The sequence below is a fragment of the Aquila chrysaetos genome, chromosome W, assembly GCF_900496995.4.
Source record: "Aquila chrysaetos chrysaetos chromosome W, bAquChr1.4, whole genome shotgun sequence".
NCBI lineage: Eukaryota > Metazoa > Chordata > Aves > Accipitriformes > Accipitridae > Aquila > Aquila chrysaetos.
Genome location: NC_054457.1, coordinates 4838434 through 4910522, shown reverse-complemented (window position 1 = coordinate 4910522; position 72089 = coordinate 4838434). Strand labels below are relative to the sequence as shown.

The following is a 72089-nucleotide window of genomic DNA, read 5'->3' as shown; positions in this document are numbered from 1 at the left end:
CTGAATATCTGCTGTTTATACTAGTGATGGCTAATTTGTGACCCACTGACTATATATGACTCTCCAGAAGAATTAATCTAGCTTTTCCTGGATCCCCAACATCTGCACTGGAAAATGGTTTGAGACTTTATAAAGACTGCAGAGACTGGATACCTAAACAACTCATCACACAATTGCAAGCATATGTTGTGTGGCCAAAATCAGTGTCCCTCATGACTAGGCATGCACCACCACATAGTTGAAATGCATGCCTTCTAGTCATTTGGTAGGGGAATTGTTGGGATATTGTCATAGGCAAGACAGTGTTGACTCAGAGAATTTCACTTTAAAAATATGTTAATTGGCAATAAATTTAATTTAATTATTAATTCAGGTATTGAGAAACAAAGAAGACAAACAATTAAACAAACACTTAGGGAAAACACCTTTCGTCCCCCTTTCCCAGGCTCAACTTCAGTCCAGACACCTCTCTTCCCCCCTCCCTGGTCTTCACTGACCTTTTTTTTTGCCGTGCATTACACTCGGTCCCTTCAGTGAGGCAACAGGCGTTCCAGGATGTTTGGAATAGTGCATAGTGTTTTTTTCTTCCACTGCTCCTGGCTTTTTATTAATTTCTTCTGTTCTGGCATGGGCTTATCTACAGGCTGCAGCCCCTTTTGGGGGTGTACCTGCTTTGGTGTGGCTTATCCACAGGCTGTAGTCCCCTTAGAGGCATACCACCTCCTCTGGCATGGAACACCTCCTTCTGAGAGTGTCTCCAGTTGTGTCCCCAACAATGTCCCCTTCCTTGTGTCTCTTTCTATTTTTCCTTATGTGTCCTCACATGTCTCCTCCTCTGTATCCTGCTCCTAGCTGCTACCACCCTTTGTTAAATATGTTTGTGCAGAGGTGTCATGTGTTCCTCTGAAGTTTTGGTATGTGGTGGGTTGTTTTCATCAGTTGCTGAGCTCACTGTGACCAGCTGTGACTAGCAGCACATGTTTCACATTCATGGATAACCTGTGCAATAGTGTCCATGGTCAAGTCCACCCCTCGATTGCAAGCCCATCTATATGTTGCATCTCTTCCCTGATGGCCTGAGGTATCATGGGCCCACAGAGCCGTAAATAGCTCACCCTTATGTTGCCAGTCCAGGTCCACCTGAGACACTTCAATCTTGGCAGCCTGATCCACCTGTTGGTTATTTTCATGCTCTTCAGTGGCCCGACTCTTGGGTACGTGAGCATCTACGTGATGTACTTTTACAACCAGATTCTCTAGCCAGGATGCAATATCTTGCCACAGTGCGGCAGCCCAGATGGGTTTACCTCTGCGCTGCCAGTTGCTCTGCTTCCATTGCTGTAGCCACCCCCATAGGGCATTTGCCACCATCCATGAGTCAGGATAGAGATAGAGCACTGGCCACTTCTCTCTTTCAGCAATGTCTAACGCTAGCTGGATGGCTTCCCCTCTGCAAACTGACTCGATTCACCTTCTCCTTCAGCAGTTTCTGCGATTTGTCGTGTAGGACTCCATACAGCAGCCTTCCACCTCCGATGCTTTCCCACAATGCAACAGGATCCGTCAGGGAACAGGGCATATTGCCTCTTATTTTCTGACAGTTTATTATACAGTGGGGCCTCTTCAGCATGTGTCACCTTCTCCCATAGTGATATTCTAAAATCTTTACCTTCTGGCCAGTCTGTGATCACTTCCAAAATTCCTGGGCGACTGGGGTTTCCTATGCGAGCTCCTCATGTGATCAGCGTGACCCACTTACTCCATGTGGCATCAGTTGCATGATGTGTAGAGGAGACCCTCCCTTTGAACATCCAGCCCAGCACTGGCAGTCGGGGTGCTAAGGGGAGCTGTGTTTCAGTACCAACCACTTCTGAGGCAGCTCGAACTCTTTCACATGCTGCCAATCAATATCTCTTTTTCCGTTGGAGTATAGCGAGCCTCGCATCCTCGATATCCTCGACTCCAAAACCCCAGGGGTCGACCTCGGGTCTCCCCAGGTGTTTTCTGCCAGAGGCTCCAGGTAGGGCCATTCTATCCAGCTGCAGTATAGAGCACGTTTTTAACATCTTGTCCTGCCCGGACTGGCCCAAGGGCTACTGCATGAACGATCTCCCGTTTAATTTGTGCAAAGGCTTGTTGTTGCTCAGGGCCCCATTTAAAATCATTCTTCTTCCGGGTCACTTGATAGAGAGGGCTTACAATCAGACTGTAATTTGGAATATGCATTCTCCAAAAACCCACAACACCTAAGAAGGCCTGTGTTTCCTTTTTATTAGTCGGTGGAGACATAGCTGCTCTTTTGTTGACCACGTCCATTGGGATCTGACTACGTCCATCTTGCCATTTTATTCCTAAAAACTGGATCTCCTGTGCAGGTCCCTTGACCTTACTTTCTTTTATGGCAAAACCGGCTTTCAGAAGGATTTGGATTATTTTCTTCCCTTTCTCAAACACTTCTGCTACTGTGTTGCCCCATACGATGATGTCATCAATGTATTGCAGGTGTTCCGGAGCTTCACCTTTTTCCAGTGCAGTCTGGATTAGTCCATGGCAAATGGTGGGGCTGCGCTTCCACCCCTGGGGCAGTCGATTCCAGGTGTATTGGATGCCCTCCAAGTAAAAGCAAACTGTGGCCTGCATTCTGCTGCCAGAGGGATTGAGAAAAACGCATTAGCAGTGTTAATTGTGGCATACCACTTGGCTGCCTTTGACTCTAGTTCGTATTGAAGTTCTAGCATATCTGGCACGGCAGCACTCAGTGGTGGCAAAACTTCATTCAGGCCACGATAGTCAACTGTTAGTCTCCACTCCCCATTAGACTTTTGCACTGGCCATATGGGACTATTAAAGGGTGAATGAGTTTTGCTGATCACTCCTTGGCTCTCCAGTTGGCGAATCAACTTGTGGATGGGAATCAGAGAGTCTCGGTTGGTGTGATATTGCTGCCGGTGCACCGTCGTGGTAGCAATTGGCACTTGTTCTTCAACCCTCAGCAGCCCCACAATCGAAGGGTCTTGAGAGAGACCAGGCAGGGTAGACAGCTGTTTAATTCCCTCCATTTCCAAGGCAGCTATACCAAAGGCCCATTGATACCCCTTCGGGTCCTTAAAATACCCTCTCCTGAGGTAATCAGGATGCACAGGGCCTCTGGTCCAGTCACAATGGGGTGTTTCTGCCATTCATTCCCAGTTAGGCTTACTTCAGCTTCCAATACAGTTAACTCTTGGGATCCCCCTGTCACACCAGAAATACAGATGGGTTCTGCCCCTTTATAACTTGATGGCATTAGAGTGCACTGTGCGCCGGTGTCTACTAGAGCGTTGTACTCCTGTGGGTCTAACATGCCAGGCCATCCAACTCCACAGTCTAGTAAACCCGGTTGTCCCTTTCCTCCACCTGGTTGGAGGCAGGGCCCCTCTAATTCTGGTCAGAGTATCCATTACTTATTTCTTGTAAAACTGACTTAGAAGGCCCTTCAAGAGGATCAGAAGTAAGATCAGCCCTTCCACTCTGTCTGGAATCTGGAACAGCAGTTTTCCTGGAAGAACCACCATTTGTGATTGTTTTTCCTTGCAGCTCACATACCCATGTGTCTCGGGTCGAGGTAGGTTTTCTATCCCACTTCCTCATGTCCTCTCCATGGTCAGATAGGTAAACCTCAGGGCACCTCGTGGTGTGTACCTTCTATATTCTCTCTCTTGAGCAGAGGAACGCTCACTCCTAACAGCTGAAATACTGGTCCATACAGGTGGGGAGTATGACTTTTCAATCAGTTCAATCAGTTTTTCGGACTTTTCGGACAGTTTTTCCACAGCCAAGTGTCACGACCCAGACTGGACAGACCAGGGAGTCGTGTTTAATTCGAAATTCCCTCTGGCTAAATTAAGGTGAAACGACACCAAACAATCAGTTACAGATTTTATTCATGACAGAAGCAAACTGAAATGGGGCGGTGTGGTAGTAGGTGGCAGGGTTTCTCACAAAAGGAATTGGCATAAGACTACTTCTGTAAACTGTGTAACCATATACATCGATTCAGGGAATAAGGAGTTCCCTCCCGTTGAGTCACAAGGTTCAGAGCAGACCCCCTTGCTTTCCAGACTCCTCCTCAGAGAAGGGTCTAGGGGCGGCTGGATCTACTCTTAGTCTCAGACTTGGTCAACGGTTTATGTCTTGAAACGGATGAGGTGTAGGTATTGTGGAAAAGGAAAAGGAAAGAGAGAAGAAGAGAGAGAGAGAAAAAGGAAGAGAGAAAGATTTCACCGGTCCTGGGTCCAGCATTGGTTCAGTCAGCCGAGGTGTCCAGTCAGCTGAGGGGTCCAGTCCCGGTGGGCTTGCACACCCGGGGCTTCAGTTTGTGTCCTTTTATCATCCTGGCCCCTCCTTCAGGTGGGCACCCGAGCTCGTCAGGTTAATGAACAGTTTGTGAGCCTTTGGGTTTGGGGCTCGTTTGTGGAGTAACTTCTCCTTCCCTGCAGACACTGCCATTGTTTGATCTTTGTATCAGGACAGTTTATCAGAACAGGGAGCTGCGGACCCTCCAGCACGCCCTCCCCCTCCTGTTGCTGATGTCTGAGCTGATGGGCTTTTCACCTTGGTTCCTTGCTGTGCAGGGTTTGTCTTTAAGCAGAACTTGCCCCACCACAATGTTTGAGACATTAACTCTTTCAGTCTCTCACACAAAGATGCAGGCTTGTAGGGCGGAAGAGAGACTTTCTTCATATTGCCAGAGTTGGCGAGCCATTTTATCCACCGTCGGTGCCTCTTTTTCTTTCCAGGTCAGTACTGCCAATGGATTGGCATAGGATGATGGTGCGCTCTATACAAATGTCCACCACGTGGGTCATGTGCATTGGACTTCATCTGGATCTCTGGGCAATTGTGCTTTGTCCAGGTCATAATAAATCATCTCTAGCACAGCTAATTCTCTCAGATATTGGATACTTCTCTCCATGGTGGTCCACTTGCTTGACTGACATATAACATCTTCCTTAAAGGGGTACCTTTCCTTCACGCCTGACAGGAGTCACCTCCAGAGGCTGATGGCTTGTGTCCCTTTTCCAATTGCCTTGTCAATGCCACCTTCCCTGGGCAGCGATCCCAGCTGCTTGGCTTCCCTACCTTCTAATTCCAGGCTACTAGCCCCATTGTCCCAGCATTGGATCAGTGTCCTGGTTTCAGCTGGGATAGAGTTAATTGTCTTCCTAATAGCTGGTATAGTGCTATTTTTTGAGTTCAGTATGAGAAGAATGTTGATAATGCACTGATGCTTTCAGTTGTTGCTAAGTAATGTTTAGTCTCAAGTCAAGGATTTTTGAGCTTCTCATGCCCAGCCAGCAAGAAGGCTGGAGGGGCACAAGAAGTTGGGAGGGGACACAGCCAGGGCAGCTGACCCAAAGTGGCCAAAGGAATATTCCATACCATGTGACGTCACATCTAGTATATAAACTGGGGGGAGTGGGGCTGGGGGGAATTGCTGTCTGGGGACTAACTGGGTGTCGATTGGCGGGTGGTGAGCAATTGCACTGTGCATCATTTGTATATTCCAATCCTTTTATTATTACTGTTGTCATTTTATTAGTGTTATCATTATCATTATTAGTTTCTTCTTTTCTGTTCTATTAAACCATTCTTATCTCAACCCACGAGTTTTACTTTTTTTTTCCAGTTCTCTCCCCCATCCCACTGGGTGGAGGGGAAGTGAGTGAGCAGCTGTGTGGTGCTTACTTGCTGGCTGGGGTTAAACCACGAGAAGCAGCCAGGTGATAATGTGCTCACCTGGATGACAGCTGAAATCTTTTTGCATGTCCCGCAGCTCACTCAAGGATAGGGATCCAGTGATTACCTCTGGTTTTGCCTCTTCCTCTTGTGATGACCCTGGTTCATCTTCATCCTTCGCTAAGCAAACTGATTTCTTTGTATATTTTCTTCTTCTGTATGGGGGCAACTTATACTGGCACAGGTTGGTTCTCTGATTCAGCTGCAGTGCCTGTCGCCGGGGTTGGAGTGGCCGCAGTGCCTGTTGCTTTGTTGTTAGATCCAGAGACCTTCTCTTCCCCTTGAGGGTACTGAGTGGTGTTGAACAGGGCTCGACAGGCATGGGCCAGGCCCCAGCATATTGCAGTGATTTGAGTCTCCCTGGAATTGTCGGGGTGACAGCATACTTTTTCCAAATGTTCAACTAGTTTTTCAGGATTCTGCACTTGTTCAAGGGTGAAGTTCCAAAACATTGGAGGTACCCACCGCCCTAGGCATTTTCCCATACTACCCCACACACCCTGCCACTCATAATTATCCAGCCTTGGGGCAGATCTCTGGGTGATCTTCTTCAATAGCTGTTTAACCCTAAACAAGACCTGAACCACATTCAGGAGCATGCTAGTTCCTAGCAGTAGGACCATGCTGGTTTCAACATTCCAAGGGTATTCAAATTTTTCAAAATTCTCAAATGCTATTGTAGTTAGCCTGGAGGAGAAGGGGAAGGTGAAGAAAGGTGCCTCCCCCATAGACTGGCTCTCCGAGGAGAAAAGGTAAAGGGTGTAATTATTAATAGTTTCCTACAGATGGCTCCCGAAGTATAGAGGTGATGACAATGCTGAGTGCAAATACCGGAATAGTTCCATGACCAGTAATTTTATCATATCATAAACCAGTGTTACACAATACATCAAAGCGAAAACCTTAATCCACCTCCCATGGATGATAAGCAGCAGCACAGGGACTACATACAGCAAGTGAGGTGATACATAACAGAACTCTAAAAACGAGTGCCACAACTCTAAGAGCCCATAAATCAACATAGTGACCAGCGACTATTAGACCAATATAATGAATGCTTGCAACAAATTTGTTTTAACACGCTCTCATCAGGTCTGTCGTTATCTCAACTCTTCGATCCCCACGCTGGGCACCAAAATGGACTGTCATGGTTTAACCCCAGCCAGCATCTAAGCACCATGCAGCCTCTCCCCTCCACCCAGTGGGATGGGGGAGGGAATCGGGGAAAAAAAGTAAAACTCATGGATTGAGATAAGAACAGTTTAATAGAACAGAAAGGAAGAAACTAATAATTATAATCATAACAATAATAAAATGACAGTAAAAATAATAAAAGGATTGGAATATACAAGTGATGCACAATGCAATTGCTCACCACTCCCCGACCGATGCCCAGTTAGTTCTGAAGCAGTGATCCGCCCCCCAGGCCAACTCCCCCAGTTTATATACTAGACATGATGTCACATGGTATGGCATACCCCTTTGGCCAGTTTGGGTCAGCTGTCCTGTCTCTGTCCCCCTCCTAACTTCTTGTGCCCCTCCAGCGTTCTTGCTGGCTGGGCATGAGAAGCTGAAAAATCCTTAACTTAGTCTAAACACTACTTAGCAACAACTGAAAACATCAGTGTGATATCAACATTATTCTCATACTAAGTTCAAAACATAACACTATACCTGCTACTAGGAAGACAATTAACTCTATCCCAGCCGAAACCAGGACAACCTTCTATCTCCTCTCTCTTGCCTAGAGGAATGCCTACTCCTAATAGCCGAGATACTGGTCTGTACAGGATGGAGGCCGAACTTATCCTCAAATTACTGAACTCTCGGGACAGTTTCTCGGCTAGTATGTCTGGCAGTTTCTCTACAGCCAAGATGAGAGAGGAAGAGAGATTTTCTTAGTATCACCGGAGTTGGCAAGCCACATCATCCACTGTCGGTGCCTCTTCGTCTTTCTAGTCCATTGGTGCCAATGCGTTGGCATACAATGATGGTGTGCTCCCTACAAACTTCCGCCACATGGGTCCTGTGCATTGGAATTTGTCTGGATCTGTGGGTAACCGCATTGTATGGGTCATAATAAACCATCTCTAGCATGGCTAATTCCCTCAGGTACTGGATACCTCTCTTCATGGTGGTCCATTTGCCTGGTTGACGTATAACATCTTCCTTGAAGGAGTACCTTTCCCTCACGCCCAACAGAAGTTGCCTCCAGAGGCTGAGGGCTTGTGTCTTTTTTCCAATTGCTTTGTCAATGCCCCCTTCCCTAGAAAGGGATCTGAGCTGCTTGGCTTCCCTACCCTCTAATTCCAAGCTACTGGTTCCGTTATCCCAGCATTGGAGCAGCCAGGTGATAATGTGCTCACGTGGACGACGGCTGAAATCTTTTCGCATATCTCGCAGCTCACTCGAGGATAGGGATCAAGTGATTGCCTCTGGTTCTGCCTCTTTCTCCTGTTCCCATGATGACCCTTGTTCACCTTTATCCCTTACTAAGTGAATTGATTTTTTTATATTTCTTCTTCTGTATAGGGGCGACTGATACTGGCACTGGTTGATTCTCTGGTTCAGCTGCAGTGCCTGTCACCGGGGTTTGAGTAGCCACAGTCGCGGGGGTTGGAGTAGCTGCAGTGCTTGTCGCGGGGGTTGATCTCTGGGTGGTATTTTTAAATAGTTCTTTAACCCTAAACAAGACCTGAACCACATTCAGGAACATGCTAGTTCCTAGCAATAGGACCATGCTGGTTTCAACATCTCAAGGCTATTCAAAATTTGCAAAATCCTCAAACTGTATTGTAATTAGCCTGGCGGAGAAGAGGAAGATGTGGGAAGATGTCTCTCCCATAGGTTGGCTCCCCGAGGAGAAAAGGTAAAAAGTGTAGTTATTAATAGTTTCTGATAGATGGCTCCCAAAGTACAGAGGTGACAGCAATACTGAGTACAAATACCAGATTAGTTTCACGACTAGCAATTCTATCGTATCATAAGCCAGAGTTATAGAGTACAACAACATGATAACTGTAGCCCAATTCCCACAGGTGATAAAAAGCACAACAGGAGGCATATACTGCAAGTAAGGTATTACATAACGCACCTTTAAGAACAAGCACACCAATGTTAAGAGCAAAATAACATTGTGACCAGTGACTATTAAGCCAATACAATGAATACTTATAACGAATTTGTTTTAACACACTCTGATCAGATCTGTCTTTAGCTCAACCCTTCAAGCCTCACATTGGGCACCAAAATGGACTGTCGTGGTTTAACCCCAGCCCCAGTGGGATGGGGAGGAGAATAGGGAAAATAAGTAAAATTCGTGGGTTGAGATAAGAACAGTTTAATAACTAAAATAAAAATTATATATTATAATAACAATAATAATAATACAAATATGATAACAATAATAATAATTGTCATGAAAAGGAATATAACAAAAAGAGATAAATTAGACCCAAGAAAAGTGATGCACAATGCAATTGCTCACCACCTGCTGACCGATGCCCAAGCAGCGATCCGCACCTCCCAGCCAACTCCCCCCAGTTTATATACTGAGCATGACGTTCTATGGTATGAAATATCCCTTTGGCTAGTTCAGGTCAGCTGTCCTGGCTATGCTCCCTCCCAGCTTCTTGTGCGCCCGCTTGCTGGCAGAGCATGGGAAACTGAAAAATCCTTAACTTAGGATAAGCGCTACTTAGCAACAACTAAAACATCAGTGTGTTATCATCAACATTATTCTCACACTAAATCCAAAACACACTGTACCAGCTTCTAAGAAGAAAATTAACTCTATCCCAGCCTAAACCAGGACACACCCTCAGTCCGAAAGGTGCTTGGGGGAGCTGCCCATTGATTCACAAGATAGTTGAGGTTGGAAGGGACCTCTGGAGGTCATCTTGTCCAACCCCTTTGCTCAAGCAGGGCCACCGAGAGCAGGTTGCCCAGGACCATGTCCAGATGGCTTTTGAATATCTCCAAGGAGGGAGACTCCACAACCTTTCTGGGCAACCTGTTCCAATTCCCAGTCACCCTCACAGTAAAAAGCATTTCCTGATGTTCAGACGGAATCTCCTGTGTTTCAGCTTGTGCCTCTTGTCCTGTCACTGGGCACCACTGAAAAGAGCCTGGCTCTGTCTTCTATGCACCCTTCCTTCAGGTATTTATATACAGTGATAAGATCCCCCCTGAGCCTTCCCTTCTCTAGGTTAAAATGGCCCAGCTCTCTCAGCCTTTCATCATAGGAGAGATGCTCTGGTCCCTTCATCATCTTTGTGGCCCTTCGTTGAACTCTCTCTAGTATGTCCATGTCTCTCTTTGCTGTGGTTTAACCCCGGTAGGCAGCTAAGCACCACACAGCTGCTCGCTCACTCCCTCGTCCCAGTGGGATGGGGGAGAGAATCCAAAGGGTAAAAGTCCAAAAACTCATAGGTTGAGATAAAGACAGTTTAATAAGAAAAAACCCAAAGAAAATAATAAAAAAAAAACAAAGAAAAGCAAAACCAAGAAAAACAAGTGCTGAAAAAAACCCCAATTGCTCACCACCAGGTGACTGATGTACAGGCAGTTCACGAACAATGGCAGCCCCAGCAAACTTCCCCCCAACCCTGGTTTTATTGCTGAGCACAAAGTCATATGGCATGAAAGATTCCTTTGGTCAGATGGGGTCAGCTGTCCCAGCTGTGTCCCCTCCAAACTTCTTGTGCACCCCCTAGCCTATCCGCTGGTGGGGCAGTGTGAGAAACAGAAAAGGCCTTGACACTGTGTAAGCACTGTTCAGCAATAACTAAACCATCAGTGTATTATCAACAGTGTTTTCATCACAAATACAAAACAAAGTCTGGGGTGGTCCCCGCTGACTCAGAGCTAGCCAACATAATTCCAATTTACAAGAAGGGCATGAGGGAAGACCCAGGAAACTACAGACCTGTTAGTCTAACCTCAGTACCTGGAAAAATTATGGAGAAGATCATACTGGGTGCTATTGAAAGGTATTTAAAGGACAATGCAATCATCAGGCACAGTCAACATGGGTTCACAAAGGGAAAGTCCTGCCTAACTAATTTAATATCCTTCTACGATAAGATCACCTGCCTAGTGGATGAAGGGAAGGTGGTGGATGTAGTTTTTCTGGATTTTAGTAAGGCTTTTGATGCTGTTCCTCACAGCATCCTTCTGGACAAGTTGTCCAACTACGAGATGAGCAGGTACATGGTGTGCTGGGTGAAGAACTGGCTGAATGTCAGGGCTCAAAGGGTTGTAGTGAATGTGTTGTCCCAAAAGTGGGTTTCGGTACTCGGTGTGCAATGAGCCTATCTCGCACTCAGAGACAAGATATTGTGATGATGAGCTTTGCAATGTATTACACCAACTTCTTTTGGCATAGTAACTGCTGTTAATAACTTTAAGATTTCTGCCCCATGCTTCACAGGAGTTCCTTGGGATGATAAAAGTCCCTGTTCTTTCCATATGGCTCCATGAGCATGCACAATTCCAAAAGCATATTTAGAATCGGTATAAATATTCACTTGTTTCCCTTGTGATAACTCTAAGGCTCTGGTAAGAGCAATCAATTCAGCTTTTTGTGCAGAAGTGTTTATAGGAAGAGGCCGAGACTCAATTTCTTCATTCATAGTCACTACTGCATATGCGGCCTTTCGTTCTCCTTTTGAAACAAAACTACTACCATCCGTAAATAAGGTCCAGTCTGGATTTTCCAGGGGGGTGTCCTTCAAATCTGGTTGACTGGAATACACTTGTTCAATAGATTGAATGCAATCAGGTACCAAATTCTCATCACCAGTAATAGGCAACAGTGTGGCTGGGTTCAAGGAAGAAGACGTTTTCATGATTATATCATCTCGTTCCAATAATACAGCTTGGTACTGTATCATCCTGCTTGGGGATAACCAACGATGTCCTCTCTGCTCTAATACCACAGCTACTGCATGTGGAACTGTCGTGGTTTAACCCCAGCCAGCAACGAAGCACCACGCAGCCGCTCACTCACTCCCCTCCCACCCAGTGGGTTGGGGGAGAAAATCGGGAAAAGAAGTAAAACTCGTGGGTTGAGATAAGAACGGTTTAATAGAACAGAAAAGAAGAAACTAATAATGATAATGATAACACTAATAAAATGACAGCAGTAATAATAAAAGGATTGGAATGTACAAATGATGCGCATTGCAATTGCTCACCACCCGCCAATCAACGCCCAGTTAGTCCCCAAGCAGCGATCCCCTGCCCCCATTCCCCCCAGTTCCTATACTAGATGGGACGTCACATGGTATGGAATACCCCATTGGCCAGTTTGGGTCAGCTGCCCTGGCTGTGTCCTGTGCCAACTTCTTGTGCCCCTCCAGCTTTCTCGCTGGCTGGGCATGAGAAGCTGAAAAATCCTTGACTTTAGACTAAACACTACTTAGCAACAACTGAAAACATCAGTGTTATCAACATTCTTCTCATACTGAACTCAAAACATAGCACCGTACCAGCTACTAGGAAGACAATTAACTATCCCAGCTGAAACCAGGACAGGAACAAATACAGTAATTGATTGTCCCATAGTCAATTTCCGAGCTTCTTGAATCAACAATAAAGTTGCAGCTACAGCTCGGAGACATGCTGGCTACCCCTTGCTTACTTCATCTAGTTGTTTAGAAAAATATGCTACTGGTCTTTTCCAATCTCCCAACATTTGGGTCAAAACTCCCAAGGCTATGTGTAATCTCGTGTACATATAATGCAAAGGGTTTAGTACGATCTGGTAATCCCAAAGCAGGGGCTTTCATCAGGGCCTGCTTAATGTCATCAAAACCCTTTTGACGCTCCGAAGTCCACTCTAGGACTTCTCCTGGTCCTTTTATAGCTGCATACAGAGGCTTGGCCATTAACCCAAAATTGGGTATCCACAGTCTACACTATCCTGCTATTCCTAAGAATCCTCTTAGTTCTCTTTTGGACTGAGGTGGGGCAATTCAACATATTGCTTCTTTACGTTCAGTCCCCAGTTTTCTTTCTCCTTGTGATATTTCAAATCCAAGATAGGTAACAACCCTCTGTGCCACTTCTGCCTTTTTCTGAGATACTCGATATCCAGCTAATCCCAGAAAGTTCAACAAACTTATGGTCGCCTCCTTGCACTGCTGTTCAGTTTCTGTTCCCAGAAGTATATCATCTACATATTGTAAAAGAGTGACAGAAGGGTTCTTACCTTGCCGGTGTTCTAATTCTTTGGCCAGTATGTTACCAAACAAAGTAGGACTGTTCTTGAATCCTTGTGGTAGTACTGTTCAGCAAAGTTGCACTTTTCATCCTGTGGATGGACTCTCCCATTCAAAAGCAAACAACTTTTGACTCTCAGCTTCCAGCAGAATGCAAAAGAAGGCATCCTTTAAATCCAATACTGTAAAATAAATGTTATTCTCAGGAATAGCAGATAACAAAGTGTGGGGATTTGGTACCACCAGGTGGATATCAAGCACAATTTGATTCATTGCCCTTAGGTCTTGCACTAATCGGTATTCCTGGGACCGGGGCTTCTTTACTGGTAATATTGGAGTGTTAAATTCAGACTGGCATTCCTGTAAAAGTCCACACTGCAGGAAATTGTTTATTAAACTCTCTAACCCAAAACTTGCTTCTAACTTCATGGGATACTGTTTCTTTCTTACTGGCTTGGCATTAGGTTTCAATTCCACTCTCACGGGCTCTGCATTCCTTGCTTTCCCAGGTACCTTGGTGGTCCATACTAATGGGATTACAGCATTCAATACAACATCAGGTATTTGTGTTTCCTCGATGTTTTTCTCCTGTAACAAAGCTTGACTTTCCATGTGTTATCTTGTGGGATATGCATTTGGATAGTATTTCCAAAAAAGGTTATTTGTGCTCCCACGACCTAAAAGAGGTACGGGGCATTCTGGCATATAAACTCATGTGTTAATACTTTGTTTCCAATTTTACATTCCATTGGCTGTAAAAAAGGCTTTACCTCTCGCTTTCCCGTGGCCCCAACAACCGGCATATAAAATTTACTCAAAGGTCCCCTACAACTAGTTACTACAGAATACGTTGCTCCTGCATCTACTAAGAATTTTACAGTCTCATTCCCCAGCTGTACTGGAACCAGGGGATCTGCTGGGGAGATTGTTAAATTCACCCCCGGTCCCCTTCATTTAGAATCATATTTTCCCATCAGCAATAAATCAGCTTCAGGTATCTGACCCCCCATTTGCAGGTAGTTGTGTCCCCTGTCCTCCCAATTTTGGGCATGCATTTTTCCAATGTCCTTCTTTTTTACAATAAGCACACTGATTTGGTCCAATCTGGTTATCCGTAATTTGGGGACCACAACTTCTGCCTCTTCCTCGGGTCATGTTTCCTCTAAAGTTTCCTCCTCTTCCTTGCCCTCTCCCCTGACATGAAGCACCTGCTATAGCAGCAGCTAGTAAAGCGGCCTGTAGCTTCCTATCTTTTTGTTTTTCTTTTTGCCTCTCTTTCTTTTCTACCTCTTCCCTATTATTATACACTTTGTATGCTATCTGTATTAATTGTGAAATTGACATTCCTTCAGTCCCATCAACCTTCTGTAACTTCTTTCAGATGTCGGGGGCTGACTGCCCGATAAACAGCATATTAAACATCATCTTGCTATTTTCTTCCTCTGGATTTAAATCTGTCCATTTCCTAGCTGTTTCACACAATCTCTCATAGAATGCTGAGGGATTTTCATCTATCCCTTGTTGTACCCCATATAATTTAGAAATATTCTTTTGCCTAGGGACTCCATGCTGTATCCCACAGAGAATCAATTGTTGATATTGTTTAATCATTATCCTTCCTGTAGTAGTATTGGGATCCCAGCCAGGGTCTGTTTTTGGCATGAATCTAGCAGGATCGTCCTTCGAATTTTGCCTTTCATTTTCTTCCTTAGATTTCTCTAATACTAACCTTTTCTCTTCTGGAGTAAATAGGGTATTTAACAATGTCTGCATATCTCCCCATGTGGGGTTATGATTCATTACAATAGTTTGTCCCAACCTATGCATCTTTTCAGGATGATCCCGATAATGACCCTACTGACTCCTTCCAATTTAATAAATCTGATGTAGTAAATGGGACATGTACAAACACAGGTAACCCTTCTGGTCCTACTGCTTGATGCAAAGGAGCTTGAATAACTGGCTTTTGTTGAGATCAGGTTCTCCCTGAGATCAGGCTAAAGGTATCCGATCCCTGGATATAATATTTCTTTTCTTTTTTTAATTTTAATGCTACTGCTATCACTCTTGCTTTCAAGATCCTGCTCTCTCTCATTGGGTTTTGCCACCAACATTTGAACATCCTCTTCTTCACTTTTACTAATACATCCTTTCCCTATATCACATGCAGAACAACACCTTTGCTTTTTCTTTCCATTATCAGCTAACACATACATGCCATTAGCATTATTATTCATCAAATGACACTTCTTTCGGACTTAATGATTATTTCATAAAGAGAAAAATATATCAACATATAGAACTTCATCCCATTTATCCAACCTTCTACAAAACAACATTAATTGTAGTATAGTATTATAATTTATGGATCCATTCTCAGGTCACACTTCTTGATCATCTAATTTATACATCAGCCACCATTGATTACAAGATCGTTTCACTTTTTCTTTCGTTAGGGGATCCCCTCCAAACTTATCCCAATGTTTTAGGATGCATCCCAAGGGATAACAAGGGGGTATCTCGGTAGAGGGGCCAGATCCCATATTGTTTTTTAAGAAACTGTGTATTAGGCACCTACTTGTATATCTTAATCTCCTGCTGCAGTCCTTCTAAGGGAATGACTTACACAGAAGTATTCAAAATCCAAATGAGTGTAACGTTACACAACAGATACCAAACCAAATACAAAACGAGGGATGTCTCCCGTCGTTAACCAAATACAAAATATCAAATGACAAATTGCCCCTCTTACCAGACCCCCTATTCAACAATATCTTGATTTCAGCATTGCACCTTTGTGTCGCTTACCGCCCAGCAGGGAGAGGAGCCGTCGGAGTCCCCGAAAATCAGTTTGGTGCACGCTGGAGTCCAAGCGGTCCGCTACTCCCTGCTGATTGCGGCAAGATGATCCGGGCAAGGCTTCTCAACGATGTCCCATCTGGGTCACCAAAACTGTTGTCCCAAAAGTGGGTTTCAGTACCCAGTGTGCAATGAGCCAATCTCACACTCAGAGATGAGATATTGTGTATTACAAAGTTGCGCAAGTTTGGGTGCTAGGTGGTAACTCCACAAAGCTAGCATACCTCGGTGTTCTCCAGAGTTCCTTTTATATACACTGTTATCAGTTGGTAGGTTTCCACAGACTTCCCTCTAATACCAATTGGTTAGTAATTTGCATATGATTACACAATCTTTATTCTTACTATGCATGGTCTATGAGTAAGGGTCTCTGCCTGGGCCGGGGTCTCCTGCCCAGTGGGTGTGATTTTTAGTATTATAATGAGGGTCCTGCTGTTGCATTAAAGAGTAAAGTTTGGCAGAAAATAAATCCCCTTGCGTTCCAGCTTATCCTCAGATGTCAGAGGGGCTGGGGGTGGCTAGGTTTAATTTCTGAGTGATGTCCAATTCAACGCTATAAGTCTGGTCGCATTCAATATGTTGAACTATCACGATGACGGATGCACTTAATAGCATACTGCACTCTCGGCTTAGCCACGTTCAACGCACTAGGATTACCAGACTTAGAGAGTTTGGTTGCGTTAACGAACTATCATGACTAGATTAACGATCAGCGCAGTTTATTAAAGCAACAGTACAGGTTCTTTTGGATTGCCAGTGATAAATACACTGTCTGTAAAGCATGTGCAAATAATAATACAGTCGACTACAAGTGCATTAAATTATGAAGGAAAAGAGCTCTATAGAGATTTCTAAGTTTCCCAGGGAAGCACTCGGTATGACTGAGTGTTCGAATCTTACCCAATAGGCATCCCTATGGGGGGGAAGAGAGGTTCAGCCCATTGACTGATCCCAGAAGTCAGCGATGTCCTCCTGACTTGTCCACGATGGTATCTTCCCTCATGGTCCCCCTCTCTTTGGACCTTTTATCCTATTTTTCCTATTTAGGTGGAGCTTGAGTGACTCTAGTCATACATACTTTTACTTTGATTGGTATAAAGTTCTCTTGCTTTGCTTTTAAAGGTATATGCTAGAAAAAATTCAGAGCGCATGCTCAGTGGGGGTTGGTCGCACCTTGAAGGCAGGTAGCCTTTTGGGATGGAGGTGTGTTTTGGTATTATAATGAGATTATAATAAGCAAAGTTCACCCAGAGGACATGATTTTGACAGAAAATGAAAAACTGCTGGTTCAGGGCTGGCTCAGGGTAACAACTATGTGGTTTATCAGTTCCATAGTACCATCCAGTTTCTATCCCTGCGATGATATCACAGAGCCTGGCCACGGTGTTTCCACTCTGCTCCATCCTCTGTGTTATTTCTCTTAGAGTCAGCCTACCAAGATCCCCTGGTGTTACTAACATCTAAGGTTGCAGGTTATGTTGCTTAGGGAATTATCATGGAACAGATTCCTTGCATATCCACTGCATTCCACCCTGGAGGTTTACCTTATCTCAAGGGGTGTGTGTGTGTGTCATATCACCTCCAGCAATTATTCCACAGAGGGTAGTTCACTTAAGGACGCAGTTTAGCTAACTATCCAAAATTAAGTATAAACATGATAATTAGAATATCTATAGTTGACATATTTTCCAGGATGTTTCTTCTTCGAGGATAGCCAACTCCTGATTAGAAGTTCTCTAACTCATCGCTTCTGAGAACCTCAAGGACAGTCATCCTGATCCTAGAGACTGTGTACATATTTGGTTTTCTTAGTATGTGCAACATCTAACTTCACTAAATTCTTCATCAAGTTTTAACCCTCTACTTGCTTAGATAACAAATGGGGCTACATCTGGCTGGTGACCAGTCACCAGCAGTGTTCCTCAGGGCTCAATTCTAGGGCCAGTTCGGTTCAATACATTTATCAATTATCTGGATGCAGGATTTGAATGCACCCTTAGCAAGTTTGCTGCTGATACTAAACTGGGAGGTGCTGTTGACTCTCTTGAGAGACAAGAGGCCTTGCAGAGGGATCTAGATAGATTGGAGCATTGGGCAATCATCAGTGACATGAAATTTAGCAAGAAGAAATGCTGGATTCTGCACCTGGGACAGAGTAATGCCGGCCACAACTATAGACTGGGAGAGGAGTGGCTGGAGAGCAGCCCTGCAGAAAGGGATCTGGGGGTGCTGGTTGGCAGTAGGCTCAATAGGAGTCAGCAGTGGGCCCTGGCAGCCAAGAGGGCAAACCGCATCCTGGGATGCATCAAACACAGTATAACCAGCCAGCCAAAAGAGGTGATTATCCCGCTGTATTTAGCATTGGTGCAGCCTCACCTTGAGTATTGTGTGCAGTTCTGAGCCCCACAATTTAAAAAGGTTGTGAAGGTACTTGAATGCATCCAGAGGAGGGCAACAAAGCTGGTGAAAGGGCTGGAAGGCATGTCTTATGAGGAGCAGCTAAGGACTCTGGGTTTGTCTAGCTTGGAGAGAAGGAGACTGAGGGGCGACCTCATTGCTCTCTACAGCTTCCTGAGGAGGGGCAGTGGAGAGGGAGGTGCTGATCTCTTCTCCCTGGTATCCAGTGATAGGACATGCGGGAATGGATCAAAGCTGTGTCAGGGGAGGTTCAGACTAGACATTAGGAAGCATTTCTTTACTGAGAGGGTGGTCAAACACTGGAACAGGCTTCCTAGAGAGGTGGTCGATGTCCTATGCCTGTCAGTGTTTAAGAGGCATTTGGACAATGCCCTTAATAACATGCTTTAAGTTTTGGTCAGCCCTGAAGTGGTCAGTCAGTTGGACTAGATGATTGTTGTAGGTCCCTTCCCACTGAACTGCTCTCTTCTCTTCTCTAGCACCATACAAGCTACTATGAAGAAAATTAACTCCATCCTAGCCAAAACCAGTACATTCTCCACCCCTTATTCCATACCATTTGTGTCATGCTCAGGTCCCATGCTATCCAATACATCATCATTAACCACCCCCCCCCCCCTTCCCATCCTTTGATATATACACTGGTATCATTCCCTTAGTCTATGGGCCAGCCCTCTAAAAAGTTCATAAAATGATGATAAAATATCCGTTTAATGAATTTAGTCCATGACTTTGGGCTCCATCTGTTATGGGGGTCACTCAGGAAAGAAGAGATGGTGTGTTGTGTTGGATTGTTGCACACTGAAGCCACCTTAAGTTGTGTCACCACTGCACTTGCCTGGTTCCTCACGAGATTCAGTGTTCATTGGTTCAGGTGAGTCCTGTTATAATACCTTTGACATATGGCAGCCACAGTAGTGGTGACATACAGCATCATGTAACACTGGCATCATACAGCAATAGCATCATACAACTCAAATCATGGGTTATTTTCGCCCAAGATTAAAGCTCCTTGAGGTACATATCAGAATTCCCCATCCTTCCGCATTACCCACCGAGCGCACCCAGGTCCTTGAGCAAAAGTGATCACATGAATGAGTTTGCCTTTTCCCGAGGAAGGAGTAACCCAGACTTTCCCAGCCAGTTCCTTAGGTGTACTATGGGGACCTTATCTCCTTTCACAGTACATAGGGGTTTCAATTGGGCAGGGCCAAGTCAATTGGCAGATCCTCTAGTGTTAACTAGCCAAGTGGCTTCTGCTAAATTTGTATCCCAGTGCCTGAATGTCCCAGCACCCATTGCTCTCAGTGTAGTCTTTAACAGTCCATTGTATCATTCAGTTTTCCTGGAGGCTGGTGCATGATACACCCAGTCAATGCCATGCTCCTTGGCCCAGGTGTCTATGGGGTTGTTTTGGAAATGAGTCCCATTGTCTGACTCAATTCTTTCTGGGGTGCCGTGTCGCACTTGCTTTTCAAGGCCCAAGATAGTGTTTCGGGCAGTGTCATGGATCACAGGGTATGTTTCCAACCATCCAGTAGTCACTTCCACTATTGTAAGTATGTGGTTCTTGCCATGCTGGGTTCATGGTAGTGTGATGTAATCAATCTGCCAGGCTTCCCCATACTGATATTTCAGCCATCGTCCTGTATACCAAAAAGGCTTTAGCTGCTTGGCTTGTTTGATTATGGCACATGTTTGACATTCATGGATGTGTGCAATGGCATCAATAGTCAAGTCCACCCCTCGATCATGAGCCACTTTGTATGTTGCATCCCTTCCTAAATGTCCTGATATGTCATGGGCCCATCGAGCTATGAATACCTCACCCTTACGTTCCCAGTCCAGGTCCACCTGAGACACTTCAATCTTAGCAACCTTGTCTACCTGTTGGTTGTTTTGATGTTCTTCAGTGGCCCGACTCTTGGGTACATGAGCATCTACGTACTTCTACAACCAGGTTCTCTAACCAGGAAGCAATATCTTGCCACAGCGCAGCAGCCCAGATGGGTTTACCTCTATGCTGCCAGTTGCTCTGCTTCCATTGCTGTAACCACCCCCACAGGGCATTTGCCACCATCCATGAGTCAGGATAGAGATAGAGTACTGGCCATTTTTCTCATTCAGCAACATCTAAAGCCAGACATCAGTAAACAGGGCATGTTGCTTCTCATTTTCTGTTAATTTGTTATACAGTGGGGCCTCTTCAGCATGAGTCACCTCCTCTGGCAACACTCCGAAGTTTCTGCCTTCTGGACAGTTGTTGTGGTTTAACCCCAGCCAGCAACTAAGCACCACGCAGCCGCTCACTCACTTCCCCCCCACCCAGTGGGATGGGGGAGAAAATCGGGAAAAGAAGTAAAACTCGTGTGTTGAGATAAGAACGGTTTAATAGAACAGAAAAGAAGAAACTAATAATGATAACACTAATAAAATGACAACAGCAATAATGAAAGGATTGGAATGTACAAATGATGCACAGTGCAATTGCTCACCACCCGCCGATTGACACCCAGCTAGTCCCCAAGCGGCGATCCCCTGCCCCCACTCCCCCCAGTTTATATACTAGATGGGACGTCACATGGTATGGAATACCCCGTTGGCCACTTTGGGTCAGCTGCCCTGGCTCTGTCCTGTGCCAACTTCTTGTGCCCCTCCAGCTTTCTCGCTGGCTGGGCATGAGAAGCTGAAAAATCCTTGATATTAGTCTAAACACTACTTAGCAACAACTGAAAACATCAGTGTTATCAACATTCTTCGCATACTGAACTCAAAACATAGCACCGTACCAGCTACTAGGAAGACAATTAACTCTATCCCAGCTGAAACCAGGACAACAGTCCATGATCACTTCCAAAATTCCTGGGCATTTGGGGTTTCCTATTCAAGCTCATTGCATGTTCAGTGTGACCCACTTACTCCACATGGCATCAGTTGCATGATGTGTAGAGGAGACCCTCCCTTTGAACATCCAGCCCAGCACAGGCAATCGTGGTGTCAAGAGGAGCTGTGCTTCAGTACCAACTACTTCTGAAGAGGCTCAAACCCCTTCATATGCTGCTAATATTTCTCTTTCAGTTGGAGTGTAGCGGGCCTCAGATCTTCTGTATCTCCAGCTCCAAAACCCTAGAGGTGGACCTTGAGTCTCTCCAGGTGCTTTCTGCCAGAGGCTCCAGGTAGGGCCATGGTCCCTAGCTACGGTGTAAAGCACTTTTTTCACATCTTGACCTGTCTGGACTGGCCCAAGGGCTATCACAGGAACTCTCCCCCATTTAATTTGTTCAAAGGTCTGTCACTGTTCAGGGCCCTATTCGAAGCCATTCTTCTTCTGGGTCATTCAATAAAGAGGGCTTACGATCAGACTATAACCTGGAATATGCATTCTCCAAAAACCCACAACACCTAAGAAGGCCTGTGTTTCCTTTTTATTAGTCGGTGGGGACATAGCTGCTATTTTGTTGACCACGTCCATTGGGATCTGACGACGTCCATCTTGCCATTTTATTCCTAAAAACTGGATCTCCTGTGCAGGTCCCTTGACCTTACTTTCTTTTATGGCAAAACCGGCTTTCAGAAGGATTTGGATTATTTTCTTCCCTTTCTCAAACACTTCTGCTACTGTGTTGCCCCATACGATGATGTCATCAATGTATTGCAGGTGTTCCGGAGCTTCACCTTTTTCCAGTGCAGTCTGGATTAGTCCATGGCAAATGGTGGGGCTGCGCTTCCACCCCTGGGGCAGTCGATTCCAGGTGTACTGGATGCCCCTCCAAGTAAAAGCAAACTGTGGCCTGCACTCTGCTGCCAAAGGGATCAAGAAAAATGCATTAGCAATATCAGTTGTGGCATACCACTTGGCTGTCTTTGACTCCGATTCATATTGGAGCTCTAGCACGTCCGGTACGGCAGCACTCAGTAGCAGTGTAACTTCATTCAGGCCACAACAGTCCACTGTTAGCCTCCACTCTCCATTAGAATTTCTCACTGGCCGTATGGGATTATTAAAGAATGAGAGAGTCTTGCTGATCACTCCTTGGCTCTCCAGTCATCAAATCATCTTATGGATGGGAACCAGGGAGTCTCGGTTGGTGTGATATTGTAAATTGTGCACTGTCAGGGTAGCAATCAGCACCTGCTGTTCTTCAGCCTGCAGCAACCCCACCACAGATGGATCCTCTGAAAGACCAGGCAAGCTAGACAGCTGTTTAATCTTCTTTGTACTCAAGGCAGTTATACCAAAAGCCCATCGGTACCCCTTTGGGTCCTTGAAGTACCCTCTCCTGAGGTAGTCTATGCCAAGGATGCACAGAGCCTCTGGGCAAGTCACAATAGGATGCCACTCATTCCCAGTTAGGCTTACTTCAGCCTCCAATACATTTAGCTGTTGGGATCCCCCTGTCACTCCAAAAATACAAATGGGCTCTGCCCCTTCATAACGTGATGGCATTAGAGTACAATGTGCACCGTTGTCTACTAGAGCCTTATACTCCTGTGGGTCTGATGTGCCAGGCCATCGAACCCACACAGTCCAGTAAACCCAGTCATACCTTGCCTCTGCCTGGCTGGAGGCAGGCCCCTTTTATTCCTGGACAGAGTATTCATTACTTGATTTCTGTAACTGCAAGCCAGAAGTCCCTTTATTAGGCTCAGAAGTAAGATCTTCACTTCTACTCTGCTCCATAGAAACTGGAGCAGTAAATTTCCTGGATGGATGCCTTTTGGCTGTTGTGTTTTTTTTCTTGCAATTCCCATACCCAAGTTTTGAGGTATGTTCAACATGCCACTTCCTCATGTCCTCCTGTGGTTGCGCAGAGAGAACCACAGGGTGGCACGTGGTGTCTGCCACTGGTACCCTTTCCCTTGAGCAGAAAAAGGCTGACTCTTAATAGGTGAGATATTTGTCGGTATGGGCGAGGAAGAAGATATAGTCTTTGAATTGCTGGAACTGTTGGAACAGTCTCTCCACAGCCGAGACGCAGGCCTGTAGGGAGGAAGAGAGATTCTCTTTGAATTGCTGGAGTTGGCTAGCCAATCCAGCCACAGTTGGTGCCTCCGTGTCTGTCCAGCTCATTATCACCAGGGTGCTGGCGTATGATGTCAGTGCACTTTATACAAACTTTCACCACATGGACCGCATGCACCGGATTTCATCCAGGTCTTTAGATGCCTGGTTATTGACCTGGTTGCTATAGATCACCTCCACCATGGCTATTTCCTTCAGATACTGGATACATCCCTGAATGGTGGTCTCCCTTCTATCTTGTTCTTGCCCCTTCTTTTCTGGCCCCCTCTTTGGTTTCCGGATATAATAGAAACTGATAGTTAAGTTCAGTCCAAGACATTCTAATTTTCCTTTATCAAAAGTTCCCAGATTTTCCGCAAGGCTACAATTATCCATGTCTCCCCAAATATTATCAGTAATATTTAAGCAACGGCCAGTAATTAAGACCTCTTTAGGGTCAGGTACCTCCAGATCAAAGCTGGGTCCCCGCTGGGTATTTCCCTTTCCATAAAGGCATAATCCATTCCTGTCTGGCCCATCTTTAATAAGAGATGTCCAATTTGTGGTTGGGACTCCTAGAAAGGGGAGTTCCATGTTCCCCTGAGGAAGGGGATTACATACCCAACAATCTGATAAATTTAGTACTTTTGAGATACTCTCTGTCATATTTAAATAAGTATTTCGATCCCAAGCCTGCCCCTTGGGCAAGGTCCAACTCAGGAGCATGACAATCAATGTCTTACAAATTTGAGCTTCAAAGGTCCCTTTTCTTGTGAAGTCCATTGTCCTTTGGGTGCCTTCTTCACCCTAGTGTGATGGATCCAGGTGCTCTGTTCCTTGATCCTAATCACGGTGAAGGAGGTAAGTAATACTTGAAATGATCCTTCCCACTGCGGCTCCAGAGTTTTTTCTGTAAGAGACACTATATACACATAATCTCCTGGTTGTATATTATGTACAGGCCCATCCAAACCTCTCCCTTGAGTCCCTACCACATGCTTCCTGATTTTATTAAGTTGCTTACCTAATGCTACCATGTAAGAAGTCATAATTTCATCCCCCACTTGTACAGACATCCCTCTCTGTATCCCATAGGGTTGTCCATACAGAATTTCAAAGGGGCTCAGTCCTTCTTTCGCCCTTGGTCTTGTTCGTATACGCAGAAGGGCTAAAGGGAGAGACTGAGGCCATGTCAAATTTGCTTCTTGTCCTAATTTCACAATTTGCTGTTTGATTAAGTGGTTCATTTTTTCCACTTGACCACTCGACTGGGGGTGATATGGAGTATGAAGCTGCCAATCTATACCTAAATGGCGGCTAATTTGTTGTACTATTTTTGAGACAAAATGTGGTCCTCTGTCAGAGGACATGGTTGCTGGAACCCCAAAACGTGGTATTATCTCTTGTACCAGTATTTTAGTTACCTCCCGAGCTTTAGCCGTTCTTGTTGGGAATGCTTCTGGCCAATCTGAAAAGGTATCAGTTAATACCAATAAATATCGATACCCCCCTTTTCTTGGAAGTTCTGTAAAATCAATTTGCCATTGTTGTCCAGGCCCATTGCCTTTTCCAATCTGGCCCATTTCTGGCTTGGGGGTATTCTTAGGATTAGTCTGGAGGCAAAGATCGCATTGTTGAGTCACCTGTCTCACCGTGGTGTATAAATTTCTAGCCACAATTTCTCTTATCAAATGATTATACAGAGCCTCTGTTCCCCAATGTCTTTTCCTATGCTCCTCCCATATCAAATGCCATAATAAGCAAGAGGGAATGATTAGCTTTCCCTGTGGGGTATGAGCCCACCCCTCTTCATTATATGACCCTTCTAAATCTGTAATGAGCTTCTGATCTTCCTTGGTGTATTCTGGCTTACCTTCTAGGGAGATCTGCCTATCTGGAATTAAAGCCCCTTCTGTTTTTACCTTTGTTTTGGCCACTTGTTTTGCCTCTCTGTCCGCCAGCTCGTTCCCTTTTTCCAAATCTGAGCTCACTTTCTGGTGTGCCTTAATATGCATAATTGCTACTTTCTTAGGGAGTTGGACAGCTTCCAGTAACTTCAGAATTTCTTCTGCGTGTTTGATATTTTTCCCTTGGGAATTCAATAGTCCTCTCTCCTTCCAAATTGCTCCATGTGCATGTACAACTCCAAAGGCATATTTTGAGTCTGTATAAATGTTCACAACTTTGCCCTGGGCCAACTCCAGGGCGCGGGTTAGAGCAATTATTTCTGCCTTCTGTGCGGAGGTGTTCATGGGCAAAGCCCCTGATTCCATTACCTCTTGGCTAGTGGTAACGGCATATCCCGCATGTCAATTACCATTTAGGACGTAACTGCTTCCGTCTGTGAACCAAGTTTCCCCATTTTCCATGGGGCTGTCTTTCAGGTCTGGGCGACTGGCGTATGTTGCTTCAATGGTTTCCAAACAGTCATGATGTACTGGTTCTCCTGTGTTCCCGCTGAGAAAAGAAGCTGGGTTAACAATGTTAGTGACTACAATCTCCAACATCATCCTGCTCTATCAACATAGCTTGATATCTCAGGAATCTTTGCGGAGAGAGCCAATGTCCACCTTTTGCTTCCAGTACTGCTGATACTGTGTGAGACACCAGAACAGTCATTTTCTGGCCCAGAGTAAACTTTCGGGCTTCCTGTATATTCAGTATCACAGCCACAACTACCCGCAGGCATCCAGGCCAACCTTTTGCAGTTGTGTCTAACTGCTTAGAGAAGTAGGCAACTGCCCGTCGATACGGACCCAGGTTTTGTGCTAATATTCCCAGGGCAATGCCCTGCTTCTCGTGGGAGTAAAGAAGAAACGGCGTACTCACATCTGGGAGTCCTAAGGCCGGGGCCTACATCAAAGCCTTTTTCAATAGCTCAAAGGCTCGTTCAGTCTCCTTGTTCCACTCAAGGTGTTTCTGCTCAGTGGCTGTCAACGCATACAGTGGTTTAACAAGCAATCCATAATTATAGATCCACAATCGGCACCACCCCGTCATTCCCAGAAAAGTCCGTAACTCTTTTACTGTCTGAGGTCTCTGAGTTTGGCATATTGCCTCTTTATGGGCCTGTCCCAAAGTTCTTTGTCCCGCACTAATTTCATAGCCCAAATAATTCACTTTGTGTTGCATTACCTGTGCCTTTTTCTTGGATACCCGGTACCCCTGGAGTCCCAGGAAATTCAACAGACTCACCGACCACGTCATACAATCTTTCTCTGTTTTGGTGGCGATCAGGATATCATCCACATACTGCAACAGCTTCCCCTCCTCAGACGGGGTTTCCCAGGATTCTAAGTCTTTCGCAAGCTGATTGCCAAAAATGGTAGGACTATTCTTAAATCCTTGTGGCAACACCGTCCAAGTGAGCTGGGTCTTTCGACCACTCTTGGGGTTTTCCCATTCAAATGCAAATAATTTTTGGCTGGTCTCATGGAGAGGGAGGCAAAAGAAAGCATCCTTCAAATCTAAAACAGTAAACCAAGTCAATTCAGGTGTTAATACGGTCAACAGGGTATATGGGTTCGCCACTACCGGGTAAAGATCTTCAGTTATCTTATTCACCGCCCGTAAGTCTTGGACCACCCGATATGACCCATCAGGCTTCCGAACAGGTAATATAGGGGTATTGAATTCAGACTCACACTCTTTTAATAATCCCAACTGCAAAAATTTTTCTATCACTGGCTGGATTCCTTCTCTGTCTTCCTTCTTTAGGGGATATTGTTTAATTCTTACCAGCTTTTGGCCTTCCTTGATCCTAACTTCAACAGGTGGAGCACTTTTTGCTCTTCCAGGTGCATCAGTAGCCCATACCCCCAGGTACACTTGGTTTAAGATGTCCTCGTTAATGCTTCCTTCTAGGGGGAGACTGGTTAAGGTTAGGCTCAATATTTGAACATATTGCTGATCTTTTACCTCCAGAGTAATTTCTCCCTTTTTGAATACAATTTTTGCTCCCAATTGTTCCAACAAGTCCCTTCCCAAAAGTGCCTTTGGGGAGTTGGGCATATATAAAAAATTTATGAATGCCCCACTGTTTTCCTAATTTATATTCTAAAGGTTTACAAAAATATGCCTTTTCACTTTGGCCAGTCGCTCCTTTCACCATGACATAATCATCTCCCAGGGGCATCAAAGCTTGATTCAGAACCGAGTATGTTGCTCCTGTATCTACCAAAAATTCTACCTCTTGTTGTGTTTTCCCTAGCTTAATTATAACCAGTGGATCCGCTAGGGTAGATTCCCCAGGTTCCCGTCAATCTCCGTTCACATGGGCTACCGTTCTTCCTGTTTGAGCCCTCTGATCCTCCTTGTTCCTTGGGCATTCCTTTTTCCAATGACCGAATTTCTTACACAAAGCACATTGATCCTTGCCCAGTCGGGGCAAGTCTCGTCTAGGCCCTCTTCCTCTTTCTTCCTGGATAACAGCCAGTAATTTCTTTTGCCCTTGCCTATATCCTTCCTCTCTGTTACTAAATACTCTCCATGCTTCATCCAATAACGTTTCTAAATTCCTACTCTCTGTAGGCCGTAATTTCTGAAGTTTGTGCCTTATATCCCTTGTAGATTGATCCAAAAACAGGGAGACTAATTGTTGTATTCCTACCTCTGACCCAGGATCCAGCGGTGTGCTGCGGCGCATTACATCCCTCAATCGATCCAGGAATTCAGATGGAGACTCGGAAGGACTCTGTTTAACTGCATATAAAGCTGACCAATTTATAGTTTTGGGGATTGCCCTCTCCATTCCTTTTGCAATCCAATCCTGATACCCCTGCAATCTTTCCATATGTGCAGATCTATTAACATCCCACTTTGGGTCTTGGAGAGGGAAATATTCCTTAATGTCCCCTCCTGTAATCTTATAATGATCTTCAGCAAGGTTCCCTGCTGTTTTTAAAATCAGCTGTTTCTCTGTCTCAGTCATATATTCCAATAATAGCTGTATATCCTTCCAATCAGGGTTATGCTGTTTTACAATAAACTGGAAATGCTTAGTTACACCTATCAGATCACTCCTATAATCTTTTGCAACATTTTCCATTCCCCTAGGTCAGCAGTAGAAAAGGGTACTTTGATTAACATCGTCCCACCATCTGGCCCCACCGCCTCTCGGAGAGGTACTTGTAAAGCTGTTGAGGTAGTTTTCTTCCTAGTACGGGAAGATACAGGGCTGTTTGGGGGGGTCGGAGTTCTATCCGAGTCTGCATCCTGTTCCTGTGATCGAGGGGGAGGCTTAAACAAGTCAGTTAGATCTTGTTCTGGTACCTGATGGATTTTATTTGCCTTAGTACATCTTTGTCCAATACTACATGCCGAACAGCACTGCCTCAGTTTACCTCTAAGCTCCTTGTTGTTTTCTTGCTCAAGTGCAAGCACCATGGGGTCCTGTGGGGGTACCATTCCACAGTCCCTTTGCCACTCCGGATGGTTTCGGAGGGTGAAAAACATGTCTGCATACGAAACCTCATCCCATTTTCCTTCTCTCCTTAAAAACAGCATTAGTTGTAATAGAGTATTATAATCAATTGACCCATCAAGTGGCCACTTAGCGTCACCTTCTAACTTATACAACGGCCACCATTGATTGCAGTATTTAATAAGGTTCTTTTTACTTTCCGTACCTCCGGTCCCAACAATATCTTTCCAGTGGGCAATTACACAACCCAAAGGACTCTTCCTCAATACTCCTCCTTGATTTTTTCCCATTTTAATACTCCTCCTAATGATTCTTAAGTTTGATTTTGGTTTCTCCTTTAATAAGCTTCCATGCAAATCATTTCTTACACTTCTTTATAGTCTTCCCCCAGTTTTCCTCCCACACGTCCCAAATTTATGGAATTAAATTTTCCCTTCCACACCAATCTCACTATTTCGGATTCTTAGTGAGTGCTTTCCCAATCATAGAAGTGTGCAATTTGGGAAAACACTCAAGGCAGTCTGGTTTCCGTCTGCTAGATGTACAGTACCACCTCCTCCCACAAGATTTACACTTCAGCAAAACCCAAGCCGGATGCTAATTGCTAATTATTATATAGTCCAGTTGCAAGCCCACATACAAAGCAGGGAATCACCCCTATTAAGACGTAAAGACATTCACACATTAACAAACATACATACACCTATAAATTTCAACATATAATTTCCACACACCCACACAAAATCTTTAACATAAACTTCCAAACATTCACATCATACAATCATCGCTCCAGTTGACAACCTTTCAGCAGCTGCAAAAGTAAACCAAGCGCAATTGCGAGGGGGTCCGCTTACCCTTCTCCTGCCTCTTATATACCAGTCATCGACAGGTCCGTCCTGGCTCCCGATACCGGGAAACAGCGGTCACCCTGGATTTGCTCGATCAACCTCCAAGATCACTGGCGGCCGCTCTATTGGTCAGCAAATCCCCCTTTTTTACCATACAGGGTACCCTCCTCCCATATGGGGACTCTGCTGCACGCCAGACGTCTCTGTGCGATTTACCAGCTGCCCCGGCCTGTACCTTTACAGGCTCCCTTTGTGAAACATACCGTTTGGTTTGCGGCTTCAGGAGGTTGTTGTCTGCTCCCACGGTGAGCGGCTGGCAGTGGAGGCTCCTCCAAGGAAAGTGCTCAGGGCGCGCCGAGGGGCGTCCGCTCTGCAGTTGGTCCCGCAGCCGAGCAGAGAGTCTCCTGGCTGGCTCGCCAAACTGACGTGGGGAAACGGACTCCACAATCAGTGAGATTGTAAAGTAGGTATGTTTATTCAGCACTGGGCAGCACGGGGGGTAGTCCCACCAAAGTCGTGCGCACCTGATTCAGCAGTTCGTTTCAAGTTTATACAGTCAAGTGTTACATATTCACAATAAGCCTATACATATGCATGACCTGTGCCCGCTTCATATTAAAATTAGCTCCGAGAGGTCATTTCCATAGTCTCCTCTCAACTGCGCTTGCGCAGTGCCTCTTTATGGTGGTTGTCTGGTGGTCGCAGAGATGAAGATAGATGACTCCTCTTCGTCACCGCTAGTAACCTTTTTTCTTGCGCAGGCTCAGTGATTTCTTGGTATTCACCCAAGCCGCAAGACCAGTCTTAGCTGGCTCTTGGGGCCAGCTCCTGCTTCTTATCAGGAACTGTCTCTACCTTATTGGCTGGTTCTTGGGACCAGCTCTTCTTATCAAGGACTGTCTCTATGTCAGCTAATTTCAACAATGTAAGCGCTAAACATCATTTTTCGTCCCCCTTTATTATGTCTACTGAGATTCTTTTGACTCCCCTTGTCTCACCTGTAGTCATAGAAACTAAAACCCTGTTGCTGACACCAGCTCCACAAGCAGTTATTGGTATGCAGTATCAGTCCCCTCCTCCTCACACCCTTTCCCCTCAATGACAGGATCAAGGAGAACACCACCTAGGCCCCCATACCTCTGATTATCACCCCCAGAGCTCTGTAGTCACTTTTGAAGAAGGGGGTAATAGTCAAAGGGTCGGACAAGCTTCAGCAGTCTCTCCATAGCATCCCAGATCCAGGCCTCTGGCAAGCAACAAACCTCTCTATATGACAGGTCAGGTCAGCAGATCGGTGCCTCCATCCCTTGCAGCAGGGAGTCACCCACTACCATCACTCACCACTTCCTCCTGGTGATCTTGCATGGTTTAGGGTCAGTTGGCCTAGATGCTTTGCTTGAAAGCACACCCAACTCCTCCTCAGCTTTGAGGGCAGTGAATCTGTTCCATAGTTGCAAGCCTTCGGGTGGAGCCGGTAGCCTTCCTCTTGTTGCCAGAAGTCACCAGCTTTCATTTTTCACCCTCCCCAGAGGTTGCACTTGCCATTCTGCTAGGGACAGACTCTTGCCTGTGTTTCCACTGCAGCTGGGGTGCAGGGCTCTTGAAGCTGTTGTGTCTCTGAGAAGATTCTGATTATCGGTGATGCTGCACAGCCTGCTGACTTCCTCCTGTAACTCCTCCACTTGGTGACTGCAGGAAAGAAGGCCACCTCTACCAGCCTCAGGGAAAGGCCCCAGGCACTCCCTACAGCCTATACTTGCAAGGCTGCATCCACCATCTAAAGCTCTGTCTAGGTCAAAGCCTCTGCCCTGGCAGGGACAGCTGCTCTAATACCTGCTGAGAAATATGCCCTATGGCATGTCACCACCATACCTGAAAACATATAGGCCGGTTTGAACTGTGATGAAGATCCCCCTCTGTAACAGCTGTTGCCTCTGGGAGGCTGTACTCCAGGCCTGGCTGTTTTATAGGCCTCTCCCTAGCACCAGCTAAAAGGGGTTTTGACCCTCTCTAATGAGCAGGTAGCTGTAACAAAGGCTCCAGGCACCTTGGGTCAAGGGCAACTGACCATGCTTGTTAGAAGCTGCTAGAGCTTTCTCAGGCCCATGCCCTTGTGGCTCCCCTTACCTTGTCCTTATTTGGCAGCAGCAGGAAACCTCAAGTTTCTCAGAGGGTTCCCAGGAGTTCCCCAATGATCCTGGACCCTGTCCTCAGAAGCTCCCAAAGCAGAACCCAGAGACTGCTGTGCAAACTGCTGCATCTGTTGGCTGCTTCTGTTAGCTGTACTCATCTTGATGGATGTCGCATCTAGGTACTGGGGATGAGGCTCTCCTGGGAGGGGTCCAGACAGGGTGTCTGTTTCTGAGTCCCTAATTTGGGTTGCCCACCTGCCTTTGTGCCTCTGTGCTCTTCTAGGCTTGTGGAGATGAGTCTGATGGGCTGATAGCTCTCCTGTGATGGGCCTGGGAGGAGCCAGGGCAGGATATTATTTGGGCTCCTCCACCTGCCATTTTCTTTCTGTTCTCCTTTGTGGGTGTGCAGATGAGCTTTTTATCACATAGCATAACATCTCTTCACCAGTGTTATGAACACAGAGATATAAAAGAATGTTGGGTACAAAATTTTTTTTCTTTCCTTTGTGTGTTCAATCTAGTGGGTGAAGTCTTGGCATTCTGAAGACCATAGTCATTTAGACAGGTAAATTTGTTAAACTCTTAGTCTTCTTAGAAGGACTAGATGTTATATACTGCAGGATGGTATGGAAGTGATAGGAACCTGAAAGGATGGACCTTGGATCAGGGAATATGCTGGACTTTTATTCAGTCTCTGGCTAGATTTCTAAGGACAGCACAAATACAGTCTAGATCAGTGGTCTCCAAAGCGGGTATGCAAGACAATCCATTGCGGTGTGGGAAGAAAATATTTTTGTACTGTTAATAAATAAAATAAAAATTATTTTAATATATTGTTTATTTCATCTTTATCTCATCCTTTTTAATTTCTATTTTTGTGCATATTTTATAACACATAATATATTAGTACAGTAGTACATGTGTATAATTTATAAATACATATATTTGGGGTGCATGCTCAAAAATTTTTGACTGACAGGGTGCATGATCAAAAAAGTTTGGAAACCGCTGGTCTAGATGATCTCGTTACCTGTCAAAAGCAGAACCACCTATGTCCCCTTGTGCTGTGTTCTGAAACCTCAGGGCGGGGGGGGTGGACTTCTGCACAGAAATTTGCTATTATAATGGCTGCAGAAATTTGTGCATATTGGGAACACAGGTGATCCAAAGCTTTTATTACTTCTGAGAACTGATTCCCCTGTAATAAACTTTAATTGGGAAGCAGCTCATGTACTCCACCACTCGTGGTCTATTGACCACCCCTCTAAAATGTCCATAAAATGTCCACAAATGTCCATTGAGTTCACTTAGTCCATGACTTCGGGTTCCATCTCTTATGGTGGTCACTCAGGACAGGAGAGGTGGTGTGTTGCGTGGAATTATTGGGCACCAAAGCCAGCTCGGGTCGGGTCACTGCTGCACTTGCACTGCTTCTTGTAAGGCTTGTCCTCTGTTGGTTCAGGTGGTTCCTGCTATAGGAATTCCTATAACATGCAACTCAAATCATGGGTTACAACAATTTAAAGGTATTTCCATTACAGTCTCCACCTCTGGTCCCTTTGGGCCAGGTTATAGGGTTTAACATCACAATGAACTCCTCCCCTTGCCCCTGCTCCGGCTTGAACTTATCCACAGATTGCAGTCCCTTAGGGGTGTACCTGCTCCAAATGGTGCCTTATCTATGAGCCACAGTCTTTTCAGGGGTATACCTGCTGCAGCATAGACTTATCCACAGCCACAGTCGCTTTGAGGTGCACCTGTTCCAGTGTGGCCTTCTCCATGGGCCACAATGCCTTCAGAGATATACCTGCTCCAGCGTGGCCTTACCCACAGCCACAGTTCCTTTAGGAGTGAACCTGCTCCAACATGGCCTTACCCATGGCTGCAGTCCCTCCAAGGGTGTACCTGCTCTGTCGTGGGCTTGTCCATGGCCACACACTTTGAGGTGCTCCAGCATGACCTCGTGCACAGCCACTGATGCTTCAAGGTGTACCTTCTCCAGCATGGACTTATCCTTGGGCCACAGTCCCTTCAGAGGTATACCTGCTGCAGCACAGACATAACCACAGCTACAGATGCTTGGAGATATACCTGCTCTGGTGTGGACTTATCCACGGCCACAGATGCTTCTGGGTGTCCTGCTCCTGCATGGACTCATCCACAGTCCCTTTGACTCGAGGTCACACTGGAGTTCCAGCCTGTCCAGTACAGCACCACAGAAACAGCAGCGATGCCCTGGCTATCTGCCAGCCCAGGCACATTGCCATTGCTGTTATCAAAATGTTCCCAGGCACAGCAGAGCAAGATGATAAGCAGTACAGCAAGCAACAAAAGCAAAAAGCAGCCACTAATGAGCACTAGACTCTAATATACAGTAGGGCAAGCAAGCCCATGGCAAGCACAGGAGCCTGCCAATTAATACCATTTGCTTACTCCCCCACCCAGTGGGATGGGGGAAAAAATCAGAAGGGTAAAAGTGAGAAAACTCGTGGGCTGAGATAAAGACAGTTTAATAGGTAAAGCAAAAGCTGTGCATGCAAGCAAAGCAAAACAAGGAATTCATTCACTACTTCCCATCGGCAGGCAGGTGTTCAGCCATCTCCAGGAAAGCAGGGCTCCATCACACATAACGGTTACTTGGGAAGACAAAACATCCATAACTCCGGATGTACCCCCTTCCTTCTTCTTCCCCCAGTTTTTTATTGCTGAGCATGACGTCATATGGTGTGGAATATCCCTTTGGTCAGTTGGGGTCAGCTGTCCCAGATGTGTCCCCTCCCAACTTCTTGTGTACCCCCATCCTACTCACTGATGCGGTGGGGTGAGAAGCAGAAAAGGCCTTGACACTGTGTAAGCACTGCTCAGCAATAACGAAAACATCCCTGTATTATCAACACTGTTTTCAGCACAAATCCAAAACATAGCCCCATACTAGCTACTATGAAGAAAATTAACTGTATCCCAACCAAAACCAGCACAGTGACACAGCTAGGCCTTGTGAAATTACAGCTGAAAGCAAAGGGTCTGTCATAAACACTTCTGAGAAAAATTGCATTGCCTGATCATTGCAAGTTCTCAAATCATAAGCATGAGAACTTATTTAAACTACATGAGGATTATCAAAGTAATGCTATTTTTTTAAACTGCTCCTTACTTCATAAATCCAGCTACTCCATAGAAAGAAATATGTACCTTATAAAACTGAGTTAGATCTCTTATTTTTTTTCCTCAAAAGAAATCAGAAGTGATACTGGCCACAGGTTGCTATTGCCAACACAACTGGTGACTAGTTGTCAAAAGTCTTATGAATCCTCAGTGTTTTACATGTTTTATTATTGAGTGACAATCTTACCCAATGCAGTAGTGGAGTTGGTATAACTCTTAATATAAAAGTGGGGTGCCAGATAAGACTGTAGCTTAGTTGTGGGTGTGGCTATTTTACTATATGCAGATAGAACTAAGTCGATCCTAGGAACAATATATATTAGTATAGATGAAGTGCTACAAGCTCCCCAATGTGAATTCCTCACTACTGTCATAACTTCATATCAGGATAAATGCTTCATCTTCGTAAATCACTTCTATGGTGCTGTTCCTTGGCAAACATTAAAGAGCACAATATTATGCAACAGTGGCAGATCATGTATGGCCTGTTAAGGACTAATTCTCCATTTTATTTAATGAAACTCTGTTCACTGTGTCCTTCAGGATCTTAGCTCCAGCAGAGCTCAGTGTATTCTTTAGCTTTTCTATATTCTTTTACTTTTCTATAGTAAACTAATGCTGATAATTAAAATTCTTATTTAAATTATTCATTGTTGTCTGCCACAGGGGAATATGAGCAGGAATGATCAGAATTTGTAATGCTAAGCTATGTATAGTGTGTGTGTGTGTGTTTTCCAAAACCTTGGTAATTTGTATTGTATCTTACTAGTGTTAGAATAGAACATTCAGCATTTTAATTCCTTGACATACTGTACTGGCAACTTAATGTGTAAACTTCCTATTTCTCCCTGACAGTTTCAGCTGTAATGTGGCACTGGAGGTGTTCATATGTCTATTTGTTTTAATTTAGTTTGGTTTTAATCAACAAAACATAAAGGGAGGAAAAAAAATGGCTAGTTTTTCAGGTCCTTGGATCTGGTGTAGAAAATTGTGCATTTTGCATCATCTATCAGATGAAGCATTTGTCACACTGTTCCACTGAATTTAATGAAGTTTCTTCAGGATGTAAAATGTTGAACAGTGGGATGTTGAACAGTGTGCATGATATGTGTGTGTGAACTAAAAAAGCTGTCACATGCCATTTTGTTCACATTCTTTTCTTTTTTTGACATAGGAAAAGAAATCTAAGTTATATATTAAGGGGAAAAAAAGATGGATTCACAAGACTGTGTCCCAACAAATTCAAAGCAAGATATCAGCCATCATATAAAGGGTAGCTCTGGTAAACATTATCTTTGTGGCTATTGTGCAGCCTTCACCAATATAGCAGTCACCTTTCCCATCCAGAAGGTCCTCTTTCGACAACAGTTGTATGGGCTTGAAAACAAAGGATGCAGTGCATCAGCTGCAGAAAGATGGAATTCGAAATCTCTATCGTGGAATCCTTCCTCCATTAATGCAAAAAACGACCACCCTGGCTCTGATGTTTGGCTTGTATGAAGATTTCTCCTCCTTGCTCCATAGTCACACAAGTGCACCTGAACTTCTAACTCGCAGCATGGCTGCAGTGCTTGCAGGGACCACAGAAGCCCTTCTTACACCTTTTGAACGAGTCCAGACTTTGCTTCAGGACTACAAACATCATGACAAATTTACAAACACTTACCAGGCTTTCAAGGTACTAAAAGTCTATGGGATTAGAGAATATTATCGGGGTTTGGTGCCTATTCTGCTCCGGAATGGAAGCAGTAACATCCTCTTCTTTGGCCTACGAGGACCTATCAAACAATGTCTGCCTGAAGCAACTTCTTATAGCACTCACTTGGTCAATGACTTTATCTGTGGAGGGCTGTTGGGTGCTATGCTGGGATCCTTATTTTTCCCAATGAATGTTGTAAAAGCTCGTATGCAGTCTCAAATTGGTGGTGAATTTCAGTCTTTTTCAAAAGTTTTTGTGACGATCTGGCTAGAACGTGATAAAAAATTGATGCATCTTTTCAGAGGAGCCCATCTGAATTACCATCGTTCTGTCCTGTCCTGGGGCATAATCAATGCAACATATGAATTCTTGCTAAAGCTGTTATGAAAAATGTTACCTTCCTTTGAAGCCCCTCTATTCACTTGGGTATTTATACATTTGAAGTCACTTAGTCTCTGGGAATAGATTAATTTATGGAACTTTTTGTGAATAACATGGAGTACCATGAAACTTGGAGAGAATTCAAAGCAGCAGTTACATTTCAGTAGGGAGATGGGTGATATTGTTAGTAGCTGCTTAGTGTGAAAGGTAATTAGTCTTATTAACGGCCTTCAATATTTATGGGGTAAATGGCAATACATCTAAATCTTGATGCAATTGAATATACTTCTAAACAAGTTAAAGTGTTTATATGCTGGTGGATAAATTTACCCACAGTGGAATAACTAGACAAATGCGAAGTAAAAATATATTTGTATATTGGTCTAGTAGCTTATTCTATCATTTCCAATGTTTCCTAATAGTCCTAGTGATCAAATTTTTCACTGTGCACATTGTATAATATGGAAGTCAAGAAGGGGCCAATGAAAGCTACTTCTCTTGCTTGATACACTACAGAGGGTTAAGAACTAAACTTCCAAATATATTGGGGTTCTAAATTATCTTTGGAGTTTAAATAGAAGCTGCCAAAGCTGCCAATTTCTGATGAGGATGACTTACTTTCTGAACCTCAAGTTTAAACTGAGCCTACACAAGCTATTTTGCCAACCATTTTACTGCTCAGCTTTAACATGAACATCATCTCATTCATCAACATAAGGATAGCTACTGAATATATAACTTCAGTGTAAACTGACCCTGTGCAAAGTGGGACTGTGCCTACGTATGTGTGTGCCTTGAAATGGAAAGGTGGAAGGAATGAAACAGCAATTTTATCTCAAGCTTTAAAAGTGTTCTTCCTTGTTGAAAGACCTTCTATTTGCAAATTTGGTATACTCAAGTTTTCTGCTTTTGTATTGCTTTGTTTCTGTTGCAAACATATGAACACTGATCTCTCTCTGTAATGCTCAAACAGTAATACAGCTTCCTCTGGTTGTCAAACTACGTGATTAACAGGTTTTTTAATCTTTTGCAAACTATTTCTGTTTAATTTGGGCTGTGGCAGAATTTTACATCAGCACTGACAAAGTGAGATTTCTGGGTATAAGCATTTAAGACCTTAAAGGGAAAGCAAGCATAACTACCAAACAGGTGACTGTCTGTTTTTTTTTTTTTTTTTTTGGGGGGTGGGTGGGTGTTATGTATGAAAGTTCATGAAGTATTCTTTGTTTTGGGGGGGTGGGGGCAGGAAAGCTTTCAGAAATTATTTTGAATTGTTCTTTTCCTAGGCTTTAGGCCCTGTAAAACTATCAGTGATAATACAGTAAAGCAATAAAAGGAGTTGTGTGGTTAATAACTTACACTTCAAGCATTTGTAATTTGGTTAACAGATAACAATATGCAGTAAAGACAGGGGTGTGGTCAGCTGCTACACATGAAGGTTACTTGCATGTTTCATCCACCAACAAAGAGAAAGGTGTAAAAGTATATTAGCAAACATATAAACATGATCCCAAGTGAATCCTCAAGTGAGGAAGAAAAAAACAAAGAAACCATCAACATGAACATTGTATTCCTCCTGGCCATGGACTCCAGATGCTAAAAACTCACCATAAGCATTCCCCCACCACCACCAGAATGAAACCACTGACCTTAGGACCCAGAAGAGCAGTGAAAGAGTGAGCATAACACCAGGAAAAGGGATAGAAACTAGGAGGGGTGTGTGTTACAGTTTTAACTACATCATTATTCTTTCTTTTCCTGTAACAATTAGATCCGGACTAATAATGATTAGACTCTCAAGATTTGAATTACATTAGCAAGAAATTTTTGGTTTTACTTATGTATATAAGGTGTACTTTCTCTTTGCCCATAAACAAAATTTTGAGTGTCACAGTTCCAGCAGCTTTGGAGCCTGCCAAGGCACAAGTTAGTTCACAAAGGAGAGCACTCAACCATACAAGAAGCCTCACAAAAGAAAGATTCCTACATTACATAATTAAAACAGTTGTGCTTTTTCTTAGTTTTAGAAAGTTTTCTTACCTCAAGCAGCAACAGCTCACTAACTACAGAGGATAATCCAGAAGTTTGTCCTTGCCTCAGACACAGCTATTGTCCTCTGCTTTGTCATAGCTAGTTTTCATTTCCAATTTTAAGCCTTTCCATTTGGGCTGATATCTCCCTGTTCACAAATGGCTTCAGCAGAATTTTATGAGGAAAGCAGAGCTTTTCATCTGCTTTCAAAGGCTTGATGTTTGAGCAAAGAGAGACTTTCTATTCCACAACTGGTAGATTTTTTTTTGAGTCAACTGAATAATTAATTGCACACTTAACTAGTTTGTAATTATTGTACTAGCCTCAGCATGCTACCTGCTTCTAGGCTCTCTAGTCAACTCTTCCTGCTCCAAAGTACGCGTGATAGCAACAGGCAGACTGAAGGAGGAAAACAGCCATTTTATATGCAAACAAAACAATATGTGTAAGCACTGGGTATAAGTACTTAAGGCCTTAAAGGGAAAGCAAGTATTCTAATGGTAGGGAGTGGGCAGGAATCAGTGAGCATTTCTATAAGAGAGCTTAGTTTAAGACAAATACATTAAAAGAGAAAAAAAAAAAATCTTTTATAAAAATGCAATGAGTTACTTTATTAAATGCTTAATTTATCATGCAAAACAAGAGAAACTGTCCACAGTCAGTATCAGCCCTCTTTTGAATATACTCAATATTTTATATTAGATGTCTATACTTTTTATTTTAGAATCATAGAATAGCCCATGTTGGAAGGGACCTCAAAAGATCATCTGGTCCAACCTTTCATAGGAAAAGGAGCCTAGATAAGATATTCTAGCAAAATGAAACCTCAAATATTTAAAAAATATTCTACATGCACCATATTTTCCCTCATAATAAAAAATGTTACACTGAGTTGGAAAGACTTGTTCACTGCTGTAGAGAATGTGATTTTAAGAGTGGCCACCTCCTCCAGCAGCTCTGGCCCAGGACTCCCTCCGGCCCAGCTGCTGGAGCCCAGCCCGATGTGCCCAGGGACCCAGGGTCTCTGCCCAGGCTGAGGGACACAGCTGCAACTTTCCTGTCTGCAGGTTCAATCAGTAGCAAAGCTGAAGCACATATCCCAGAAACACACACACAGAGGACATACACAGGACACTGACATGGCCAGTTACACAAACTGCCACAGACAAGGCACTGCCTTCAACAGCACTGTCCTAGTTTCAGCTGGGATAGAGTTAACTGTCTTCCTAGTAGCTGGTACAGTGCTATGTTTTTGAGTTTGGTATGAGAAGAATGTTGATAACACTGATGTTTTCAGTTGCTGCTAAGTAATGTTTAGTCTCAAGTCAAGGATTTTTCAGCTTCTCATGCCCAGCCAACCAGAAGGCTAGAGGGGCACAAGAAGTTGGGAGGGGACACAGCCAGGGCAGCTGACCCAAAGTGGCCAAAGGACTATTCCATACTGTCCCGATCCAATGTCAGGGAAGGTTTCAATATGATCCCAAGAGCGAGATTAAGACACAAATGAGGTCAAATGCCGTATACTCAAAAAAGCTTTTATTATCAAAAATATCAAAAGTGGAAAATAGTGGAGATGATAGGATAGAATGGAAGAAAAGGCAGAAATCAAGCAAGCAGTCGGTGGTGGGAGTTGCAAGGATGGTCACCACCACGGATCCAGCAGCGTCCCGTTGGTCCTCAATCTTCAATTCTTCAGTGGTGAAAAAAAAAAGCCCCACGGCTTGTCTCTACGGTTTTTATAGGGCATATTTCGATGATGTCACGTGCTGCAGGTTTCGTCTATCACATGACCTTTCTGTGATCAACACCAGAAACCAGTATCTTATCAGCTCCAGCCCTGTTTCCTCCCCTGGATGCCTCAATGGCCTGGTAATCATCCTTATGGACAGAGGAGTGTCCTGCTTAAACAGGCCATCTCAGAGATATACAGTTCACAGTTCCTTGAGATGACAGCCCAGTCCCTCACACCTAACAATCTTTGAGGCAAGCAGCTCCAGATAACAATTCAGTCTCTTACACCATCCCCTGGCTCAAAGATTGTTTCAGGACCCATGGTGGTTTTGAGAAAAAATAGCTATATAGAAAAGCCAGAAAAGAGCATTTCATACAATCTGTACTACCGACGGCGTGGTTCGGCGCACAGCGTGAATTTGTTTAACACTGCCAGGTGAAACAGTAGTTACAAATTGCATATTAGTTACAACACATTGAATCAATTGTATAAAGCATGGAATGATACATGGTAAAAAAACCATGGCAAAACCACACAACAAGTAAAATAGGATTTGCTTAACCCATGGACCACCAGGGAGCCAGGAAAACATATCAATGTCCCAGCCTTTCCATGTCTGGACAGGAACATGGGCCAGCTTTCGTATTCCCGTGGTAATTTGTTTAACAATTTTCCCGCTGTCATCAATTTTTAAACAACAGTTAGAATCATTTAGTTTACCACAAACACCTCATTCCTCGGCTAGCAGGTAATCGAGAACCATGTGATGTTGTAATATTGCTGTTCGCATTTGTGTGGCTTGATCTGCCAATAGATCAAGGGCACGGGCTGTCTCGTTAGTAATGATCTCTAGGACAGCTTGTAACCGGATGATGCGATTTAGATTATAGATAGGTTCTCGAGCACCGCTAACCCACTCATTGGGGTTCCAGGTGGCAGGTCCATAATGTTGTATGATATGTTGAGGGGTCCACTTGTCTTTGCCTGAGGTTTGACCACTCCCACCTGCTATAGAGGTATCAATGGATTGCCGATATCGATTGAGATCATCATATACCTTAACACCCAGTCCACCCCCTTCATCGTCTGGGAGCAGGAAAAACAAAGGGTGAATTACCCCCACATAACACACTCCAGTCCAATTTGCTGGTAGCAGTTTGTAGGCACGTTGGCCACACACCCAATAGTGACTAAGGCTCGTGCACCATTTTCAAACAAACCAGTAGGTGTCCGTGGTGATTGGAAATATGTTGAATTACCTACTCCTAGAGGATGATCTGATGGACCATTCATCAACAACCTGTCCACAGTTTTTCCCACTTCTTCTGTGGTGCCCCAACAGATAGGAAGTCCATCCAGACCTATGCTCAAATGTCCCTGACAGTGGTCTTTATTATCACTTGACCACCAAATTTGAGTCCCATCAGGGAGACAAGAATATGTTTTATCAGTGAGTCTGCATTTCCAGGCACCAGAACCGCAGTGCCAAAAGCAGGTAACATTAAGACGGTTATTAGACTGATTAGTGGAAGACCAAAAATGGGAAAACTGTTTCCTGTGCCCTGTTTGATTCACCCAGGCCCATCCGGGCCAGCGAGGTACAAAATTTGGAGAACTAGAACTCAAGAGGCGACAATATGCCTGGCCGTCCCCTTCTGGCAGTGACACAGCTGCCCTATGGTTTGAACAATCAATTGGTCTACAACCGTCAGTGAGGCAATGGTTGTCATAAGTATAGGTCCAGTTGCACTTGCTATTTCCCACGGGAATACCTCTTTTGTGTTCGGTTCAGACAATATTCGCCTTGGACTGGGTATCATATTGTCCAGGCTGTGTGCTTCACCCCAGTAAGAATCATTTTTGACCTCACTGTAATTACTCACTAACCATTTTGGGGAAATAGGGACAGCAGTCCATGGCCAGCTTTCCAAACCTAAAGGTCCACCACATACCCAACAATTAGATTAAAAGTGTTGGCCACTTGCTGGCCTAGAGCCACAAATTCATTTTGCCACTCCGAGCCGAAAAGAGGGGCACAGGAGTTTCCCCAAATATTAAAGGTGGCGACAATGGTCGACCAAAACAACATTTGCAGTGGTATGCCAAACATCCTATAAATATTAACAAAGCAATCACTGACAAAACTACACAGACAATCAACAGCTTCACGTATTCCTTCAGGCAGGCTCCAGAGTCTTCACCTGAAAGAGAAAAGAAAAACAGACTCGGTTTGTTCTAAGGAACCGGAAGTAAATTGTTATTAGAAGGATGGAATAATCCACCTGGTATTGATTTTATGTTCTTTTCCATGAGCATCTTTTGCTTTCCAAGCATATTTATTCATCGGCGTTTCCAGTACCAGAGGTAGGGTTTCCACCGTTGTCACGGTCCACTCGGTGGACTCGTGATGGTTCGTTTGCTACGATCTCGAAAGTGCAAAATTAAGGTGACCAACACCAAAGGGGATAGCAGTAATCACACAGTAAAACTTTATTGTATTGCCTGTGAAGAGGCACGCGATAGTTAGAGATGGGTGAAAGAAAGGAGAAAAGTAAAGTTAAGTTTAGAGAGAGGAGAAAAAGAGGTTATAGCTACCACCGCTGATCTCAAGACGTCCTAACGGTCCCGGGTCCAGCTAATGCTGCGTCGTCGATCGTCGTGGTCCTTGGTGGGGAAGCTTCCAATTCCCATTGTTCAGAAGTCATCTTTATGCTTAGTAACACACCTTGCTCCACCTCTGCCTCAGGAGTCTCCGCCCTTCTCAGAATACAATTATCATATCTCCGCCCTTCTCGAGCGAGGCTATCACGCAGGCGCAGGGTCAGTGTCTGAGGCGTGGTAAGTCTTGGAGGCGGGTAGCCTTCGACCAGGAGGTGTGTTTTGGTATTATAATGAAGCAAAGTTCGTCTAGAGTTCATGATTTCTTCATCGATGTTATGGCAACGGTTGCAATCCATCCTTTTTGACAGTAGCTATGCGGTTACCTCTAACGGCTCTAGCCAGGTACCTTCCAGGAGCCTTGTACCGCACATTCTGTCCTTGGGATTGGCCGCTGCGCTCCAAACAGGCCATTGTCAGGTAATGTACTGTTCATGTTCCTGATGACAATGTTGAGACAATGCTGATTTTCTGACCGACTCTTACAACCGTGGGGAGTTCAGCTAAGACTGGCGGATACCGTTCCGCACAGAGGGTCTCTGAGCCACCCCGTCAGGGGGTGGAGTTCCTGCTAAAACTGTTTTGGTTACTTTAAACGGGCCTCTAAGCACTATAGACTGCTGTCAAATAGTCCATTCAGCCTCTCTCAAGGCTAAACAAACAAACCTTTCTCCCAAGCAGTATATCTTTTTTCCGCATCCTTAAAACTGCGAGAATAGAACCCAATAGGTCGAGTGGGTCCTTCGGGGCCCTTTTGCCATAAATGCATTGATAGCCCGCTCTTGGCAAATCCCCATTCAATGTGGACAGGGTCTGTGGGGTGAACAGGACCAAGAGCTTGATGGGCAGTCACTTCAAAAACTAGCAACTGCAATGCCTCTTTGCGGGGTTTAGACCGTTCCCACTGAGCCCCCTTTCGCAACAAGTCATACAGGGGTCTTGCAATAATTGAAAAATCAGGGATATGTTTCCTCCAAAACACAAGTAATCCTAGTACGTGCTGCAAATCCTTTTTTGACTCTGGCATTTTAATCTGATCCAATGAGGAAAGGGTGTCGGGGGGGATACATGTCATTCCTCCCTTCCACCAAATTCCTAAAAACTTTACTTCGCTTGAGGATGTTTGTATTTTCTCTGGTGGAATTTTCAGCCCCAAGCTTTCCAAGTGAGAAATTATATTATCCTGAGTTTTCTGAACCTTTTCTGTTTCATCCCCACCCACAAGAATGTCATCAATGTACTGATAAACACTGACCCCCCTCCTCTGTCTGAATTAGTTCTAGCTCCTGCGCTAACGCATGATGAGCTAGAGTGGGGGAATGCTTGTATCCTTGGGGGAGTCAGGTAAAAGTAAATTGCTGACCCTCCCAAGTAAATGCAAAGCGGTCTTGATCCTCTGTTGCAGGGGGACCATAAAAAACATATCTTTAACATCCACTGTTGCCATAATCGGGTGGGCTCGTTCTGGATTGTAGCTGTAAGCTCAGCAATATTCGGTACCGCAGCTGTCAATGGACCAGTATTTGCATTAAGTCTGCGATAATCTACAGTAATCTCCACTTGCCATTAGGTTTTGCACTGGCCACACCGGGGAGTTAAAAGGAGAATGGGTTGGAATCAATACCCTGTCCCTTTAAGTCCTCTAACACAGGCGCTATTCCCTCTCTGGCCCTCAAGGGTATCGGGTAGGGCTTAACATTTGTAAGCTTTGAAGGGGGAAGCAGCGGGCGGCTTTTAACAGCCGAATATCTATTGTGGGAGAGCCAAACGACCACTGTCTGCTTTGGTTATCAATCCAGGTCTTTCCTTTTAAAACATCGAGTCCTAAAAGGTTAAGTGGAAACTCCCCCACAACCATTGTCACTGTAGTGGCACTATCTTCTCCTGGCAAACGCAGGCTGACCATTGCTAATGCCTGTGGCTGGACAATGCCGAATGCATCTGCCACAAAAAGCCGCTGTTTGGAGGGTGTAATTCCGCAATTAGCAGTCTTTGGTTTTAATAGCTGAAATCTGAGCTCCGGTATCTACCAAAAAGGTGACTGGACTTGTCTTGGTCCCACAATGCCTGTAATTAGTAAATCACCCTGGCCGTTTTCAGTGAGCTGTCTAATATACATCCAACCTTCGCCCCCCGCTCACCACGAAGGCGAAGGATCTAGTTTCCCGCGGCTTTGGGTGGCATTTGGTTCTGATAAATCAATCAGGGAGGGTGCGCTAAGGGTAGTATTCTCAAAATCCACTTTTCTATTTGCTGATTTATCAGGCCACCCTGTTACCAATTTTTCCAATTTGTCTGTTGGCATCCCGTCCATTAAGTCACGCGGGATCCCCTTCTGGTATCCCCGTGCCCACAGTATATTACGTTTGTTCGGGATATCTCTCCCCTCCGGCGGTTTAGCAAGGGGTGTTCTCTTCTCACTCCCAGGGCACGGAACTATTTTTACTTCAGCCCGCCTCAAGCCCCTGGAGTCGTTTTGGTGGCTGGAGGGTTAACAGGACCATACTTGCCCGTAATTAATTAATTCCTGGGCCACTTCTCCCCAAGTCCACATTTTCTTATCTGGGGGGCGGCGGTGCTGATCAGGCGTGAATCCTCCTGAAGCAGCCCCAACACTCTCGCCCTGGGGCATCGCCTGTATCTTTCCAACCAATTGTATACCAATTGGTTTCAGAGAATCAGGGAGTCCCCGTATAAGGGGAGTCATTCGCCCAGGATCCACCGACATCATCATCGGGGACTCCTGTAGGCTCCAATTTTCGATCATACATCATCTGCAGACAAGCTGCCTTTTGCACACTCTCCACTAATGATCAACAGTCCCCGTAATCGCGAGGGGATCCCCCTCTCCAAGGGGTTCAAACCTCCCGCCCAATAGGCTGCCCGTTGGGTTACAGACCAGGGGGCACGGTGATTCCCAGTAGTTAAAAACACTCCCGGTCCCCAATACCCTTCCGCCTCCTTTTCACTTAACAGAATCTGGTCCCCCCCCGACAATGATACTCTCCACACATACTCGTTTCTGACTCCTTAGGGGTTGGCCAAATCCTTTTTAGTTTGCCAACTCAGTGGCAGTATAGGGGACCTCTTTAGTTGTAACTTGGGGGAACTGGTCTGCTCATCATCAAATATATTCAGTTTTGACTAAGGTCGCAATGAAGGCAGCTCAACTTCTCCACTCTCTTTTGCTGCCTGCAGGTCCTTAAAGGGGTAGCCAATTTCTGATCTTGGAGGAATTTCCTCACGGACAGTACCGCAAGGAGCTGCTCCTTAAGAGCAATTTGCAAATGTTTCACTTGGTTCTTTTCTGCTTCAAGTTGTGCTTTTAATCCCGCCACTTGTCCCAGAAGGGACTGAACAAGATTTTGGAGGGATTCAATAATTTGAGATTCTGCAGTGAGGTGGCAATCCCTATCCTCCACTGCTGTGGCCAGGCTGGCACCGAGAACGGCACAGACAATTGCTTTTCCTTTCCCTGACCGCACTCTAGCGTCTTTCTGTGAAGCGACCATCCGATCAACAACGCTCTGCAGATTATACCAATTTCCCTGAGCCCAGTCTATCCCAAGCACAAAGGGTCGTGCTTTGTGGACACATATTTAGCTAACATCGGTCGCAAGAGCATTCCAGAGGCCTTTAGAAGACCTTGAACAGAATAAACAAGAAGACAAAAAAAGAAAGATGCCAATTAGAAGAACACAGGTGCGCATTCCACGATAAAGGGAACTTGGCACAAAGAACCTCAATTCGGCAGTTTATCTTGACCAATTAGACTGAGACAAGTTTCGCGTGTTTTAGTTGGTATAACCAATTATGTCCTATGTTTATGCACGTGTACAGAGTTATTATAACCAATTATATCTTATGTTTATGCACGTGTACAGTGTTGATATAACCAATCATATTTTATGCTTGTGCGCGTGTACAGTGACTTTGCAGAATATGTGACTATAAGTATGTGTGTGTTTTAGCAATAAAGGGTCGTCTGTTGTCTGCTCTCAAGATTACAGGCGTCCGTCTACTTCAATCTCCTCAAATGGTGACCCCGACATGATAGCGGGCCGAGAAAACGCTGGAATTGCTGGAAGTGCGTCCGGAGGAGACTCTAGCCGAATGATCGTCTAGCCAGCTGGACTGAGCGGACAACTTTCTCCCGGGAGATCAATCACCCTGCTCGTTTGGAAGTGAGGTGAGCGGCTAGAAGGATTAAAATGGGTGCCCAGATGTCTGTGGAAGAAGGGGCAATTGTACAAATGCTTTCGCATATCCTCTCCGTGAGAGGAGATAATATGATTCAAATACTTTATGTATGATGCTGAAGTGGCTTAAGGACCATGGTGCCCCCACTTCAAATATAGAAGTCTTTGAAATTAAAAATTGGGAAGAAATGGGAAAAGTAATTTGGGACTTTGTATCACGTGGGGACATGAAGGCTCAGAAAATCTCCGCTACGTGGAGACTGGTGCTGGAAACGTTGAAAGCCCTTAAGGCAGAAAAGGAGGTGGCTGCTGCTGTAAAAATTTCAATTGAAAATACCCCGGAAAAAGAGAAAAGTGTGTGTGGCGAGGTGGTAAATAATTCAGACAGTGATGCAGGCGTTATTGGAGAATATATTTTCTGGTCAAATTTTAACGGGCTTCACCTGATCACATTGGTCTGTGTGTGATGTCCTGTGCCTTCGCAATTGGTGCCCGAACAAGGGACCCTCGGATCGGTGTTGAATTTTTCAATGGGAGCCGACGGAGAGAGGGAGCGGAGAGGCCGGCCGAAATTATTCCTGCTGCCCCGGCAGGATGACCAGCTGAGCTGGGGAAGACAAGGAAGTGCGCGCAAGTGAATAGAAAAACGGAATCTCGCCCTAATCAGGTGAGCGGTGGGAGAAGGAGATGGGGTTGGACAAAGAGCAAGAAGTGATCCTAAATCTCCTTCAACATATTCTCTCTAAGAGAGGCATGAAATATGATGAAGCTTGTTTAAAGCGGCTTTTACAATGGAGCAAGGACAGAAACCTTTTAATTAGTGTGGGTACAGCTTTTGAGCTTAGTACCTGGGAAGCTATCAGAACCTCCCTATGGGATGAAATTAGTGATGGGTCTAAAGAAGTTAAAGGTCTTGCAACTTTATGGAAATAAATTAAGACAACTCTGCAAGAAATGAAAGCAGATCGTAAAGCGCCTGCGTCTGCTTTTGCTGCTCTCTCTGCAACCGCATGCGAAGGGGAAACGCAGGGAGAAAAACATAATACAGCGAGAGAGACTTTTGGCTTTCCCAGAGCTTGTCTGCCTGCTCCTGTGCCCTTGACTTCTGCTCCACTCCCTGGGACTGCCGATATTAATCAGCCATCTGACAGTTCCCAAGCCTCCCTAACCGTACACTTAAAGGAAACCCTACAGAATCAGGAAGCGAGTAAAAATCTGCCTAGGAAAAAACAGCCCCCAGATATCGCCGCTCAACATGAACAAATTATACCTATCATATACCCTCCGTTGCCTTCGTCTACGCCCGGGTCGCCTCAAGAGCACGAAGAGGGGCCGGAGCTCACTTCGCAGCAGTTGCAGGCAGTAATAGAAAAGCTGGCACAGCTGGAGGCTGCTGTGAAGCGAGAAAAACCGCCAGCCGTATCCTTTGATGCACCCCTTTCCCCCCCCCCCCCTTCTTCCTACCTCTGCCCCTTCCTTGTCCCAGGGAACCGATCCCCACCTTTCCAGAAACAACGGACCCCCGGAATAGATGTCGAGGAATTATTCATGATGCCTTAATTGAGGGAGAAATCATAGCAGCTCCCACAGCGTTTCTGGTTATTGCTGGGGCTGGGGGTGGACCTAATCAATGGGTTCCATTTGATTGGAAAATCATAAAAGAAGGTTGCAATTGCTCAGTATGGTTTAAAATTGCCTTTTACGCAGGCAGTTTTGTCCCATACATTTTCTGGGTCAACCTTAACTCCACATGACTCGCTAATGCTTGCTAAAACCTTGTTGTTGACATGGAAATTTATTTATACTACGCTGGTGCATTTACAGCTGGCAGAGAAAATCATATCAATACAACCTGATACTGCTTTTGAGGCGGCAGTTTGTAAGGAGGCCGCTAACGAGCAGGATTCTGATTCTGATAATAATTCTTTTGCATCAGGCAGGGTGGACTCTGAAAAAGAGCCGCATTTATATCCCTCATTACCTCCACCGCTGCCTGCCGCGGCCGTCCCGCCGCTGCCTCCCATGGCCTCTGCACAGCCGGGACCGCTGCCGTGCCGCCGCCGTCCCCCACCCCCCCACCCCAATCCTCCCTCTCCAGGGTTTGCAGAACTTAAAACAGACCCTGACTTTACTACACTACCTGTATCTCCTTTTCCTGCTAATCCCTCTAACTCTGTGCCTCTGTCTAATCCGTGACGATTCACTTAATGATTTGGGAAAAAATACACATAGCTTGATGGAACGCTGTCGAGAAAAAGCTCTACAGCAAGGAGATACCATGTTTACTTTTCCTGTTGTATGCACACCTGCCTCAAGAAATGCAAGAACCTCAAGAGTTAGAGTTGTTAGGATCAGTCATCATGAATCCCTGTGTGATGTTTAATTACACCTATAACACCACTCGAAAGGGTCAGAATGTAAATGCTATTTTGCCTGTATATAGAAATGCTACAGCTTGGTGTAACTATATCTATTCCAGAATATCACACTCTTTTTTCTGTTCCAGCTGCTTTACCTGCGGAGATGGTTTTTTTTTTTTCTTTTATTTGAGAGAATAGAGCGTGGGAGAGGAATTCCATCGAAACTTAACGGGAGGCCACGTAGCCTCGGACGACTTACGTTACTAACACCCGATATCAATATGATTCACAGTAAAAGGCTCACGATAACTGACACAGGGTTAAGTGGATGGCTAACAAGTTTGGGAATTACGGGATGGTTGAAAGATTTGCTTATGCATGGCTTAGTTATTTTAATTGTAATATTAGCAGTTGTAATGATTGTACCATGTATCATAAAAATAGTGGAACGTATGATTGCAAAAGCATTTCTTGTAACTTGGCTTGCAAAAAAAAAAAAAAGGGGGGGAAATTGTGGGAGATTTCATGGAAAATGGGGAACATTTCTTTGAGCCTGATTATTTAGAGTTAGCATAATTAGGCCGCAGTTAGCATGAGTGGGCCGGAGTACGTGACAGCTGCAGTATGAATGGACTTTGAACCACCAGAGAAACAACGGACATGAGGAACTTGGACAGTGGAGTAATTAATAAACAAGATAACAGAACTGCAGAGGCAAGAAGGAGCTGCAAGAGTTTTATCGCAATTAAGAAAGCTGCCATTTCTGCTTAGAGCATTTAGCTGCGGTATGGGGACTTAGGAGTTGGTTTGTAGCTTTGTTAAAAATCGGGGTTTCTTTTATTCTTGTGTATTTTATTAGGTATAATGTTGCTTTTACTGTGTTTAATTAATTGTGTTCATAGATCTTGTAGGTCACCTTGGCCAACATAACAGGTCAAGATTCTCTGTGCACTGCAACCACATCACAAAGCCCATGAACCAATTAGACAGGATGGCTATGACTCGTGCAGCGCGCCTGGCCAGCGAGCGCATGCGTCATAGGCTCCCCATGTTGCAACCGAGGCGAATTTTGGCACCCGCTGGCCACGTGTGCTGAAATCCGTTCCTCTGCAAATGTACAAATACCGGGATTTTCCGAAGAGCATCGGGCTGGTGTACGGCAAGGCCATCGTTGCCTCCGTGGGGACGCCCACGTAAAGCTGGCACCTACCGATTGCTGGGCTGAGTTCGCGGAACAAGACAACACAAGAATGTACGGATGGTCCATCTTCTTCACAGTCCTAGGAGGGACGTAGTCATGGATACCGCCGCAAGCCAAAGAAAACATCTGGATGACCCTGGCTGACGTGACCGGACAAGATTGCTTATGCCTCCGTACAGCAACACTAAGCAATCCCTTTTTCACAGGTTTAATAGGGGGTTCCACTGGCATCAACAAAGTTTAAGAACTTATTGATGGAGACCCCTGTGCAGCAGGTCATGGACTCAATGGATGGGAATGCCTGGTTTCCACGGATTGGGCATTGACCCTCATTGCCACCCCAGGAATCACAAATTCTGGGATCCCTGAATACAGATTGGTGTAGTATTATCTGATTTACTGTTAGATGTAGATAGTATTAGACACACAACCTTGCAAAATAGAGCTGCTCTTAAATCATTGGTTAAGATAGTTTTGATTTATCTCGTAGTGGGTTTTTTTGTATTTTAATTTGTGTGCCTTGTATGCTGCAATGTGTTTAGGAATTAATTGATGGATCAAGTAAGGCTGTGTTGATTGACAAAAAAAAAAAAAGGGGGGAATTGTGGACACATATTTAGCTAACCTCGGTCGCAAGAGCATTCCAGATGCCTTTAGAAGACCTTGAACAGAATAAACAAGAAGACAAAAAAAGAAAGATGCCAATTAGAAGAACATAGGTGCGCATTCCACGATAAAGGGAACTTGGCACAAAGAACCTCAATTCGGCAGTTTATCTTGACCAATTAGACTGAGACAAGTTTCGCGTGTTTTAGTTGGTATAACCAATTATGTCCTATGTTTATGCACATGTACAGAGTTAGTATAACCAATTATATCTTATGTTTATGCGCGTGTACAGTGTTGATATAACCAATCATATTTTATGCTTGTGCGCGTGTACAGTGACTTTGCAGAATATGTGACTATAAGTATGTGTGTGTTTTAGCAATAAAGGGTCGTCTGTTGTCTGCTCTCAAGATTACAGGTGTCCGTCTACTTCAATCTCCTCAGTGCTTTATGTTTTTCTAAAAAATCAAACAAAGCTTCTTTCCCCAAACGGGCAATTTTGCTATCACTCATCTTATACAAAGCAGGGAAGCAGTCGTCTCCGGAAGGCAGCACATAAAGTTTCAAACACAACACAATGTGAGCCTGCACCCCTTATGTTCCTGAGAGGTCTCACGTATTAAAGCGGGGAAGCAGCCGTCTCAGGAAGGCAGCACGTAAAGTTTCAAATACCACAAGCCTGCACCCCTTACGTTCCTGAGAGGTCTCACGTATTTGGGAAACAGTACGGCACTCTCGTCTCAAGGGATCCTGTCCATGATGCCAATTTAAATGTCCCAATCCAATGTCAGGGAAGGTTTTGATATGATCCCAAGAGCGAGATTAAGACACAAACGAGGTCAAATGCCGTATACTCAAAAGAGCTTTTATTATCAAAAGTATCAAAAGTGGAAAATAGTGGCGATAGTGTTGCAAATATTTTGATAAAGAAATTAAAATCTAATCACATAAAAGAGTTTGGTTTGATTAAGAAGCAGAAAATTGTGAAGCATAGGTATGGGAGTGTTAAGTTTGAAATGTAGTCATAGGAACTTTAGAAAATGTACTATGTGTAACCATAAGAATTCAAGTATTGTCTAAAATCAGTTAACCACAGAAACTTTGACAAAGATTTGTTAGTTTGTATTGTTTTGTTTTAGGAAACTAAGGAAACTGTTATGGACACCAGTTTGCTGCTTGGAAACCCCTTACCCTTCCCACCTCGATCTAATTATCGAGGATTCCAATCAGTAGAGTAGAGTAAAGTGAGATTAACCAATGATTGTTTTAACATAAGAATATTAATAAGATGGTGTGACTGAAGGACCAATTATTAGAAAGGTTATATTTAAGAATAGACATAGTATTGATGCAGAGGCTGACACTAGGCCTAGTAGATGCAGAAATAGAACGTATGCTTTGACTCAGTCTATTGTCAGATAAAGGACTTCGGAATTTGTTAGAAGAATAACAACTGTCTTCATAAGTTGATTTACGTAGACAAGCCAAGGACATAAGCCTGTGTATGTAATGATATGTCTTGTTTGTGGAGGTATCCCGTGTGATAAGGGGAGATGTTCTGTCTTTTGTGATGTCTGAGCTAAAGTTAGGAGATAAGCAGAGAAGTTGTTTGTGAGGCCCAGAAGAGGAGCGTACTGCGCAAACTCATACAACAAGGGTCAAACAGCGGACAAGTGAGGAAGACTATGGACGACCACCAGAGGACTCCGGACGACCACCAGAGACCTCCAGTGCGCTTGCGTAAAGGACATTTACATATGCTAATAGCTTTTCGGATAACTAATGACTATGCATAACATTTCTCGGAAATCTAGTGAATATGTATGTAAGGCATGTATTTAACCCATACAGTTAAGCTCGTGGTTAAGCACGTTTGGAGGAGCGATCCCCCGTGCTTCCAGCGCTGCAATAAAGAATACTGAACTCCATCACCGAATGCTCAATTTGTGAAACAGTATGCATGTTTATGTAAACTAATATAGATGATGGTGAGAATCGTACTGCGCAGAATCACCTAAGAGAGGTCAAGAAGCGGACAAGTGAGGAAGACTATGGAAGACCACCAGAGGGCTTCTGAAGACCACCAGAGACCTTCACTGTGCCTGCATGAAGAGACATTTACATATGCTAATGATTTATCGGAAAGTTAATGATTATGTATGACATTTTCCAGAAATTTAGTGAATATGTGTAACAGGTGTGTATTTAACCTGCACAGTTAGACTAGACAGGTGCACACGATAGGTGGAGCGATCCCCCGTGTGCCCAGCGCTGCAATAAAGGAGTGCCTGCTTCTTAACTTCTCATTGCTGTTAAGGAGTTTTATTCCGGACTTCAGCAACAATAGGATAGAATGGAAGAAAAGGTAGAAATCAAGCAAGCAGTCGGGATAGGATTGCTAGGATAGTCACCACCACGGATCCAGCAGTGTCCCGTTGGTCCTCAATCTTCAATTCTTCAGTGGTGAAAAAAAAAAGCCCCACGGCTTGTCTCTACGGTTTTTATAGGGCATATTTCGATGATGTCACGTGCTGCAGGTTTCGTCTATCACATGACCTTTCTGTGATCAACACCAGAAACCAGTATCTTATCAGCTCCAGCCCAGTTTCCTCCCCTGGATGCCTCAATGGCCTGGTAATCGTCCTTATGGACAGAGGAGTGTCCTGCTTCAACAGGCCATCTCAGAGATATACAGTTCACAGTTCCTTGAGATGACAGCCCAGTCCCTCACACCTAACAATCTTTGAGGCAAGCAGCTCCAGATAACAATTCAGTCTCTTACACATACCATGTGATGTCACATCTAGTATAAAAACTGGGGGGAGTGGGGGTGGGGGGATTGCCACTCAGGGACTAACTGGGTGTCAGTCAGCAGGTGGTGAGCAATTGCATTGTGCATCATTTGCATATTCCAATCCTTCTATTATTACTGTTGTCATTTTATTAGTGTTACTATTATCATTATTAGTTTATTCTGTTCTATTAAATTGTTCTTATCTCAACTGACGAGTTTTACTTTTTTTTTCCGATTCCCTCCCCCATCCCACTGGGTCGGGGGGAAGCGAGTGAGTGGCTGAGTGGTACTTAGTTGCTGGCTGGGGTTAAACCACGACAAACAGCACCTACATACAGGACCCACATAAATCAAACATAGACAGCCAAGTCCTTCCTCCTCTTTGACTGGCAGAGGTAGAAGTTCACTAGTAAAAGCTGTTACGGATGCACGCATAACCAAATCCAACAGCTGTTAAAGCTCAGATTTATTCCTCAGTAGAAAAGTTAAAACTCCGGTAACAGTAGTGAACTACAGGCTCAATGATGTAAGGGGAATAAGTACTACATAGCTGATTTAAGAATCCTTAAGATTCAAAAGTGATGACTCAAAATGCGCATATCACTCACCTAAAAGCTGAGGGCTCTCTCCCTTGAGGAGTTACCTCGGGCGGTGCCCCGACCCAAAGGGGAGTCCCCGACTGCAGACCCACTGCTCCAAGGAGGACTGATTCCCACATGTCCTCCGGCGGGACCCCATTTATACCCTTGTCGAATCTGACCTGTGGTCATTTTAATCCCTATTGGCCAAGAAGGTCACCTCAGTGTACCTGGCATGTCTTGATTGGCCATTTCAAATTTCAACCTGCAGCCTCCAGGGTTTAGGGTTTTTTCCCCCTCTTCTCCCTGCCTGGAGAAGTTTCATTTCTGGCTGGGGTGGGGGGGGAGTGTACTGCCACACAATCCACCCCGTGACCACAGTCATGATTCGACTGGTTTCCTTGGAGTTGTGGTACAGTCACCTCTTGCCTCCAAAGTTAAAAGGGGGTGCAGTCTGATGAATTTGATGCTCATCGTGGGCCATCATTCCATTCTGGTCTAGAACTAAAGTGGAATATCTGACAGAGGAATATTCAGCGCATGAACAGGTTTAAGGGAGTATACTTAAACGTTAGTACAGGCTTCACTACCAAGTGTTTGATAGAACTTATTGCAATACAGATTACAGTAATCATAACTACAAGCATTATTAAAGATTAGAGAGGGCTGGTCACCCATCCCGTCAAAGAAAATCCAAACATATCAAAACCTTTTCCCCAGTCAGTTAGTCCCTGATGCAGAAGCAATTGCCCCTAGGTCTCTTGCCATTTTCTTTTGTTGATTTAATCTTGAAGCTACATTGACACATTTGGAGTGAACACAGCAGTCGTCCATCAACAGGTTCAAAACTTCATACACCCTTCTCTTTCATTAGAATCTAAACCAATACGGCCCAATTTTTGATAGTCATTGTACCAATATGTTATAACTGATTGTTTAAGAGTCCCCAAATTGTGAGATGTAACATTGGCTAAGGTTGATAGTTGTAAACTCAGTTCTAGAATGCTCTATCAATGTTCCTTGGGTACCATATACAGGGGCCCCCATGGAATTTCAGGGCATAGTGTAGAGTACCATTCCAACTCCACCCCGTGATCCCATGGGTTAGTTGGAGGATATAGTCACATCTGGTCTTTCATACTGAACTAGCATTTACTGCACCTGGTGACCAACTATAAACAACATGAGTATAACCTCCTCCCCCATCCAATCTGAACCTCCAACTATAATTGTTACATTGCTCCCATGTGAGCTTCAGGATTCATGATATATTGATGTCCATCATTTTTGCCACGACGTTATCATCCAGATCTTCACCATCCATGCCTGCCACCATCATCACTGCCAGTAGAAGCACTGGAATGGCTCGTTTCTTCATTGTCCTGTAAGAAAGCACAAACTAGGCCTCGGTCTTAAAACCGGATCACAGGGTTAGAAGTCCGGGATTATCCACCAGGCACTGATGTGGTGAGTCTTTCCACTCCCATGAGATGGTCTCAGAGGGCCAATGTAATCAACCTGCCACATGCTCCAAAGAGCCTTGCCTTGTCTAATATGCTGGGCCGGAGCTTGGTTTAGGTGATTAGCCTTAAGCCTTATTTGGCATTGTGGGCAAGCTGTAAGAATTGCTTCACAAGTTTTCATAGACACTGGCCAACCCCGAGATCGGCATTCATAATAGAGATCTGCTTTCCCTGAGTGGTCTCGCTTGATATGCAACCATTCAGCTAGTCTATCCCAATCTTCCTTCTCACTGGTGACCATCCTGATTTGGGCCAGGTGGTCCACCTGTTGATTCCATTTCACAGCTGGGGTTCCATCCCAAGCATGTCCCTTCACCCATCCTACTTTAAAGGTCGGGATCTCCCTGTTGCCAGGAGACGTTGCCAGTCCTCTGTCCTCCATACTTTCGTACGACCTACTTCCCACTTACTAGATTCCCACTGACATATCCACTCTGTAGCGCCCTTAAAGGTTGCGTAAGAGTCAGTATAGACGATGGTAGCGCCATTCTCTATGGCCAGTAATAAAGCCCGTAGTTCTCCTACTTGTGCACTACCTTCACCCTCTTCCTCGACTTTCTTCCCAGTACCAATCTCCAATGCCACTGCTTTATATTGCCATTTTGATCCCACTCGATGGGCAGATGCATCAGTGAACCACACTCCCTGCACATCTGAGCCTGCCATGAATTTGGGTGCCTCCTCAATCGGAGAAGGTTTAGAAGGTTGACCCAATGACCTAGTTTCAGCTGGGATAGAGTTAACTGTCTTCCTAGTAGCTGGTACGGTGCTATGTTTTGAGTTCAGTATGTGAAGAATATTGATAACACTGATGTTTTCAGTTGTTGCTAAGTAGTGTTTAGACTAATGTCAAGGATTTTTCAGCTTCTAATGCCCAGCCTGCGAGAAAGCTGGAGGGGCACAAGAAGTTGGCACAGGACAGAGCCAGGGCACCTGATCCAAAGTGGCCAACAGGGTATTCCATACCATGTGATGCCACATCTAGTACAGGAACTGGGGGGAGTGGGGGCAGGGAATCGTCGCTCGGGGGACTAGCTGGGTGTCGATCGGCGGGTGGCGAGCAATTGCACTGCGCATCATTTGTACATTCCAATCCTTTTATTATTGCTGTTGTCATTTTATTAGTGTTATCATTATCATTATTAGTTTCTTCTTTTCTGTTCTATTAAACCGTTCTTATCTCAACCCGCGGGTTTTGCTTCTTTTTCCTGATTTTCTCCCCCATCCCACTGGGTGGGGGTGGAGTGAGTGAGTGGCTGCGTGCTGCTTAGTTGCTGGCTGGGGTTAAACCACGACACCCAACAAGGTTGGATCAGGGTTTACAGGTGGCTGTAGTTTGAAAACCTTAGTCGGACCCTCCTTTAGTGGGAGCAATTGGCTTATCCCTTCTAGGTATGCATACCATTTTCTAACTGTGGCCTTTTGGGCTACTCCCTCCGGAGGAGGTGACCCATTGAGGACTGAATTTAAGAGAGGGAAAGGGCCCTGTACTGTAACATCCTGTGAAGTACGCAGCTTTTCAGCCTCCTTAATAGCTCTAGTGAGGGAAAGGACCCACTTTTCTCAATCTGAATATCATTGCTCAGTCTCCTTAAATGAAGTGGAAGAGAATAATAACAGTCTAGCTGGTCCCTGTGGCCCCTTTTGAAACACGCCACAGTATGAGGCATGTTCAGCGAATCCCCATTCCACTCTTAATCGATCTTGTGGGTGCAATGGGCCTAGTCTCTGATAAGCCTTAAGCTTATGTTTCAGAGTGTTAAGGGCTTCCATATGTTGCAAAGTCCAATCCCATTTCTTGTTATTTCGGAGCAAGTCATAGAGAGGGTGGGCAATCACCGAAAACCCTGGTATATGTTTTCTCCAGTAGCCCAAAGTACCTAACAGCTGTTGTAATTCTGTTTTATTGCCTGGAGTCTGTCCCTTTTCAATAGCTGATAGAGTGTCGTCAGGTACCGCAACTGCTCCAGCTATCCACCATGCCCCTAGGAATTTGACTTCTTGTCCAGGACCTTGGCATTTAGAAGATGGAATGTCTAGCCCATTCTTGACTAACAGATTCCAGATGGCCTCAGCCACTTGCCTTACCTGTTCCTTGTTGTCCCCACCAACTAGGATATCATCTATATATTGATATATGTGAACACCTGATGGTATTTCCACAGCATCAAGGAGCTTGGCTAAAGCATTGTGAGCAATAGTGGGGGAATGTATATATAAGGCTCTTTATCAGCACCATTGGCAAGTATTCACCATGCGGATTGGGCGGCCTGAACCCCAAACCGCAGCTTCTAGTTTTCAGCCCTTCCAGTTCCTCTCGCAGTGCCGCGAAAGGGTCCCGTTTCTCTTCCCGAGGGGGCGGGGTTGCTGGCGCTTCCCTTTGGTCTCTAGCTTTCCCCTCCAGCAATTCCACCAGCTTCTGGATGTTGTCAGCGGACTGCCCGTGCAGCACGGCTCGGGGTGTCCCCAGTGCCGGTGCCTTCCACCAGAGATCGTTCCGTCCGGGATCGTAGTTCCGACCCGACCACCCTCGAGTTCGAGACCGCTGGGGGCGGGGTTTACAACTGGCTGGCTGGACCTTCCTGCTGCCCTCCGTTAACTCCGACAGTCCCTTTACCTGGATAGTAACAGAGTCCCCTCCCTCCTTGGGGTCCACACCCCCAGCCCAGTAGGCTACTCGGGACGTTATTGACTGATCCCCCGGCGGTCCAGCACTCAGAAACACTCCTGGTCCCCAGTAATTTCTTGCTTCATCATCACTCAACAGTATCCGATCCTCCCCCATTAGAGGAACTCTCCACAAATACTCAGTTTCGGTTTCGCCTGGCTTGCGTGAAAACTTAGCTTGTAACTCGCTGAGTTCGTGTCCCAACCAAGGGGTTGTGCAAATAGTGGTTCGGGGGATCCCACCGTGCAGACCTGTGTGCCTTTCTGTTTTAATAAGGGGTCGTACATCCTTTTCCTCCAATTCCACCTTCAGACAATCTATTTCGCCTTGCCTTTTAGCAGAATCACTCTTTTGGTTTTGTGCTTGAATCAAGCAGGAGCCTAGGAGGGCACACATACTGCCTTTGCCGTCTCGACTACTTCCGCGGCACAGTTCTACTCTCTCCACAACCGCTGCTGGGTCAGACCACTTCTCCTTCGCTCATTCCAGACCTGGGGGAGAAAAGCTGCAGCCGTACCTCCGTAATAATTCCTCTATTAACACCATCCTGCCGACTACGCCAATTTAAAATGTTATGGATGCACGACTAACCAAATCCAACAGCTGTTAAAGCTCAGATTTATTCCTCAGTAGAAAAGTTAGTTAGAAATCCGGTAACAGTAGTGAACTACAGGCTCAATGATGTAAGGGGAATAAGTACTACATAGCTGATTTAAGAATCCTTAAGATTCAAAAGTGATGACTCAAAATGCGCATATCACTCACCTAAAAGCTGAGGGCTCTCTCCCTTGAGGAGTTACCTCGGGCGGTGCCCCGACCCAAAGGGGAGTCCCCGACTGCAGACCCACTGCTCCAAGGAGGACTGATTCCCACATGTCCTCCGGCGGGACCCCATTTATACCCTTGTCGAATCTGACCTGTGGTCATTTTAATCCCTATTGGCCAAGAAGGTCACCTCAGTGTACCTGGCATGTCTTGATTGGCCATTTCAAATTTCAACCTGCAGCCTCCAGGGTTTAGGTTTTTTTCCCTCTTCTCCCTGCCTGGAGAAGTTTCATTTCTGGCTGGGGTGGGGGGGGAGTGTACTGCCACAAAGGCACATACACAACACTCTCTAAATTCACAAGCACACACACATTTGGCGATCCCTCAAGTACCAGCATGGCCCCTCTGTCTGCCTGGTACCCCTGCCCGAATCCCAGGCCCTCTTATCTGCTTCATGGGTCTCCTACTCGATGGTTAGCCCAGCTTGAAATTTGCTAGTGAATATACATGCACACTCCCTCCACACACCAGGTTTGGGGACAATACAGACACTCACCCCCCCTGCCCTAGTGGCTGGCACCAGGCACATGGGCTGTGGTGTGCGGTTCTGCTCCAGCGTCCAGCGCTGAGGAGCCCCTCACTCACCTCATTCACACCAGTCCCTCCCAGTAGCTGTTTTTTGGGGGACACACCGTTCCTACCCCAGTATCTGGAAGTTAAAGATCCCCACTCATTCCAGCAGCTGATGCTGAGACCCCACTCACTGCAGTAGCTGACACCACAAGCAGGAGGCGCCTACACCCCCAATCGGACTCCAGTGGCTGACTCCACGTTCAATCATGCCAGTGCCCCCAGTAGCTGGCATTCTGGGCACAAAGGCTGCAGAACCTTCCCTAGATCCACAGGGCTATGCCCCCTCCAACTAGGCCCTCTGTTTGCTCCAGTGGCTGACACCCCAGTGTCCTGGTTTCAGCTGGGATAGAGTTAATTGTCTTCCTAGGAGCTGGTATAGTGGTATGTTTTTGAGCTAGGTATGAGAAGAATGTTGATAACACACTGATGTTTTCAGTTGTTGCTAAGTAATGTTTAGTCTCAAGTCAAGGATTTTTCAGCTTCTCCTGCCCAGCCAGCAAGAAGGCTGGAGGGGCACAAGAAGCTGGGAGGGGACACAGCCAGGGCAGCTGACCCAAAGTGGCCAACAGGGTATTCCATACCATGTGACGTCACATCTAGTATATAAACTGGGTGGAGTGGAGGAGGGGAGGTATAGCCGCTCGGGGACTAACTGGGCATCGGTCATCGGGTGGTGAGCAATTGCATTGTGCATCACTTGTATATTCCAATCCTTTTATTATTACTATTGTCATTTTATTAGTGTTATCATTATCATTATTAGTTTCTTTTTTCTGTTCTATTAAACTGTTCTTATCTCAACCCACGAGTGTTACTTTTTTTTCCTTCCGTTTCTCTCCCCCATCCCACTGGGTGGGGGGGAAGTGAGTGAGCAGCTGTGTGGTGCTTAGTTGCTGGCTGGAGTTCAACCACAACACCGAGGCAGTAGGTGCCTACACACCTGGTCTGACTGAGACACACATAGGTCTCACCAGTAGCTGGCACTTAGTCCTTTCAGCACACATCATACACACGGGACAGAGAGTGAGACTATGCAGACAGATAGTTAAGAAAACATTTAAGAATAAGATAGAAGAAGATAGGATAGACTGTGGTGATCAGGCAAAGGGCTCAGCTATACCAGCATACTGATTGGCCCTGTTTTACACACGACTGGCCCCTTTTACATGCATTTCTGTCTCCCCCCACTCTTTGTTCCTCCCTGCTCCCTATTGCATCCCAAGGTTGGAGCGACTCAGGTTTGTGGATTTCCTTTGTCAGAATTAAGGTGAAACAACACCAGGGGGGTTCAAACAACAATCAACATTTATTCAACCAAGCTAATCTTGCCCAAGTACAAGTGAACTTATCAATGTGAACCTTGCATCATGTCATTAAGCCGCTGTTTGAGAAGAGAAGGGAGGTGTAGAAAAAGAAACGGAAAAAGGAACATGAAACTGTGTCAGAAGGAGAGCCCTCCTGTTGAGTCACGAGGTTCAGAGCAGACCTCCTTGCTTTCTGGACTCCTTCTCAAAGAGGAGCCCAGGGGCAGCTAGATCGACTCCTAGTCCCAGACTTGGTCAATGGTTTATGTTTAAAAGGATGAGGTGTAGTAGGGACTGTGGAAAAGAGAGAGGGAGAGAGAGAGAGAAAGAAAGAGAGAAGAAAAGGGTTTCACCAGTCCTGGGTCCAGCCTTGGTCCAGCCAGCCTAGAGATCCAGTTCCGGTGGGCGTGCACCGAGAACTTGTCCTCCCTTCTTTTATACCTCAAGGGTCCGCACCTGTAGGTGGGGTTTGCCATCATTGAGCAAGCGCAGTGTGAGCTCAGGAGCATTCCAGAAATGAGTTGGTGGTCTTGACATGCGCAGTTCATGTTCCTGGGATTCTCTGGAAATGGGTTGGTGGGTTTGGAGGGTCATTGGGGAGTTGCTTCTTTCTCCCTGCAGGCATGACCGCTATCTGGCCTTTCCTCCAGGCGCATACGTTGTGCTGCTTCTCATGGTCGCTTAAGAGAAGGAATTGCGGATTTGGAGAAGCATGGTCCCACCCTCCGTGGGGCCCTCTCCTCCAGCCACACTTTCCTGTTCACACAACTCCAGCGCTTTTACAGAGGCCATCTTCTCCACCAAAGTTCTTTAACGAATGTTTGAGACATTGGCTATAATTTGTCAGACTGTCACACCACCCCTTGGCTCAAACAGTCTCTGGACTTTGATTCTCGTTCATATCATCTTCATCTGTGGTGATTTTAATATAGCAAACAGTAGGAGAAGAGAGAGGGAGCTGAGGATAGTAAGCGGCTAATCATACATCTTACTATGGCAAGGCCTGCTATTAAACATATAAATCCAATTAATATCATAAGCCCAAAATTTACAAGCCATTTTCCCCACCCTGTGAGTCCTAAAGATCCCAAAATAGATGCGATCCATGATCCAGGGGAATGTCCGTCAAACCAGTCTTTTGGCTGCGTTGATTGAAATAATTCAGCTGTTTGATCAGCAATCTCTTTCATCTTTGCCCGGGCCTCTTCAGTAGAGGTTGTGGCATTGTGAATGGTAACACAGCATTCCCCCTTGGTGAGGTTTAACATTCCACATACACCCTGTTGCTTTAACGATAACATGTCTAAAGCCAACCTATTTTGTAGGGTCATCTTGGACACTTGTTGAACTTGTAAGTCTAATTCTCCAAAAGCCTACCCAGTCCAATTACTTAATAAATGCAGTTGCCAGGTGATGTTTTCTAAGACAAATTGATGTCTTTTTAGGGTTACATATGGAGTAAATATTTTTTTGAACATTAAGGAAACTGACCCACAGTATAGTAATCTGGTATACTGACTCCATGTACTGCCCATCCGGGTCGTTCTTTAGGTGGCTCCGCCTCTCGACATGCTCTTTTTGCAGGTGCGGAGAATTTAAATACTCTCGAGGGACATAACGAAGGGATCCCTACCCCACATTTTAATCCTGCACGATATTATAATGTTAAATATGAGTAGAATTTCCCAATGAGAACATCCCCGTGCTAACCCTAAAGGAGCTGGATATATGCTTGTTTTGCAATTGTAGTTATCAGTGGTATTTAATATAACGGCTCATGGCTTAGTATTCAGGGCTGTCCCTTTTATGGGATAGTGGGTGTGGGGCAGCCCACAATCAACTCCTCGAGTGAGGTCAGTTGTATTGCAAGATTTATCTTTATGTTTCCAGCCCTTAGAAGGGTAGCCCCAGCAAGTACACGTGTCACGAATTAAAGTTCTGATTCCAGCTATGAACCAAGTCTCAGGAGGATTTCCAGGTCCTGTTTTACACGTAAGTACTCTGCTACAATTAAAAAGGGGGCTTTCTGAGGTTCTAATAGGTGGGTCAAATTTGGGATCCACAAAAGTTTGTCCAAAAGTAGATTGAGACCAGGCCCACATAATATTGCGGCCATTTCTTGAGGATACATTTGTTGTATTTGGAAGTTGTATACACCAATTGGGATTCCATCGTACCGTATAGTTGGCTTCATAAAAATCAGGTCTGGTTAAGGGATCAAACGTGGGATCCCAAGGGTAGTGTCTGCCTGGTCAAGTGCCCTCAACCTTCTTAAAGGTCAAATTAGCCTTTGGTAAAGATCCATGGCTTGAAGTGATTAGGGGATTCAACCCACCTATTAGGGATAAGAGAGTAACATCAAGGGTTGGGATTTTAAATTCACAAGCACTGTGATATAGTGATAAATCTCGCTTCATATTGGGGGGAGTTTTCCACTCTTGATATACGGGATCGCTTATCATTGGTAGATCCTTCCATTTTACCCATATTTGTTTATCTATCCAGTGTGCTGTCATGTATATTGGAGAGGTAGCATTTCTCATGTTAAAGATAAATGACAAATCCACTGGTATCATAAAAAAACCTCCATCCTTCCTCAGCTGCTCAAGGTAAGGAGATACATAAACCTTGATCCTGATGGTCCCCACAGCCTAATAAAACCTCAAATTATTTCCCAAGCGAGGTTTGGTGACCCATCTCCTCCTCCTCCTGAGGTAGCAAGGGTGAGGAAAAGGGTCTTCCAAAACAGCACTCAAGGTGATAACATACATATTGCAAAATACAGCAAGCTATTAACTACACAAGTTATCAAAACACTTGGAATTAACATCTGTCTCAGACTCTTCTATCGGTTTCTCCTTCGTCTTCTGGATTGGACCCTAGAAGGGAAAAACAAAACAGAACTCGGTCCAATGGAACCGGTCATCAAAAAGAAGGAATGATCCACCGAGTGTTGATTTTATGTTCTTTCCCGTGGGCATCCGTGGCCACCCAGGCATAAAGGTTAAGGGGGGGTCTTTAGGGTTAGGGGCACTTGCCCCACAGTGGGCAGTTCCACTAATACCGGTTGTCCAGCATAGTGGAGCAAGCGTGCGGGGTCTTTGCCGCCTTTCGTCCCTGGAACAGTAGAAGGAGGTGTGCAACAGAACACCAAGAGTCGGGGACAGCCATTTGCCCCCCACCGCCTATTGATTTGGTATACTGCTTCAGGTACTTGCGAGGCCCACCCTGGGTCATGGGGCCTCAGAGCTCATTTTAGAAGTCCGTTCATTCTCTCCACAATACCATTAGCTTGAGGGAAGTAAGGGGTGTGGAAAACCCACTGGATTTCCTCACCCTTAGCCCATTCTTGCCCCACTCCAACAGTGAAATGGCTCCCATTATCAGACTGAATTGATTGAGGCTTGGGTAAGCAGCTAAACCATACTTTAAGACTTTTCACCGTATTTTCTCCTGTTGCTCTGGATACGGCTTCAGCTTGTGTTAGTCCTGATACTACCTCAACTCCCACTAACACATATCGTTTTCCCTCTAATACCCGAAAGGGGCCAATATAGTCAATTTGCCACGTTTGCCATAAACCTTTGTTTGTCCTTAAATGTAGGGGTTGCTCTTTTAAAGGGTTATATATTTCCAAACGAACTCGACATTGACCGCATGCAGAAATAACAGTGTTACATAATTCTCGTGTAACGGCCCATCCTCTACTAATAGCCTCTTTGTACAGGTCTTTACTCCCCGAGTGGCCACGCTTCACGTGCAGCCACTCCAGGAGGTGTTCCCATTTCTCTGTTTTGCCATGTGTATTGGGTCTGGCTGAGATGGAGTTAATTCTCCCCATAGCAGCCCTCGTAGTGCTGTGCTCTGCATTGGTAGCTAGAAAGGTGTTGATAACACACCAGTGTTTTGGCTACTGCTGAGCAGTGCTCCCACAGCATCAAGGCTGTCTCTCCAACATTTTCACCCCCCTCAATGACAGGCTGGGGCTGGGCAAGATCTTGGGAGGGGACATAGCCAGGACAGCTGACCTAAACTAACCAAACAGATATTCCATACCATATGACGGCAGCTCAGACATAAAAGCTAAGTAAAGGGAGACAGAAGGGGGACATTTTTGTCTTCTGGAGCAACCACTACGTGTACTGAAGCCCTGCTTCCCAGGAAGTGGCCAGACATCGCCTGCTGATGGGAAGTAGAGAATAACATCATTTGTTTTCCTTTGCTTTTGCACGCACGGCCTTTGCTTTCACTTTATTAAACTGTCCTTATCTTGACCCACAAGGCTTCTGTTATATTTTCTCCCCCCTGTCCAGCTGAGGAGGGGGAGTGATAGAGCAGCTTTGGTGGGCACCTGGCACCCAGCCAGGGTCAACCTACCACAGTCCTTTTTGGCGCCCAACGTGGGGCACGACAATGGCAGTTTTGCATTAAGCGTGCTATAGCTAGTTATTAAGTGGCAAGCTCCTGTGCAGGCCACGGAGTTTGTTGGCTGCTTGCTTATCTCTATTTTGCTGAGTTTGGGAAGATGGTAATACAAATAATGGCTGTGTGCTTTGTTCTGGCACTGATGGCTTTGCTGTGCTGTGGGAGCTATCTTGTGGAGGAGATGAGGGATACATCTCCCTCTCCCTACCTGGCATTGATGTGAATGGTTTTATTATGCAGGCTCCTGAGGTCCTTGTTCACCCTTATGTGAGCTGTTCAATACTAATAATTAATACTGGTGGTATATTATGGGTATTGTGGAATCTGGTCTCATCCTGGTATAAGAGAAGAGAACTTTTGCATGAGGCAATACTGAAATGTGCCCTCAAGTGACCAGTCCCTGTGTGGCAGGGTATATGGAAGGATTTGGGCAGATTCCTAGGACGGTTATCACCTCCCATAATCGGGGACTTTACACCTGAACAGGCAAGCAACCCTGGCAAAATGACGCGCCACCTGATAGAAGGGTGCCTTGCCTATGCCAATGAAAACCAGCAGCTTCTCGCACTGTACTGGGGCCTGGCCTATGCCTACCGAGCCATAGTTCAACACTCAGAGGACTACAGTTGAGGCAGGGACCCAAACAACAACTGCGGTGACTGAATTAAGTGCTCAAGCCCTCTGTGCAACATTCCCTTTCTTTCACAAAAGAATCCAACTTATATATGTTTCAACAAAGATCTAGAAAGAACTAACGGCATACAGCCAATACTACTAACACAGGAGGGCATATCTGGCTCAGCTGGGATGTTTGCCAGTCCTCAGAACAGTTAAAGATAAAAACATTCCATACACATATTCATGACTGTCTTCAGCCACATCTTCCCAGGCCTACACAAGGCCATCCTCCAACCTGACCTTGTGAAACTAGTTCTTCAAGGCTTGGCAAACATGCAGCACAACAAATTCTAACGGTCACTCTTGAAAACAAATGCCAGGTGTTCCGAGCTGCTCCCACATCTCCCCCTTTTTTGTTTAGGAACATCAGATTCACGAGGAAGGCAGCGAGGACTCTAGATTCGAACCGACACAATCCTCGTACTGCTCCTCAGATGATTCTGATTGCTGCAAACACACAAATGATTAATAACCCTCCAATAGCAATACAAATTCAGATACACAGATTTAAACCTTCAAACCATGTTTTTTGGATTTAACCATTTAACACGAATAGACAATTCTTTGAAAAACACCTTATTCTGCTAATTTTGTGTATTTCCCATTTGATCTTGTAATATCTGTGCAAGGTCTTAGATCTCTCCTGCAATATTAGTAGCAAATGCACCTTGTAAATGCGCCTTCACCTAATTCCAATCACATACACTTTCATTCCCTTGTAAAGGAGTTACACAGAGCCCTTGTTTTTGAAATTCCCAATCACAATGTAATTTCATTCTATTTTGTAATGCACTTTGTCTGTCTCTATGTGATGGGTTGACCCTGGCTGGACACCAGGTGCCCACCAAAGCTATTCAATCACTCTCTCCTCCACAGCTGGACAGGGGAATGGAAAATGAGGTTTGCAGTCAGTTCATGACACGTTATCTCTGTCGCTTCATCCTCCTCAGTGGCAGCACTCATCACACTCTTCCCCTGCTCCAGCGTGGGATCTCTCCCACGGGAGACAGTCCTCCAAGAACTTCTCCAGCATGGGTCCTTTCTGTGGCGTGCAGTCCTTCAGGAGCATACCACTCCATCGTGGGTCCCCCACGGGGTCATAGGTCCTGCCAGAGAACCCGCTCCATGGGCTTCTGTCGTGGTTTAACCCCAGCCAGCAACTAAGCACCATGCAGCCACTCACTCACTCCCCCCCCACCCAGTGGGATGGGGGAGAAAATCGGGAAAAAGAAGTAAAACTCGTGGGTTGAGATAAGAACAGTTTAATAGAACAGAAAAGAAGAAACGAATAATGATAATGATAACACTAATAAAATGACAACAGCAATAATGAAAGGATTGGAATGTACAAATGATGCACAGTGTAATTGCTCACCACCCGCTGACCGACACCCAGCTAGTCCCCGAGCGGCGATTCCCCGCCCCCCACTTCCCAGTTCCTATACTAGATGGGACGTCACATGGTATGGAATACCCTGTTGGCCACTTTGGGTCAGGTGCCCTGGCTGTGTCCTGTGCCAACTTCTTGTGCCCCTCCAGCTTTCTCGCTGGCTGGGCATGAGAAGCTGAAAAATCCTTGACATTAGTCTAAACACTACTAGCAGCAACTGAAAACATCAGTGTTATCAACATTCTTCACATACTGAACTCAAAACATAGCACCGTACCAGCTACTAGGAAGACAGTTAACTCTATTCCAGCTGAAACTAGGACAAATGAGAATTAAATACAATGGTGTGGTTAGAAGATATCTGTATTAAATTATGTGGGACCTGAGCATGATGCAAATGGTATGGAATAAGGGGTGGAGATTGTATTGGGTCTGGCTGAGATGGAGTTAATTCTCCCCATAGCAGCCCTCGTAGTGCTGTGCTCTGCATTGGTAGCTAGAAAGGTGTTGATAACACACCAGTGTTTTGGCTACTGCTGAGCAGTGCTCCCACAGCATCAAGGCTGTCTCTCCAACATTTTCACCCCCCTCAATGACAGGCTGGGGCTGGGCAAGATCTTGGGAGGGGACATAGCCAGGACAGCTGACCTAAACTAACCAAACAGATATTCCATACCATATGATGGCAGCTCAGACATAAAAGCTAAGTAAAGGGAGACAGAAGGGGGACATTTTTGTCTTCTGGAGCAACCACTATGCATACTGAAGCCCTGCTTCCCAGGAAGTGGCCAGACATCGCCTGCTGATGGGAAGTAGAGAATAACATCATTTGTTTTCCTTTGCTTTTGCACGCACGGCCTTTGCTTTCACTTTATTAAACTGTCCTTATCTTGACCCACAAGGCTTCTGTTATATTTTCTCTCCCCTGTCCAGCTGAGGAGGGGGAGTGATAGAGCAGCTTTGGTGGGCACCTGGCACCCAGCCAGGGTCAACCTACCACACCATCGATGGCAAGACTGGCTAGACGCGTTAAGGAATCTACTTGGTTATTTAGGAGGTGAGCCGGGTTATGTCCTGCCTGGTGTGCAGCAACCCATCCTACCAAGAAAGATCTCTGCTTGGTGATATTCAGTATTTCTTCCCATTTGTCTCGTTGCCACACTGGCACTTGGTTTACTTCCCATTGGTTTTGTTCCCAAAACGGTAACCATTCAGTATATCCTTTAAATGCTGCATAGGAGTCAGTATAAATGTATACTGGTTCTGTTGTCTCAGCTTCCTTAACAACTACACTCTGCACAGCAACTAACTCCCCTACTTGGGCGCTGCCCTCTCCCTCAGCTATCACGTGCTCCCCTGAATCACAACATGTAATGCTACTGCTCAATACTTCCACATCTTTCCTTCCCTTTTTGCAGAAGCATCAGTGAACCACACATTTGTTAAATGGGGTTTAAAATGAGGAGCCACTTGGATGTACGATGGAGGGGGTTCTGTATCTGGGTGATCAGAAGGGGGATCCTGTATTTGGAGCATTTTGGGTGTTCCCTCCTCTATCTGTCTAGTGTGACAGTAGTGGTCTAACTGGGCATACCACTTCCTTACTGTTTCTTACTGTTGAGCTACTCCTACAGGGGGAGGAGTTCCAGCCAATATTAGTTTCAGGATCTTAAAGGGCCCTCGCAAGATGATGGGCTGCTGTCGTATAATTCTCTCGGCTTCCTGTAAGGCTAGGTTAACCACAAAGAGTCCTTTCTCCCAAACTGAATACCGTTTTTCAGCATCCTTAAAGCTACGCAAGAAAAACCCTATAGGACGAGTAGGACCTTCAGGTCCACGCTGCCACATATGTATAGATAACCCATGAATTGCAAAACCCCATTCTATGTGGAGCGGGTCTGTTGGATGTATTGGCCCTAGGGCCTGGTAAATCCCTGCTTCAAAAATTAATAATTTCAGACCCTCTTCATGGACAGGTGTCCAGTCCCAAGCAGTTCTTTTATGGGTTAAATCATATAAAGGGTGAGCTATGATAGAAAAGTCAGGGATGTGTTTTCTCCAAAACACTAGCAAGCCTAGGGCATGCTGCAATTCTTTCTTATTTTCAGGCATTTTTACTTGTTCGAGGGTGGACAAGGTTTCAGGAGGTATACACACAGTCCCTCCTTTCCACCAGATACCTAAAAAATTTTACTTCAGGTGATGGGAGTTGCACCTTTTCGGCAGGAATTTGGAGCCCTAAATTCTCTAAGTGACTAATGATTTCTCTCTGGGTTTGCCCCACCACAGTGGCATCTGGTCCTCCAATTAGCACATCATCAATATATTGATATACTTTTACTCCATCTTTAGGAGTGATCTGATTTAGTTCCTGGGCTAATGAATAGTGAGCAATGGTTGGTGAGTGGCAATAGCCTTGGGGAAGCCGTGTAAATGTATATTGTACACCTTCCCAGGTAAAGGCAAAGCGGTCCCTATCTGCTTCTTGCAAGGGAACCATAAAGAACATGTCTTTCACATCAATGGTTGCTAAAATCTGGTGACCCTGTTCTTGTATGGTTGCAATTAATTCTGCTATATTGGGGACTGCAGCTGTTAATGGGCCAGTATTGGCGTTCAAGCGTCGATAGTCAATTGTCAATCACCACTTCCCATTTGGCTTGCGGACCGGCCATACTGGGGAATTATAGGGTGAGTGCGTAGGAATAACTATCCCCTGTTCCTGTAACTCAGTTATCACTGAAGTGATCCCATCCCTTGCTCCCAAAGGCAAAGCATAAGGTTTGACATTAACTATCTTTGAAGGGGGAAGAGTTGGTGCAGACTGCAAAAGCCTCACAGAGATTGCGGGACACCCAAATTTCCATTCTCTTCCCTTAGAGTCTACCCACGACCGGCCCTTTAAGAGTTCGAGTCCTAGAATATTGGTGGGTAGAGGACCTAGTATCATAGTAACCTCAACAGGGGACGAATCCCCTGGCAGCCAGCATTTAACTTTAGCTGTTGGCTGCGGTTGGGAGCTTCCGAAAACATCTGTGACCCATATCTGCTTCTTATCTGCAATTATTCCATTGCGGTTAGCAACATCCGCCCGGAGTGCTGACATCTGAGCACCCGTGTCAACTAAAAAAGTTACTGGGGTCTTAAAGGGACCGAGGGGAAAAGTAATCAACAGGTCTCCTGTCTTATTTTCAGTGAGCCTCCTTAAATAAACCCACTGGCCGTCCCCTGGCTCACTTACTGGGGACAGCCTGTCTAGTTTCCCGTCCCGCAGACAGTAATACCTTCCTCTGGGGCAGTAGGCGTTTGGGGAGTGGGAGTTGCCAGCAACTGCGGATTCGCCCCCTTATCACCCTGAGCATCTAACTCAGTATGGGGAGGCTCCTTATTCTTGTCTTTCCACCCTAGGACCAACTTTTCTAGGACAGAGGTGGGCATGCTGTCCATCACATCCCGGGGAATTCCCTTTTCTATCCCTTCTGCCCACAACAAGTTCCGCTGACCCCCATACGGCTTTTTGGTGTTTACAGTCTTAGATGGGGGAGGTCGGCCAGGTCCTTCTATTCGGCGGATAGCAGGCTTAGCCCTGCTTTCTTCCCTTGTGAGACCCATTC

At 45.2% G+C, this 72089-nt stretch overlaps 1 protein-coding gene and 1 long non-coding RNA gene across 2 annotated transcripts in view; one reads left to right on the top strand and one right to left on the bottom strand.

Annotated features, from left to right (window-relative positions):
• The window catches only part of LOC121232820, a 19857-nt gene extending 15291 nt beyond the window's left edge, over positions 1 to 4566 (bottom strand). The window contains exons 1-2 of the long non-coding RNA XR_005931710.1: positions 4538 to 4566; positions 740 to 745 (exon numbers count right to left, since the gene is read on the bottom strand). This is a non-coding gene — a long non-coding RNA (uncharacterized LOC121232820). The remainder of the gene's footprint in view (positions 1 to 739; positions 746 to 4537) is intronic.
• An 8575-nt stretch (positions 4567 to 13141) lies between these two features.
• On the top strand, positions 13142 to 40220 carry LOC121232405 (mitochondrial nicotinamide adenine dinucleotide transporter SLC25A51-like). Its single transcript, XM_041121247.1, is given in 3 exon segments — positions 13142 to 13561; positions 36022 to 36221; positions 36223 to 40220. Coding segments are annotated over 2 exon segments (873 nt in total). The 5' UTR covers positions 13142 to 13561; positions 36022 to 36059; the 3' UTR covers positions 36934 to 40220.
• The last annotated feature ends 31869 nt before the right edge of the window (positions 40221 to 72089 follow it).